We start from the raw sequence: 60948 nt of genomic DNA on the forward strand, positions 1-60948 counted from the left end.
GGAAAGTGGAAATTTGATGTGCAGGAATGACAATCATAAAAAGGTTGTCTTTGACATGAAGAAGCAACATCAAGAGGAGCTCCATGAAGAATCATCGCAAAGTGAGACGGAGGAAGACTCGGCTGATAGCACTTCAGAAGAAGAAGGTAGCAGTAGCAATACAAAAGAGGAGTCTTCCATTGAAGTCATGGGGGTAAGGTTTAAGCCAAGCAACCAAGAAACCTCTTGCCCAAGCTTGGAGGAGATAGGTCCTCAAGAGAACCAAAATGTGGAGGATGAAGGAATTTTAGAAGGTTTGTTGTCTGCCACACTTACAAAGGATGAAACAGAGGAGTTCAAATGTGTGCTAAGAAAGTTTTCTAAGCTTTTTGCTAAAGACTACACCGAAGTGCGTGGAGTAGATGATGTTCAACACAAGATCGAGCTAAAGCCACAGACCACACCTAAGGCTCAAAAGCTACGAAGGCTAGGAGTCATCAAGGAGTAGGCTTTACTCAAGGAGGTAAGAAAGCTTCTAGCTGCAAGTTTCATTTATCCAGTGAAAAATTCATAGTGGGTCTCTCCTGTTGTTGTCACTCCCAAGAAAAACGGCAAGTGGAGAGTGTGTGTGGATTACCATCCACTGAATGAGGCAACAAAAAGAGATTACTTTTCCCTCCCATTTCAGGATGAGATACTAAATGAAGTAGGTGGTTATGAGAAGTACACTGTGTGTGATGGCTACTTGAGCTACTTTCAAATAGGTATCGCATTAGAGGATCAATTGAAAACAACCTTCATCACTCCGTGGGGTTGTTATGCTTTTAGAGTCATACCATTTGGCCTGACAAATGCTCCTGTAACTTTCCAACACTTCATGAATATGGTGTTTCAAGCATTCTTTGGAAATTCTATTGAGGTTTTTATTGATGATTTTTGCATTTATAGCTCAAAATCATTACATCTACAAAGGGTAGAAGAAGGTTTGAAGAAACTCTATGACATGGGAGGTCAACTCAACCGTAACAAATGCCACATAGGTGAGGATGAAGTGATCTTGCTTGGTCACAAGTTTTCTATAAAGGTATTGAGGTGGATTCTTCAAAGGCAAAGGCTCTTATTGAGCTCCCATCACCCAAGAATCTCAAAGAGGTCATCTTATTAATTCAAAAGGTGAAGTATATGTCACGCTTCATTCACTTAGCTTCGAAGTTGCTTCATCCTTTGCAAAAATTGACACAACAAGTAGAATTTGCATGGTCTGATGAGCTTGAAGAGTACTTTTATAACATTAAAGTCATTTTGTCAGAGCTACCAACATTCATGCCTCCTTGTTGGGAGTACACATTCTTGTTAGCTCTAGTGTTGGAAAGGAAACAATCGGTGCAGTTTTATTACAACAAGATCCCCACAGTATGAGGATGCGACCCATCTACTTTTGCTAGTAGGGTCATGAATTCTTTAGAGAGAGACTACAGGAGGTAGAACTCATGATGCTTTCTCTCATGTTTGTGGTGAGGAAGTTTAGATCCTACTTGCTACCAAAACCTTTTGTAATTCTCAATGCAAAAAAAAATTTCCCTTGGGTGTCATCTCAAATGAATCTTAATTCTAGGATCTCAAAGTGGATTATGGAGTTGCAAGAGTTCCAATACTCGTTCAAGGTAGAAGATAGTGTGTGTGCACAATTGGCGGGGATTCTCACTTATAGAGTACATGAGAAGGAGATTAAGGTGCTTGAAATAAATACCCTACCATTGCCACCACCAAAAGGTATTCCTAATTCTTTTACCTTGTTCTTTGATGGAGCTTTTCGATGAGTCACAGGAAAAGCAGGGGAAGGGCTAGTGTTGCTCAACCCAAGTGGAGAGGTGGTCATGAAAGAGAAGGTCAATCTACCAAGTTCAACTAGCAACAATGAAGCAGAATACGACACACTACTTCATGGTTTGAAGAGTGCATTAGTCAAGGTATACAATGTCTCATGGTAAAGGGGGATGCACTTCTCATTGTGAAGTAAATCTTAGGCATTTGGGCATGCAAGAATGAAAGCCTAAGGACAAAAGTTCATGCCATTCATAAGTTGTTTAATCAGTTTGAAGAAGTGCAACTATATCATATTGCTAGGAAACAAAATGAGGATGCTGATTTACTTGCACAACAAGCAGTTACATGTGTTGAGAAAGAAGTGCGGGTCATCATGGTGGCAACAGTTGTCAAGGAACCAAGATACCAGGGATTGGAGTCATTGTCTCCCATTATTGGCTACATTTTGGAGGGCGAATTTCCACAAGACTTCATAAAAGCTCAAAAGAGGAGACTCATGAAGAAGGCAAGTTCATATCTCTTCCTAGAAGTCTCCCTCTATTAAAGAGGGAAGGATCAAGTGTGTAGAAGAGTACCAACAATGGAGAAAATTCCAGCCATTCTAAAAGGTTTGCATGAAGAAGCATGCGGTGGTCATTTTGCCCAATAGTTAACTGTGAAGAAGATTTTGCTTGCGGGGTATGTTTGGCTAAGCAGTGAGCAGGTTTGTCTACACTAATATTTGTTGTAGATTTTGCATATCTCTGGAGATTGTTTATGATAATGGTCCAGGGTTCAATAAGGGTTTACTCACAAAAGTTTGTGAAGAGCTTTACATTCTACATCCTCATAGCACACCCTACTACCCACAGTCAAATGGTTTGGTGGAGAAGGCTAATGGTGTCATTGCAGGCATCATTAGAAAGATGGTGCAAAACAAGACACACTTATGGGATGACTTCTTGGATGGTGCCTTGTGGGTATATCGAACCACATATAGGGAGGCAACAGAGTTTACGCCATTTCACTCGGTGTATGGTCAAGAGGCTTTGCAGCCTATCCAGCTCAATATCACAACAATACGACTTCATGGCAGAGGTGGAGAAGATGATCAAGAGGTATGGATGGATCAACTTCTTACATTAGTGGAGCTTGAGTTGAAAACAGAAGCAGCTTACGAGTGCTACAAGAGGAAATCTATACAAGCAAAAGAAAAGCTCGACAAGAAACTGAAGGACAAAGGCATCAAGGAAGGAGATCTTGTGCTAAGGTATGACAATCGACTTGATAATCATTTTGATACCAAGTTTGAAACTAGATGGCAGGGGCCATACATAGTCAAGAAGGCTTTCAATTCAAGTTACTATCTTATGGACTTGAATGGTAAAGAGCACTCCAAGAAGGTAAACGGATATCACCTGAAGCCATATTTGAGTCGCCTTCTACCAAAGGATCTACCAAAGATCTATTAAAAGGCAGCTTTCTCATGTAAGTTTTGTTACATGAAGCATGAGTGTAACTTGAGCCAAAATGCCAAGGGCCCAAACAATGAAAATATTATCAAGGACTCAAAAGCACTCTCTTTGAAAAAGATGCTTTACGATGGTACATGAATATACCATCATCCTGGGGGAGGGCTAATGATAGCCGTTTTTTGGCTATCCGAAATTGCCATAGTAAGCTACCTCACCCTACCAAAATTACCTGAACACTGTGGCTATCCCTACCATTTCATTGTACATAGGCATGTGTGAGTTACGAGACTTTCCCCATATCTTCTTAAAACCCTCAGCTAAACTAGTTACTAGGCTAGTTGAGCCAAAAAAAAAAACCAAAGTATATTATGATCCTTTTGTGTATAAATATTTCATTGTATATAGGACCTAAATATATGAATTTATAATTATTTTGGTATTTATTTAAATATTCTACCTAGGTGTGTGTTATTTGCCTTCCAATAATCTTAATGAGAGGTCTCCAACCTATAAATAGGTCCCTCTTCTTCTTGTAAATAACCCCCAATATCTCACATAGCACCCCAACACTCTATGCCTGAGGAGAGACTTAGGCATAGCAACCACTTTGTGAGCTTGACTTTTGGTGTAAGAGAAGCTTTCAAGCTACACACTGCAAGTGAGAGAGTGCAAGTTCAAAATCTCAAAACCACTATTGTATATGTTCCTCCATCATCAATAAATTGAGGTTTGGTGCATCAAAGGCGTGATTCGACGTTCAAATCTTCGTCCCTCCACTTGTGCAATACGGTTTGGTGAATTCAAGGTGACTTATGTATTTTAAGTTTCTATCATTTGATCTTGTTTGAGAAAGTGTGTTAGTGTGTTTTCATTGCCAATTTTGTGTCCATTGTAACAGGGTATTGTGGTGAGAGGTCTCCCACACCCTAAGATTGTGTGTGTGTGTGTGTGTGTGTGTGTGTGTGTGTGTGTGTGTGTGTGTGTGTGTGTGTGTGTGTGTGTGTGTGTGTGTGTGTGTGTTGGCAATATTTAGCATTCACTTAGCATTGAGTTAGTTTTGTACAAGCTCTATGATAGCATCATAGCAAAACATCTCCATTTGCAAGTCACAAACAAGGTATTATGCAAGTTCCATTCCTCTTTCTCTTCCCTTTGCTCTAGCTCTCTCTGCTCCATTTGGTTGTCTTGGTGTGAGATTGCTTGTGCGCATTTTGTTGCACCTCCTCTTGGTTGTGACAAAATCTCTTTTGCGTCCTAGTTTGCATCCCATAACTAGCTGGTGCCCCTATCTTATTTGGGTTTGGTTGTGGGTTTGTTGTTGTGTTGTTCTTGTGGTTGCCCCAGTCCCAATTGAGCAGCACGGGAGCCGGGTGTTTAGAGCTTGCCTCTCTTGTTGCCCACCCCGGATCGCCTCAATATATAAAATCTACCCTGATTTGTGCAGTAGATGTACTTGACATTGTCTTCATCACAGTAAGCATGCTCTCTTCAAAGAAGATCTCCAGCTAAAGGTTTGTTCTCAGAGTTAGACTCTATATCTTAGTTGAGTGGAATAAGTTGTCCACTAAAAAGATAATATCTAAAATAGTAAAATGACACTATGAAACTTTAAGAGCTTATAATATACTTGTAAATTATAAACTTCTTTTGCAACATAGAGATTGTGTCCTATGATTGTTTCCTTTCCCAATTCTCATCTAAAGAGTCCAAACAGCTCTCAGATTTGCAAATGGACATTTTTGTGGTAGTTCTTATTTTCTCGTCGAAGAAAAAATCTACAAACACTTCGACATGCATAAATAGAGTCTTCTTCTTCAATTCCTCAATTGATGAATTCTTGGATCTATTCATTTATTTATGTTTGATGATCAACTATTTCCAATATATATCTATATATGAAATCTCTTAGGGTAGGGCTATCCATTAACAACGTTTCCAAGTGTTAACTTCAAACTTGGCACCAACTTTCAATATACAAAACTTGCTAAAATATCTAACTAAGATAGCATTAAACCAAACAACAAACAAGTAAGCCCTAGAATGTATACTAAGGATGGTAGAGTTGTAAGACAAGATGCTTGTGCATATACACAAGAGCATAGTTGTTGAAACTTCAAGAAGAGATGGTGACTCCAATAAAATTAAGAACAAGAAGTAATTGTTAGTTATTAGTCAACATTTCATACATAACTGCCTAATATGATTTATAGGCTCAAAAGCTGAGTAATTTCTCAATTACCCCAAAGTGAGTCGCCTTGTTGAACAAAATATTCCATTACATAACATGCAAACAAGCTCTAGGAAATGAGCATAGGCCACCCACCTTGGACTTTTGAGTGATACCATGAAGATATACAAGTCACATGACTTATATTTTCCATCTAGGCTTGTCTGCAGATGTGTATTAGTGGATGTTAACAAATTTATGCATTTTTGCATAAACAATAAGCAAGATAGAAGGTCTAAATATCTTGCTCTCTTTTACAATGGCCTACCAAAAGGTAAAAATTTAGGTAGAATAGCTTTTGTTGTTTCGTTAAAGAATTCCACAAGACAATATATTGCAAGCCCCTATAATGGTCTTAAGTTGTTTGCACTTGTGGCTACATCAAACAAGGCTAATTTACAACTTTAATTTTTCACTTATGGTTTTCTCACAGTGCTAATTAGTGGACATTAGGAAAAATATGAACCTCTAAGGACCCTTTGGGATTAAGGTTAATTATAGGCCATTCAATAGGAAGAGGGTGGTGGATACACTCTATCCCTTCAAAAAAGTAGGGGGACAAGGTAGCCTTACACCTCTTAATGATCTCTTATCTAGTGAAAAGGTAAGGGAGGTGGCTAGCCTCAGGATTAATTGACACGGACCTCCCTAGTAGGGATCAATGGTCCTTATCAAAAGGTGACGATGGTACTCATCTACGCCGTTGGATTGCAAATGTGATCAATTGTGATCTCACAGGGTGATCATCATATGACGTGATCACGGTGTGATTTTTCTATTATCATGAAGTGATTGCCATGTGATTTTAGGCAAGCATTCTGATCCAAATGTGATCCCTATGTGCGCTAGACTTGATCACTGTGTAATCCATAGAAACGTCAAAATTCGGTCTTTCAATAAATAAATTAATTAATTAAGAAAGACCAAGCGTGCGGAACTCTCTAGCTTAATGTTGGGGAAGAAGTTGGGGAGAGAAACCAAACACGTTTTGCTCTTTAGATAGCTCATCACTGGTGTTTCCAAGGAGATTGGAGATTGTAAAGAAGTTTTGAGAAGGGAGTAGGGGTTTGTTTAAGTAGGGTGAGTTTAGGAGGGAAGATGCTTGAAAAAAGGGGGAAGTGGGTTTAGAAATTTGAAATTCCAAAAGGCTTAAGTCTTGTTTTGTGTGAAAGTGATATGATATTGAATGTTAAGGGTGAGTCTTATTTGACATAGGTTTTAAGAGGGAGAATAAAGACTCAACTAGGGTGAGTTAGTTATTTGGGGAGGGTTATAAAGAGAAATTTAGTGTGAAGGAGTCTTACCAAAAAATAGGTAATATTTATGGAAGGATTTGATAGATTGGTTTTAGTTTGATAAAGCTTTGGGTAAAACGGTAAGGGGTATGCATGATACTTGTTTATGTAGGGAGAGAAAAAAATTTGCGGTAAAGTAGTGACAGAGAAAACAAATTTTTTTGTGGTAAAGTATAGATAAAGGAGGTTAAGAGAGGAGGTTTACAGTAGTGACCAAAAAAGGTTTTGCCTGTAAAGTGGGGTACAAAAAGAGGGATTTTGCTCATACGTGGGGCACAAAAAATGGTTTTGCTCATAAGTGGGGTACAGAAGATGGTTTTGCTCATAAGTGGGGTACAAAAAAGGCTTGGATCATAAGTAGGGTACAAAGCAGGGCTAGATAGTGACAAAGTATGGGTATACTTTGATAGGGGCCAAGCAGTAATAAAAAGCGCCGAAGTAGTATGATCCATTGTACAGAGAGTAAGGTAAAAACAAACGAGGGTAAGTTAGGGTAGGTTGAATGTCAATATTGTGCATAAGGTTTTTTTTTTAGGAGTGTATGTAAATTGGATCGAGTGGTCCAACATGCGATGGGTTTATCTAGGTGGGAGAGGTTTGGAGAATTTTGGCACACTTGATGGATAGGTTTACCAATTACTAAGGACGGTTTAAGTTTTCTAGTTTGGGGGTAAAAGTTATTTTAAAGATGGTTGGAGAGGGGTGATTTTTTATTGCAAAAGTTTTTTTAAAGAGGTTTTCCCTTTCTAAATAGGAGATTGAGTTGAATACTTTGAGAAGCACTTGCCTAGGATAGCCTCTTTTCCCGAGTATGATGAAAAAGAGGTTCCTTGTGTTAAGGTAGTGTTCAAAGGAGCTTTCTCTCATAATGTACCTTCTAAGTTCTCACTTGATGAAGGCTATTTTCTGGTGGGTAGAATGCCAAGAGATCCATGGTATATAGTGGAAATAGTTTAGAGGTTTTTGGTAGCAATTAGAGTCTAGGATGCCGTGGGTTAAAAATTTGAGTCCCTTGAAGAAGTGGATGTCTAGGATTGTGGCTTGATTGGTAGAAATTGAGGGGGTAATTTTAATGTGTTCAAGCAAAGTCCTCGCATACATATTGAGGGCAAGTGTTAAAAATTTGATAGGGCCTGTCCATACTCCAAAGGCATCATCTATGAATCTTTTGAAGTATGCCAGGTTTGGGTCATCAAGAAGTGGGATTTGGATTCTAGGTGGCAAAGGAAAAGACAAGCATAGACCATGGCAAAATTGGATCCCATAGTTGTGCCTTTGATTTGCTTGAAAACTCTATTTTTGAAACTGATGTAGTGTTGTGTAAGGATGAGGATATGATGAAGTTGGTCTTTGGAGGATTGAAGTGTTTACAAATGGTTGTTATTAGAGCATGGAGTCCTTGGTCTATTGGGATGCTAGGATAGAGGGAGTTTATATCAAAAGTAAAGAGGAGGGAGTTTGGTGAAAAATGGGTATGGTGTAGGTCTTTGATTAGGGACAGGGAATCTTTTAGATGTTGTTTGTAACTTAACAGGATAGGGTATAGCTCTATGTGTAACCATTTTGATGCATTTTTCAAAAAATAGCCATTGTAAGCACAAATAGGTCTAGCAACAATGGATGGTTTATGTAATTTAGAGAGGAAGTAGATTAGGCATGGTTTGAAAGGTTTTGAGAGGGGTGCAAGGATGAAGATACGTTGTTCCATGGGGAGAAGGGTGTATCTATGGATGATGCTAGAGAGGAGAGAGGCTAGGTAGTTGTGAGGAGGTGGGGTGGTTGATAGGTGATGGGGTCATTGAGTTGTCTAAGTGCCTCATTCTCATACCATTCCTTTGAGAGGATAGTAAGACCAAGGTTTTTGTCGGCGGGTTTAATTACAATGGAGTTATCTTGTGAGATAGATTTGAGGGCTAGATAACTTCAGAGGTTTAGAGCAGGAAGTGTTGTAGCTATCCAATTTATGTTTAACATGAAGTTTGTTTAGTTCTGTGATAGTTTCTAGAGAGGCATTCTCTTTGGGTGGTTTCCAATAGGGGTTGAGTAATTTAAATGGAGAAAAGGAGGGGGTTTCTTTGGTTTTGAATAAATCTTTAAGTTGTAATTTTCTTCCTAAGGTTTCATGTGCTTCTAGGAGGTGTTTGGGTATAGGATTGGGAGGAGGTGAGATGTACTTGAGACCCAAGTTCAAGCATTTGTTTTCATTAAAAGTGAGGGGACGTGTGGTGAGGTTGTGTACAAAGTTTAAAGAGACGACATTATCAAAAGAGTAAGCTGGTTTCTTACCAAAAATTTTGAGTTTGTACTCGTGTGGGTTGGTAAGAGGGAGCCAAAATTTATTCCTTCTCCTTGAGTTTTTGCATGTAGTGGTCATGTCGCATCGAAGGTTCATCGAGTTAGGCAAAGTCATAGTCGAGGAAGTTGAAGGAGAGGTATTGAGCATCCATAGTGTAGGGAGGAGGGAGGGCTTGTTAAAAAGTAGAAGCACCCATGAAGTCGGGTGGGTTTGCCCTAGTCTCTCCTCCCTTTTCCTTTTCCCGAAATCGAAGAGATACAATTGAGATGAAGTGCATGGTTATTATGAGAAATGGATTAGAGGTTGTTACATGACATAGATTGGGGGTTTGAGGTAGGTGGAAGAGGTGGAGGAGGCTTCGGGGAAAAGAGATTATGGATGCGATTGAGAGGGTATTTAGGTGGTATGGTAGGTTCTTTGGAGAAGTGTGGGGAAGGGAGTTTACGTTTTTTGAAAGGGGAAGAGCTTGGGGGAGAGTTAGTCTTAGTAGCTTTGGTTTGAGAGAAGGGGTGATGAGAGAGAGTTTTGTTAGGTGTGATGGTTGGACAGAGCTTGGTTTGCTTGTTTGGGGGAGAGGCTCTAGGTGGAAAAAAGGGAGCTTTGGAGGCAGAGGCTTTGGAAGACGGATGGAGAGGGGGTGATTTGGATAGCGTGAGATGGGAGTTAGAGATTGAAGGGTTATTGTTTAGGGTATTTTTAGAGGAGGGAAGGTATTTCATTTGTTTGAATACTTCCCGCTCAACAAGTTCCTTTATGGATTCTTCTTTGGGGAGAAGGGTTATTTCCTCAAGGGTAGAGGTAATGGTTCTCTTTCTAGCCTTCTTAGCTTCTTCATCCTTGATTGTGGTTAGGTGGGTGTTTACTATATGTGTTTGCATGAGAGAGAGAGAGAGAGAGAGAGAGAGGAAATGTTGTAGAGTAGATTCCTTCCATTCTTTCAACTGCCGTTGCCAATCGGAGTTAGAGACCAAAGGTAGAGAGAGGAGTGAGAGTTTTGTTGTGAGGCTAGAGAGGCGGTTGGAAACACTAGTGTGGTAGTTGTTTAATTTGTTTTTGGAGGTTTTGGAGGAGAAATTTGTTGGCTAAAATAAGGGCTTGGGTGCAATCCAATTGGTATTGGATGGTGAGGGCGGTAAATTTTGCATTGAGAAGAGCTTGAGCTTGTGTGTCTTCAATTTGAAGACGGGGTGGTTTCATGTTGAGACTATTAGGGGCCAATTGTTGCTTGTGTAGCTCCTCTAATTGGGTGATGAAAGTTGTAACTTTGCACTTCTTTTTGTGTAGCTTTTGAAATTCGACGAGGGAGAACGATAGGATTTCCTCAAACTCTTTCGATTTATTAAGGGGAAGGGAGAGGGGTTTTTGAGTGTGATCTAAATAAGGAGGGAGAGAAACATGGCCAAGGTTCGGGAGGGGGTTCAAGTTTAGAGGTGGAAGGTAAGGGCTTAGGGTTAGGTTGGTTAGGTTTAATGGTGTTGAGGGATATTCGGAGATTAGATTGAGGTCGTTTGTAAGGTTTAGTGGGTGTTGGTGGGGTGAAGTTTTCCTCCGCGCTAAGGTTGAGTCGTACGGGGGAGTTCGCTTCACCTTCTTCTTCATCATCATCATCTTCTTCTTCATCATCATCGTCTTCTTAATTACTAGCTTGTTGCGAGTTGAGAGAAAAGTTAAAAGCATCTTCGTGGAGGTGTTCGAGCTCTTATGTGATCATTTTGTAAGGGTCTACACTGTCTGGTCAAAGGTATTGGAGGCATCAAGGGTAAGCTCCTGGTTATTATTAATGGCTTGGGAGCTTTTTTGGCTCTCTGCTAGTGAGGTGATCCCCAAGCTGGCAGCCAAGGGTGAATTTTGACGTTGCGTGTTGCTTGCAAAATCTTGGAATCCATAGTCCTCCATGGCGTGTGCTCCCGGCCGAGTAGTTGAGATGTTGGCATGCTGCTGAGATGTTGGCGTGCTGCTGAGCGGTTGGGGAGAGGTTGAATAGTTAGAGCAGTTGACGAGAGGCGAGTAACTATTAAGTAGAGACCTGAGGTCAGAGTTTTTATTGTCTGAGTCGATGTAGTCGTTGTCGAGCTGCAGAGGTGAGTCGTTGTAGTCATTGTAGTCGTCGCTCTCGAGCTGCAGAGTATAGTTATAGGTTTGATGGCGGTTTACTTCTTCTTTCTGTGGACACTCCGGGTTGGCGGGAGTTTTAAGTTTTCCTCGTATGAATGTTTGTGTAGTGTGACCAACATGTGCAGTGGCGCTAGTTTATGCAGCAGCATATGTAGTAGCGTGGATACTGCAACCGCGTGGCACACATATGCCGTAGCACGGTTTCTACACAGTAGCACGGATTCTGTAGCAGCGTGGGTTTATCCAGAGCTGCTCGGAGATGCAGTGGAGCCCAGAGATGCCAAATTGCTATTACCCCAGGCGTGGGTTAGCACCGTGCAGCCCGGTGCCAAAGATGCCGAAGCTTAGGTTTGTGTCGAAGTGCGAGGAGGTGCAGCGTGCGAGGAGATGCAGCAGCCGCACCGCTGCTCTGGGGGGGTAAGGCGAGCATGAGCAGGAGGCTGGGTATCAATAGGATAGAATATTATACTGCGATGCTAATGTTCGAGCCCTCGACAGCTAAGCAGCGCTCAAAAAAAAACTTGTGGAATGAAGCGTATTCGAACTGTGAGGTTGCGGGTGCTACAGGCTACGGGTTCATTGTGATTGTGGGTGGTGCATGAGAGAGAAGCAAGAGGTGAGCTATAGCAGTTAGGCGTAGTTGGTGGGGTTGTGTGTCGCATGCGAGTGAAAGGGTGTTAGCAGAAGGATGAGATGATAGTCAGAGCGCAAGCTCAGAACGTGAGGGCACCATGACTTAGCAGAGCTAGTTAACAGAGCTTAGGGGATATGGGGAGAAGTTTTGGTAGAGGGAGGGGGGCCGGGGATGACGGCGGGAGTGTTGGAGTGCTACAGGGCGCGAAGGCAACTATGACAGAGACACTACCGCGTGTGAGTGAGCCAACGGTCCAGTGTTAGCAGGGTAGGACGTGCATTAGTGTAGGGTTAATTGGTCAGAGTAAGGCTTAATAAAGTGGTTTTAAGGGGCTGTTTGTACTCGAGGGGAGGATTAAGAAGACCAGCTATTGCATGGAGCCCCGGGACGTGATGTGAGGTACTAAGTGAGAACATTCAAAGTAGAGAAGGGTTAGGAGGCATTTACTAAAGGTTTTTAAACCACTTTGTGTTAGTGAGCATTCCATTATTGTTTGTAAGAATAAAAGACGACGCTTAAACTCAATGGTGCTCCATTAATGTGATCCACTTGGAGGGGATATACAAGCCACGACGAATAGCTTAGTGGTAAGGCACTAGGTCAAGAAGCTCGAGGTGGTGAGTTTGAACCTAGTGCCCCATCCGCGTTGTGGTTTTTTCTTTCCCAGGCCCATAAGATTTCATAGAATCTTATTGTATTCTCCTTGTCGATCGAACGGCCCCGGATGGAGCTTGCATGCCAACCCTGATCCCCAGTGGGAAGAGGGTGTCGATTAGTCTTATGGGGTGGCTAGGGGAAAGAGAGGGGCAGGGGGGGACCACTTTGACCTCTTTTTTCTCATTTTTTGGCTCGGATTTAAAAATACAATAAAATTTTGAAATTTTCCAAAAAAATAAAATTTCAAATTTTTCCTCCTTAAAAGCCCCCAAACCTATTTCATGGTCTCCAAAAGTCAAAAACGTGCACTAGAAAACCCAAAAAATTAAAATTCTTACAAAAAAATAAACCATCACTTTCCACCCTCCAAAGTCTCTCCAAACCTATTTTAAAGCTAAAAAGTGATTTTCTCTCTATAAACCCTTTTCCAAGCTCTCCATTGTTGCAACAGCCACATGCACCTCCTATAGTCCAACATTCTCTCTCCTTTTAGCTTTCTCCTACCTCCATTGTAGCACCAAGCAAGCTCCTCCTCCATCTCTTCCCCTTGCTCACCACATATTTTCACACCAAGCTAGCTCCTCTTCCTTCCTCTCACTTCCATTGCAGCATTAAACAACTTCTACTTTCATTCACTCACACTACATGGAAACCTCTACTCTTGAAGGTGGCAAAAGTATGAGCTCACATGACTTGCATACCACAACAACAAGAGGTATAAATAGTGAGTGGACATTGCAAGGGTGCACCTCCCACATAAAGATAGAATAGTAAGAAAACTATCCTTGGAGTTTACATTCAGAGCTTAGCATCATCTCCATCTATAAGTTTATCATGCTAAAGACAATCAGCCTCTTTATGGATTTCAATGTCTAGGGCTTTACACCTCTATCATCAAAAGCAGAGATCCTCATAACAGTGAGGTGTGATATTTTGTTGGTGGCTTTGGTGCACCATCTATGGTTGCATAGCATGTGATTGAGTCTCTCAATGCAAAGGTTACGCTATCTATGGAGAGCTATCAAAGTTTCTCCTTCTAATTTCTTCTTTGTATCAGTTTTGTCACTATATTATTAGAATGATATCATTTTGTACTTTATCCCTTTGTGCTCACAAAATCTGGTGTTTACTTACAGGGTCAACATGTTCTGAGGGGACACAAGCAAGCAACCTTGTGCAAAGATGGAAAACACTCTATTCTTGGTCCGTGAGGAACCTTACAATACCATGTTAAAAGATTTTGATAAGAATAGTAGGATTTGTGTAGAAATTTAAACCAATAGGTACTCTCTAATAACTCTTAGAAAAGCTATTCATAAAGTACTTCAATTTTCCCTAGTGTCATAGACACACAAATACTCAAGTGTGAATGAATCTCTAGGTTAGGAAGACAAATACTTGTAAGAGAAGCCTAGTAGCAACAACATTGTCTCCCTTTGTAAGTTTTTTCATGAGGTTGGAATCCTTTATAAATACTTTTGTATATACACTCATTTTGGTGCAATATAAATATGTTTTTCTTAAAAATGGTGTCGTATTGAGTGAGCATTTAATTTAGATTAATGGAGTTTCATACAGATTTGAAAAATATTGTTCAACTTTACGAATTTTTTGATTTGTTGTTATTGGTTGCCTCTAAGATGTTTCAAGTCTCAAGTCTTAAATCAATCCACCAAGAATAAATTCAAGCAATATTTTGATTGCAACTTAGAAATTAATGGTTATTCTTATTAATGAGAATCATAACCTTTGTCAAGATAGCATCATTTAGGGATATTGAATATATCTTGCTTCATTAGCAACCTTTCACAAGTTGAGAAATTTAAATTCTTGATTTCCAACATGTGGTCACAAGTGGTTTGAAATACCAAAAAATGTGGTATCAATAGGGGTCACATGTGCCTTCAAATACCAAAGAAATAGATTTACCAAAACATTGCCAAGAACGGGTGGTGGAAACAAGGGAGTAAAAATTGGCTCTTTGTTTTGCCAATTTTCAATGCTGAGTATTTAGTGCACTGGATTTGTGATGCCTTTCAACATAGAGAAAAATGAGGGGGGGAGGGGGGTTGGGTTCTAGCTCTAGGTACATCAAACACTCCATCTCCATCTCATGGCCATGCATTAAAAAAAGAGCATGTTTGCTATTTTAAGGTCCCGGGACCCTCAACAAGATGGGCCACAAGGTTGCACAAAATGGCCAAACAAGGACCCATTTTGCGCTCCCTTGTGGCCCCTCTTGTTGAGGCATCGGGGGTCCTTAAAATGGTAGACAGATACAAATTTTAGTTGTTTGGCCATGATACAAGTTTTAAGTTTTCTTTTTTTAAGCGTTGAACTTTTTGGCTGTTTTCAATGGCTTGTAGCTCCCAATCAACTCCGAGTCTATTTGAGCTTATGTCACATCAATTTGTTCATCTTGTTGCACTCTTCGACCATCATGTGATGCTAAAAAGTCACATCTTGCTCCAATTTTCCAAAAATCAACGTGCAAGTTGGCAATTTCTACAAAAATAATGTAAAACAGACCGTTCTTACTTTTTCCTTAATCTATGGGCTTCAACGAGCATCAAAACCATAGAATCTAAAAATACTCAAAGAGCCAGTGTTTTTCCTTGTGTTAAGGGCTGCATTTCCTACATACAAAACTTTTCCAAAATCGCACCCTAACACAGAAGGAAAATAATCAAAATGAACTCCTAAACTGTGTACAAACTTTAAAACAACCAAAGTTTCCTTCAAACAAACGTTACTACTAAAACTTTGAAAATAGGCCCCCTTGGACCCCCCACCACGATAGAAATTGGAGGGTTCAAGGAGAGAGACAATGAAAATGGGACCTTGGCGTGTGGTAAAGCAACACAACTATTTCAACAACATGATGTTTATTTTTGATGTCACAAGTGCATGGTAGGAATCTCACCAAGGTTTATTACTTAAACATCATTTGTAGACCTCTTTTACTTTATCGTGTCTTCTCATGTACAATCTTACCAAACAAAAATAAATTTACACTTTAAATGATTACAAGTCTTATTCAACTTACCAAACAAGTTCAAAATATGGTAGAGCTAGAGTTCTCTTACACATCAATAAACAAAACTTTAAAATTCTTCTCATGGACTTTGATTAGCATACATTCATGAATAGCTTACAAGGGGTAGTGCAGTCATAGTTCTTGCATCCATTCCATGACATGGTATGCTCATGGGGTGACCTATTACATAAAAACAATTTGGTGGGGGTGCTCTCATGTGATGTCTTGCTGATTGAAGGATGTTGTATTGTCCGACTAAGGATCTCTCCATGTTAGCATACTGGCTCTTGGTGTAGTGGGAGCCACATTGCTTGAGGAGAGCTCTGTGCCTTCGTAGAGATTCATGTTATGCTAGTTTCTTGAGCCATTGTTACAAAGACCACCACTCAACTAACATAGTAAGAGGTCATCTTGTACCTTGACGCGTTAGAGACCTGCTCAAACAAAAACATGTATGAATTCAACATTTTCAATTTTATAATAAACACACTTGCTAAGTATATGATGTACATATTTGCAAGTATTGTCATCCAACTATGAATAAACAATGCTGAAATATAATTATGATGAGATTATCCACCTCTAATAATCATGGATTTAAAGCACCTACCTGCAAGATGTAAGAAAGAAGGTTGTTTTAGAGGAAGCGTGGTGTTTAAGATCTATCATGTCAAAGATTATAAGGCTATGCAAGCTCTACAATGAAAGAGAATGAGATGAGTGTGTGTGTGTGTGTGTGTGTGTGTGTGTGTGTGTGTGTGTGTGTGTGTGTGTGTGTGTGTGTGTGTGTGTGTGTGTGTGTTGGGTATACACATACATACAAATAGGTGATTTTGGTGAAAAATGGTTAAAATTTGAATTGAAAACTTCAAGAAAAAGAAATAAAATATAAAAACAATTTAGAGTGTATAGACTATCACTTACATCCACCAAACGGTCGACATCGATGTCAGCCTATAGCACAGCATTATTGTGATGATCTTTGGTCTCCATGTGTGTGAATTTGGATAAAAACTATGTAGGCAAGCAAATATACACACTTATGGTGTATGGGATGCATGGTTCCTGATATTGTTGAGCAATATGGCTACTACACCTAAGGATGCAAAGGAGGAAGGCAATGGAAGGTAGAATAGGGAGGGGGAGAGGAGAGGGAGAGGGCAGCAAAGAGAAGAAAGAGAGAGTTATTTCTTGAAGCAAAAAAAAAAAATCAAAAATTGGCATTCTAGTGAGTGTAAGTCCAAAAAAGGGTCAAAAAAATGCTTTTTTTTAATATGTATATAGGTTGAGATGAACTTTTGAGCAAAAAACATGTGAAATGGGTTTTTTTTTTTAAATCATTTTTTAGCTTAGGGTTATGCACGTTGGAAAGGGGGAATGGGGTACACACCCAGAACACACAATGTGTACCTCTCTACAGCTTAGGGTAAACACAACACCCCAATCCACTAGGATTCACCTTCAAAATCCACAAAATTTCACCTTTACACACTTTTTTGGTACACTAACATGCACACACATGCCTTATGCGAAGTTCTAGCACCTGTCACACATCCATGCCTCTATTCCACACCGCAGACTCAAAAAAACCTCTCTCTCTCTCTCTCTCTCTCTCTCTCTCTCTCTCACACACACACACACACACACACACACACACTTTGCACACAGGGACCTCAGTTCGGGTTGCACTCAACCGCACCGCAATCGGAAACACAAGCAAAGAACACGAGTAGAAGAAGGGAGGGGGAGCGGAGAATCAACACCGAGAAGGAGGGAAAAGGGTGAGCTTCTTCTTGCACCACTTACAAAATCTCCATAGCTTACACAGAGGAAGACTTCTCTCACTTGCTCTAAAACTTCACTGGCCAAAAAGCCCGTTAAACTTTACAATTATTCCTTTTATAGGGAGGCTACATTTTAAAAGTGGGTTTTTTTCTCGACTCGTGCAGCTCGTTTAGCTCACCTTGACCTTTCTTTTTCCCACTTTACATCCCCTTAGCCTTTCATTTTCAGCATATTTGATAGCCTTGTGATAGCTAGGCAAGTCTCCTCAATTCACCCACATGTGAAGCACCTCAAGGAGCTCCTCTTGGTTGTCACGGTACCGTGACAACCCAAGAGAGGCCCCTTACCTTCAATAAAAGGATTGTCCATTTTGAAGGGCCCGCAAGCACCGCTCCTAACCAACTACAGCATCATCATCCACATCACGAACCACTAACCGCCTAGAGGGCCGCCTAAAATGCCACGGAGTGCCACCAACCACCAGCGCCGCACACCATATGCGCACGCACGCAACACCCGAGCAGATCCGCCATAGCTACGAGCTCGTGGAGATCCAAGGCCCACGCCTTGTGATGCTTTGAGTGTGTCCACGGCTATTTATACATACCCCACTACGTCCGACCTTGCTATCACATATGGGCTTATGCCCCTACCACGTGGTAGCACAGAGTCAACTCACCCCATGGGGGGTACCTTAACTCCCAAAACTTTAACAGAAAAGTCCTTTTTTCCCATTTCCTTGGACTCCTCATTATTTGATGCTCAAGGCCCCGGCCACTGAGCCGTAAAGCCATGCCCAAGAACCCAGTCCTCACTTCAGTTTGTGCAAACCACGGCTTAATTCAACCTCCACGGGCCCGCATTTCAAGGATGCAAAAGAAAAAAGTTATCTCTGGCACTGCATTATCGCCAACTAAACCAAACCTCAACCTACCATATTTTCCGGTCCAGGTATCCGATGATGATCCGTAAGTTTCGGCTAGCTCCATACAATGTATACTTCATTCCAAAACTTGGAGGAGGCCCATAATCCCTCAGCTGGCACGCTTTCCAATGCTAGCAAGTCAACCCATAACTGGCCCCCAACAAATATTCAACTACCCGTAGCTTTTCCCTGGAGCTTTGATTGACAATCCGAGAAGACCGACGTGCTCCACAAATTGAGCTCTTCAATCCTATCCGCGCTGACATCAGTTTTGGCCATTTGTCCTGCCCGTTGGGGATCTACGAATCTTTCTAACTTTGAGTCTCAATATGTTTCACATCGGGGCTCCGTTTGAGGAGCCGTTTGGAGTGGCTTCTAGAGCACTTTGAATACAACATTCTCAGCAGAACGGCATTTCCACTAGCCTTTCCCTACCTAGGCCTCACATACCAGTCTTAACACTTGGCCCCACACCTGTAGGCACCGTTTGCACTGCTTGGCACCGCTTTTAGCTTGGATCAACTTTGCTTGCACCATCATTTCCCACCCCCTGTTGAACATTCATGTTCAACCAAAAGTAGCTTTATTGAACTTGGAATCTACAACATTTTGCAAACACTCCAGCACACTAAAAAAAAGCACAATCATATGTACAGTATGTACAAAATAGTATGTCCATTGTCCTTGAGTCTCTTCACATGGGTTGCTCAACCCCCTTGGCTACAATCTGGTTCACATCAGGTACCAAACTCCTATCAAAGTACAGCTTAAGTGGCACCCCGTTTACCCTGTTTCTAAGTAGCTTTCCATTTGCTCTCATCAACTGATAGGTCCCATTTGGAAAAGTTTTATGCATCCTGTACGGACCCATCCACTTCTTCTTGAATTTATTTTGAAAAGTTAAATCTAAGTAACTCTCTACTTGATCACTAGATCTCCTTCTTCTATCTTCTTATCAGGCAAGCTTCGGTTAAATTTAGCAACACATTTCTCTCGCTGCTTTACATGATAATCCGGTGATGCCTCCATGTTCATTTGCAAAGCTTTGAGACTGAAAATTCGATCTTGTAGCATCCCCTGTTGTGTGGCATTGACTCGACACATCCCTTTTCAAGCACCTAGCTATGCATGTACTAGAAACACTACCTCCTTATCATAGAACAACTTGAATGGAGTAAAATTGGTCGCCACTTTGTAGGACGTCTTGTATGCCCACAAACACTTTTCAAGGTCCACTTCCCACTTTGTTTCCTGCTTATAAACGTACTTTGTCAGCATCTTTATGATTTGGCCATTTGTACTTTCCTATCAAACCATTGCATTGTGGGTAATAAGGTGAAGAGCATCGATGTTGATGCTCAGTTTCTCCACCAAAGCCTTCATAAGTTTGCTTCTAAATCCCTATCCTCTATCTGACATGAGCACCCAACGTACTCCAAAATGACAAAAAATGTTATCAAAACAAACTAAGCCACAACATGAGCATTTACCTCCTTCACAACTTTAGCCTCAAGCCACCTGGTAAGGTAGTCAAGTGCCACTACAATGTATTTCTTCCCACTTGTCGACAACGGGAGTGGACCAATGGCATCCAAACCACTTCTCAAAGGCATTTTAAGCAATGATAGCCCCATGTGATTTGGCTATCAACCTCCTCTCACCCATAGTCTGGTATTCATGGCAGGTTTTGCACCAATAGTGCCCATCATGCACTACTGAAGGGCATCAAACCCTGCCCTCAACACTTGAAACAAAACCTGGTCCTTACCATGATGTCCACTCTTCTCATGACATTGATGTAGCACCAAACCAATTTCTTCTTTGTAAAGTACCCTCCACAGCACTTCATCTCATCCATAGGTCATAAGATCCTCCCCTATCAATGTAAATTTATGAGACTTCTGCACTATCCTTTGTTTCTGCAGCTTGGACAACCTTTTTGAACACTGGCCTATGCTCTGCCAAACCCTGAGCGTTGGGAGGAGGCTCCATTAGGACTAGAGCCTTGACCTTCTTCGGATCCGCCTCAATTCCGTTATGTGACACCACATGACCCAATAATGATGCTCGAGGTTGTGCTAGCTTGCACTTCTTGGGTTTCAATTGAACTCCTTCTTCATCAAGCCTCTGAAAATATAGTTGCATCTTTGACAAATAATCCTTCCTTGAGCTATAGCACCCAACGTCATCCATGAAAACCCTAATGAACTTGCCCAAGTAGGGACCAAATACCTAGTTCATCCAATCCTGAAAGGTGGCATAGGAATTCACCAACCCAAATGGCATCATGTGGTAGATAAAACAACCCATGGAGAGATAAATGTTGTCTTCAACTATTTTTCAAAAGCACCATGAAAACCCATCCATGATAGAGTACCTCTTGTGACCAACTACCTGGTTTAGGATCTCATCATGAAACGATAATTGGTTCCTTTTGGTTGCCACATTTTACAGGTTTGTAGTCGGCGCACAGTAGCCACTTCCCATTCTTTTTAGGAGTAATAACCATTAAGGAAACCCACTCAAATTCCTTCACGGAATATATAATATGTGCATCTAACAACTGATTGATCTCCTTCCAAAGGGCTTCCTTTTGAATTCCACCTAACCTCCTTAGCTTTTGCGCTTTAGGCTCGTACCCTTCCTTGAGGATTATCTTGTGATTAACACCCCTTCTCGCAGATCCTTGTACTCCATTGCAAACAGATTTGGAATGGAGACACACAATTGTACATAGCTCTCTTTCTCCTACCTGGTCAAATATCCACTTAGCATATTGACCAATTCTTTTGTACCTATGCCATGAACCTCCTCTTTTGCATGAGAGTCCTCCACAGTGACGCCAAACAAATCAGCACCAATCATTAACATATCATCCTCGCTTTTCTCGTACTTTGTATGTGTATAACCCTCATCATAAGCAATCTCCGTCTCGTAATCATAGCTCGTTGTGTCATCCTTGTCTCTTGCTACCATGTGATGGAAGCGGATCTCCTTGGTCTTTAGATCTATCACCACCCATCTTTCTCTCTCTTTATCATCCAAGGTGAGCACCTTTCTTTCCCAATCTTGTTTAGCACCTATTGCCAGTAGCCACGACCTACCCAAGATGATAGGCTACACATTATCACTTGCTTTCATTACAAAGAAATTGATTAAGCACTCAATGTCCATCACCTTTTCCCTTACATCCTGAGCCACACTCAAACACTTAGCTTTAGCATGGTTGGCCATCGTCATGTGCACATTTGACTTGGCTACCGCTTTAACACTCGTTTCTCTCATTCCAAATTTTTTCATGACGCAAATCTATGCTCCCCCATCTATATAGGCTTGAACTTGCATCCTCTTCTCAATGACAATGTCCACCAAAGGAAGAACATCAGCTGGGCTACCCACCCTGAGTGCCATGTTTTGCAGTGCATGCACATTTCCCTTAGCTTTTGGTAGCCTAGTGCTCACACTTGTAGACCACTTAGCTTTTGGTAGCCTAGTGCTCACACTTGTAGACCACTTTCTTCTCAGTTTAGGATTCAAAACCAACAACTGACCAAAAGTTATGTTAGCCTTTTGGTTCTTCACATCACTTACCAAATCATATTCAGGGTAGCCTCGCCCAAGTTGGAAGTCTGCTTGCTTGATCTTACGATGCCTTCTCTTCTTGCTAGTTTTCGGCTACTCCCTGGCCTCGATGCTTTCTCTTTGCCTTTGCAAGCTCTAGTCTCCCGCTCATCTCCGTTTCCCTTTCAAATCTTGCCCTCTTGTTGGCCAAAACCTTGACATCCTGCTTATCCACAATGATGTTCACCCTAGAGACTTCACTACCATCCAAAGGGAGCTGGTTGCACTGGATTCTCGACCACCCGCTCTCCTCGGGCCATTAAGTTGTGCTTGACCTCTTACTCTACCAAATAATAGATTGATACCACCTCTTTCCCTTGGCAGATGAGGATAGTCCGAAGCATAGTCCCTTCTTCACCACAATTATAGCAGCTGCCAGGCAACAGACCAGCCCTTTCACTCGCTCCTCTTGGCTGTCCTCTATCCATCACACTTAGCCACAATTCCTACATTTGCTCAGACAAATCATGTACAGTTTGCACCCAATTCTGTGGCACAACTGCTACATTGTGATTCCCATGGTTCTCCTCATGAGCATCATCCTTGGGTCCATGTGGTTGAGTAGGAATCGCTGCTTCATAGCCCAACACTTCCTACTGAAATCTTTTTCTTGATTATTTTGCTCTTCGCCTGCGCAATTGCCACTCCACCATTACAGTTTTGTGCGCTTTCAAAATCTACCTTTTTCCTCACTTTAGGATGTAGGCACGCCATGAATTTGTCCAACTTAAAGTAATCCCCATTAGCCAATTGCATGGCTACCGCTAACTCTGCCAAACAAACTTCAAAACGATTCGAAAACAAACAAAATTCCTCACCTACATCCTATTGTAATGCCTTCAGTTTGGCATCCACTTTGAAAGGGGACTCTTCTCAACGAAATTCATGTAAGGATTGAGCCCGGAGAGCTGGCCAAGCAAGCCTAGGCTCACCTACGACACTTTTTCTTTGCCGTGCATCACCAACAAAAAAAGTTTGCATCTTGCTATCCTCGTTCCGCATCCGCAGAGACAGCATATACAGCTTGAAATCCAAAATCCACTCGTCTGGACTCTCTTCACCTGTGAAAATCGGACCATAGCTCCGAGGTGCCATCTTTACCAATGCAAAAACCTGTTTTTTTCCACCAAATCAAGAGCAATCAGTGTGCTTCTTTATGGGGGCACCAGAAGCTAGAAAGGGGGTACACACCCAAAACACACAATGTACGCCTCTCTACAACTCAAGGTAAACACAGCACTCCAATCCACTAAGGTTCACCTTCAAAATCCACAAAATTTCACTTGTACACACTTGTTTTGTTTCATCAACGCGCGCACACACGCCTTACGAAAAGCTCCAACACTTGTCACACACCCATGCCTCTATTTCACACCACAGATTCATGCAAACCTCTCTCTATCTCTCACTTTGCACACACGGACCTCGGTTTGGGGTTGCACTCAACTGCACCGCACCGGCAACACAAGCAAAGAACACGAGTAGAGGAAGGGAGGGGGGAGCGGGGAATCAACACCGAGAAGGGGGGGAAAGGGCGAGCATCATAGCTTACACAAAGGAAGACTCCTCTCACTTGCTCCAAAACTTCACTGGCAAAAAAGCCCGTTAAACTTTACAATTAGCACTCTTATAGGGAGGCTATATTTTTAAAAAACACAAGTGGGGTTTTTTCTTGACTCATGCAGCTCGTTTAGCTCACTTTGACCTTTCTTTTGCCCACTTTACATCCCCTTAGCCTTTCATTTTTAGCATATTTGATAGCCTTGTGACAGCTCAGCAAGTCTCCTCAATTCACCCACATGTGAAGCACCTCAAGGAGCTCCTCTTCGTTGTCACGGGGCCGTGACAACACCCAAGAGAGGCCCCTTACCTTCAATAAAAGAATTGGCCATTTTGAGGGGCCCGCGGGCACCGCCCCTAACCAACTTCCCAGTCATCATCCACATCGCGGACCACCGCCACCTAGAGGGCCGCCTGGAACGCCACATAGCGCTAACAACCATCGGCTCACACTATATGCGGATCCGCCATGGCTACGAGCTCGTGGAGCTCCAATGCCCACACCTTGTGATGCTTTGAGTGTCCCCACGGCTCTGTATATATACTCCACTGTGTTCGGCCGCACTATCGCATATGGGCTTATGCCCCTACCATGTGGCAACACAAAGTCGACCCACCGCATGGGGGGTACCTTAACTCCCAAAACTTTAACAAAGAAATCCTTTTTTTCCCACTACGTTGGACTCCTCTCACCATTTGATGCTCAAGGCTCCAACCACTAAGCCGTAAAGCCGTGCCCGGAAACCCAATCCCCAACTTTAGTTTATGCAAACCACAGCTTAATTTGACCTCCCCGGGCCCGCCTTTCGAGGCCGCAAAAAAAATAAAAAAGTTATCTGGCATTGTATTGTCGCCAACTAAACCAAACCTCAACCTGCCATATTTTTCAGTCTAGGCACCCGATTCATGATCCGTAACTTCGGCTAGCTCCATACAATGTATACTTTATCCCAAAAGAAATTTGAGGCCCAGAATCCCCCAGTTTGCATGCTTTCGAATGCTGGGAAGTCGGCCCATGACTAGTCCCCGACAAACATTCAACTGCCCATAACTTTACCCCTGGAGCTCTGATTGACAATCTGCGAAGACCGGTATGCTCCACAACTCGAGCTCTTCAATCATATCTGCTAACATCAGTTTTGATGATCTATCCCCATCTATCCTGCCCGTTGAGGATCTGCAAAGTTTTCTAACTTTGGGCTTCAATATCTTTCACACCGGGGGTCCATTTGAGGAGCCGTCTGGACTGAATTCTAGAGCACTTTGAATACTACATTCTCGGCCATTAGAACGGCACTTTAGACACTTAGATTTGCCTTCCAAATGGGGCTTTTTGTAGCCTTTTTGACTCAAAAAACCACATTATCTGTACATTTCCGCCAGCCTTTGTCTGCCTAAGCCTCACATACCATCCTTAACACTTTGCCCCACACCTGTAGGCACCCTTTTCATTGCTTGGTATCGCTTTTAGCTCGGACCAACTTTGCTTGCACCAACGTTTTTGATTATGTGGCATGGGAACGAGATGTAAGGGGTAGTTAATGCCACAACACCTTTTTCCCTTAACTTTCAAAGAGCTAGAGAGAGAAAGGGACCTCTAGGAGGACCATAGCCTACATGGACCAAAAAAAAGCTAGAGAATCCTACTCAAATATAGCCTATTAAATGCATTTGTCCCCCAAAGTCTACACAAAATTAGCCTTAATCCTTTAATCTTAGAGACTGTTACAAAGCCCATGCAAAAGTTCATATTTTTTCTAATGATAAGAAATTGTGTCTAGGTCCAACAAGGCTAATCTACCACTTATGGTTTCTCACAATGGTAAATAGTGAATAAGAAATTGCATTGTCTTGTGAGCAAGCCGCAGACAAAAAATTGCATTTTGGAACTGCACGCTATAATAAGCTTGAAGGTAAACATTGTATAGGCACTCTTGTTGAAGGTAAACAGTGTATAGGCCACAAGAGTGCCTACAAAGGACAATGCATGGTACACCTTATTAACTTTTGTAAACACTACAAGCCTCCTCAATTCATCTTGACACATCTTTGTGTAGACTCAAGATCCTCTTCACTTAGCAAGAGGTCCGCATCAACATCCAAGAGAGGATCATTAGTTTCCTCCTTTATGATTGCTTCCAAGGCCGTTGGCACAACTTTGTCCACTTTGTCTCTAATGGTGGATCCAAATTTTGCATTCACAGATTCCCCAATGTGTTGATACATCTATGCTTCATTTGATCAATCCTTAGAAACAACCAAATGATGATCCATATGGGCCATACACTTTCAAGGCCAACTTCAATAACCTACCTCTAGGACTAGTTCAATGGCTTTGGATCGAAAATAACATGTACATTATAAGAATATAAAATTTGTATGACAGTTCAAACTAGTATGTAGTGCTTGTGCTTAAAGTGAACTTTGAATTATTCACTTGCTCATAATGTTTTGGAAACTTTGATCCCTTAGTCTCAAAGTCCACCTTGTTTTGATAAGTTGAGATCCACATCCTTGAGCAAATTCCCTCATCTTTCCATGGCTACTTTTATATACTCCATGTCAAAATATGCATGTTAAATACCTGTGATAATTAGAGCGTTGATATAAAATTGCAAATTTTTAATTATGATGCCATAATCAAAATTTTGGCACTTTTTATCGAGATACTTCGCTCAAAATATTCTTCCACCAAGACCACAAAAGTGTATATGACTTATACTTGAATTAGCAAGTAATAAGATGATTGCAAATCTATCCACGATCTTAGAAGTATCCTTGGTAAACCCTTTTCTTCGAACTGCTCGATCTTCACACATTCAATCCCAGACTACATCACACATCCAATCCCCAACTACATACCAAAAATGTATAGTACGCACTAGGGACACGACTTTGAATCTTCCAAAGACAATTCTCATGTGTTTTGTATTTAAAATTTCACATCCAAAACACTACAAGATGTGGGTTTAATACAGCAATGCTAACAACATCCATTTCCATTCCAGAGCAAGAAAATTTAGTTTGTCTATAAATTTTTCCATGGCATGTAGTCAATAGGATTGCATTTTGCACCATGTGTAGGCAATTTTCTTTGAGTTTCATGATGCATGAATAGCCACTAATTTGTACTAGGAGCTTGTGCCTTGTATTATATTCTATGTCATCCAAAAAGTCACTTTATTAACCAATCACACAATTGTCAAAGTCGACAATGCGAAAGCATAGAGCAATGAATACACAAGAGATATTGCTGAGCCAACCAACCTTAGCAATGAATTGATACAATGTACAATGGGAGCAAGGGGTCACATGTACACCCACCTCATTAAATTTCCCTACCCAAACTTTGACAATTAACTAAAATAAATACCTAAAAGACAAAATAAATAATGGGATCACTTTGGGCAGTTCACTTAAGATGCCAAAACTCACCCTCTCTCTATAGCCCATAGTGGCCATATATAGTGAGACCATGTCGATGAAGAAGCTACCATGGACACTCCACAAGCAACGGACTACTAGGTACACCTCGGTTTTTCTACCCTCAAACTTTTTACCTTCGAAGACTGCCATCTTGAGCATCGGTTGCCTTTAGAAAATTGAACTGTAGACCACACTGCGTCCAAGAATCCCCAATCATGAACTATGAGCACATCACGTCCAAACTTTCCAAACAAAGAACTTTGAAACACATCATGTCCATAATTCAACCAAAAACAAAAGATGGCAATCTTCGAAGGTAAAAAGTTTGAGGGTAAAAAAACCGAAGTGTACCTAGTAGTCGGTTGCCTTTAGAAAATTGAACTATAAACCACACTGCGTCCAAGAATCCCCAATCATGAACTATGAGCACATCACGTCCAAACTTTCCAGACAAAGAACTTTGAAACACATCATGTCCATAATTCAACCAACAACAATGGATTGGTACGCACTTATCCATAGTGTTTTAGATACATCTGATTGGTTGCCTGCCAGATGCATGTGCATTGACCTCCGATCCACGGGTTTAGGGTCCAATCAAATGACCCCGAGGATCTTTATGTGGACTGCATGTAATCCAAACAGAATCACAAAGTGAACTCCTGCCATTTTTCTCATAGTTCGCACCGTCTTCTCAACTAGCATGCGATAGCTTAATGGTAACATACTTGACCCATGAGGGAGAGGTGGTGGGTTCTTCCCGGGGTATAATGGGGGTACTTTTTATTTGATTTCCTTAAAACATTGATGGTACTCGTCAATTGGAAATTGCACACCATCGATCCCACTTAAAAGGGGGGGGGGGGTGTCCATTTGTCCCGTGGAACACATACCCGCAGTTTCTTTCTTCAAAACCTAAACTTTGAAGATCAGTGCCAGACATATCCTACTAAGTTACCTTCCCCACTACAGCAGTATTCCCTCTTCCGAACAAGTCACCATTATACCATCCAGCGGTTGGCTAGGAGTCAATGAAACGCAAACTTATTTTCGAGTCCAAAAAGGCAAAAGCAAACCGAACAAGTCAAAACAAATCCAATCCTCAAGAACAACAAATTCACACACTTCAACATCCTTGTCTTATTCCAAACCAATGAGAAACTCTTCATCAAGAATGCAGATGCTTTGGATGCTTCCAAGACACCACAAATTGAGACAGAATTGTGACTTCCAATTAACATAACAAAATACTGTTCACGGTTTTGCTGACAATGCAAATAATATAAATCAAACTAGTTGTGGAAGTTGTTTTCACTGAACAACTTGCACTCCTGGACTTCAATTACTCTAATGTTGAGGTCATGGCTCCGTAAACCTACACCAAGTGTCTTCTGAAGTCTACAAGTCTTTCAAAACTTCACTGCCTTTTTCCATGCTTAGGAAAATAGAAGACCCAATATTCAATCAGTAAATAAGCTTGAAAGGAGGAAAAACACATGACAAGCACAACATGTTATTGCCGATGTAAAAGTTAAGACATCTTTACTTTTGATATTCACTATGACCAATGGGAGTCAATATGCATCAATGGGCAACTTGTTGCACTGACGGTTCTAAGAGCATCCTTTCTCACCAGCCCTTTTTCGAAAGAATGGTCACTGTACAGAGTTTCATCACGAAGCATCCCCTTCACCAAAGGCACCAAGAGCTTTCATATCCTCGAGGAAAGCCGAATAAGAATCATCAATACTCTGTGGCTTCGAAGCTGGTTGTGCTGGTTGCACTCTTGGGGCTGCAAAGATTGTACTGCTAGTTACCGTCACTGATGATTTAGGCTTTGTCCGTTGACTGGGCTCTCTTCTCACAAGGACAGAAGCGGGAACCTGTTTAATTAATATAAGACCAGCTTAAGGACGAGACAAGACAGTTGGAAAAAAATTTGCAAGCTCGACAATGTTTTGAGCTTACCATGGAAGTTAACTCAGGTGTGTGTTGAGCCAGAGGCCTTTTCACGACAGTAGGTGCAGCTGATTTAACAAATGAAGCCTTAGCTGCCCGTGCAGGGTCTTCTAAGGGGATCGAAGGTGCCATCATGGGTGGAGCACCAGGCAGTACTAGTGGTGGCCTGGCTACTGAGAGCGGTGGTCCAACAGGTGGAGGTCCCATAGGTGGAGGTCCAAGCGGAGGCCTAGGAGGCCCAGGAAGAGGTAAACCAGTTGGGAGCAACCTCGCGGTAGGGAGAACTGGCCCTGACAATGAAGGCCTGAAACCAGGTGGTGGTGGTGGAGGAGGAAGCCTTTGTACACCAGGTGGAAGCACATCCAAAGAACTCCCAGGCTGAATCAGCCCTTGTTGTGGAGGCCTCAACATGCCCACAGGAGGTGGTGGAGGTGGTGGCAATGGTAGCGAGCTTGCAGGCCGTGGAGGCACTGAAGGCGGAGGCCTTTGTTGTAGGGTTTCATCCTGTGAATCTTCCATGTTTTGCTTTGCTTTGACTTCCTGAGTGTTCGTATCCTGTACCAAGAAACAACCGTGCTTAACTTTGATAACGGACACGCACCATAAGCGAAAAGAATTCGGTTCAAGCAAGCTATACCCCGTCTTGAGCACCACCAGCATTGCTAACAGCTTTCTCGCCCCCAATTTCAGATCCCGAAGGGTCAGCAACCCCAATGCCTGGAGGGAGGGGCTGTGATTGCCTTGGAGGTGGTGGCGGTGGTGGCAAAACCTGTGTTCGCACTCTTGGGGGAGGCCCAGGGGGCGGAGGTGGGGGAGGAGGTAGAAGGGGAGTCCCAGAAGCCATGGGGCGAGGAGGTGCTGGAGGCGGAGGCGGTACTGGAACAGGTAGCGGAATAATAGCTTCTTCAGCAGATGAAGTTCCTTCACCTACTGAAGGAAGAGGAGGAGGAGGAGGTATAGGTATAGCTGCCTCACCGTCAAAATCTTCAACACTAGCTGGATCATCTCCTGCAAGTGGAATCCTCGGCCCTGCATAAAAGCACCAATCATGAAAACTAATCACCAAATTCATGACAACAAATGTGACGAGAAATTGATGTTAAATATACCGATAGAAGATTTGTACATCGGAGGCTTTCCTGGAGGTGGTGCACCAGTAGGATTCAATGTTGGGTGAAAATAGACAGAATCCTGCATTGTTTGCAGATCATAATTCAATGAAAAACATCCTTATGTGCTACTCAGTGACTACAGCATGAAATTGCAGCTAGAACACTCTCACCGATTAAAACCAAAAATACCTCTGGTTTCAACTGCTTGGCCTTCTGTTCTTCCTCTGCTGTCCTCCTTCTCGGTGCAGAGAGATGGCTGCAGGAGTAACCTACCTATTAAATCTAAGTCAAACAAAGGCAAAGGAGAGTGACACATCCAAAAAATAAGATCACCTGAACATGATTGGCTCTTCTCCTTTCTCTCGCATCTTGTCTTCATACTCCTGCCACAACCACTTTCCAAGTCAGTATGTCCTCAGTAGTAATGCACCCCTCCACTTCCACACCAAGCTTGAATAAGGAGATACAAAACAAGCTGAACAACACTGTTAGCAAAAAACCTGAATAAGCAATTAAAAGGAATCACCTTCCTTTTCTTCAGTACTAGATTAAGTGTGTCTTCGAGCTGCCTTTTCTTGTGTCTCCTTGTTTTATCCAATGCTCCATCAGCCTCTGCCATCGACATCATGAAATTAGCAGTGTATGCAAACCTTGCCCAGAATATAGTGAGAACAAACTGCTTGAATGGCAACAGCCTGTTAAGAGACATCCGTATGATTATCCAACTTATCCAAAACACTGGTAGTGCAGCACTAAAGAAGCAAACTGCCCCACCTAGCAAACAGGCTTAATTAATGTCAACCGCCCTTCAATGCTGCTCAACTAGCGAAGGCAGAATTGACTGGTTTCCAGCATCTGCCAAGAACTGTATTCAATAACAGACCTCAAAACGAGTCCAGCTGTTAAACACAGTTTGTTAATGTAGCAGGCTAGTCACAAAAGAACTCGCCAAAAAATCTTCAGTTACAAAGAACCAGTAGGTCAGATATGTGATCGCTGAGTAAATGCACGAGATTTACTTCCTCTGCTCAGCCATTCCTAGTAGCACTAGGCAAACAACTAAAGCCAACAAATTCAAAAAACATATAAGTTGCAATCACAGTTGAAAATACTCCATTCTTCACATATCATCTCTCCACAAAATACTGTGGGACAAGTTCATAAGTACTTCGATATGTACAAACCTAATTTACAAAACCGTATACCTAGATGAATCCAGGATAAGCCCAGATTCACCCTTAAAGGAAAGGCAAGGTATAGACTCATGGTAGTTGCCCAAAAGACAATATAACCATCAGCTCCATCATGCATAGTACTGACACTAGGACATCCCCACTAACATCATCAATGCCCAATAGTGTGTGAAGAACTAGGTACCAATATATGCTCCCACATACCCACACCACAGGTGTGTGCGCGCGCACACGAGCATACATCAATATATGCACCCACACCACACGCACGCACACACACAGACGAGCATACATCAATACAAAGATCTGCATAATGAGTTTCTGTCATAACTCTAGAGATGCAGGGCAGACACGGCTATAACTAAGCTTAATTTACAAAGCACTTACATGGACTCAACCTAAATGCACATAGAGCCCTGCAAGGGAATCGCTGACATCCTGCGTGCCAAAATTCATTATTCCCAAAATAGACTTGAGGACTAGACTGAGAAAGGCTTCTAAGCTCTCAAGTAGCTACATGTGCACCAAAATTCTCGTGCCTTCTCCACCATTTTCTGTCTCTGTCCGTGTGAGCAGAAGCTATTGCCTCCTTCCACCCCATAGCCCCAGCAAAGCACAGCATCCACTCTTAACTACACCCTGCTACTAGTCACTGTCTACCTGCATGGCTGTGCAATGCCCTGCTATGGAGTCCACCCTGCATCCGCCTCAGCCTGTTCCCACCTCTAGCCACTAGCCACACCCCTTGCATTCTCTGTTACCGCCCCAATTGCCAGCTTCTTGCCTCCTCTTATCCAATTTTCTTGATGGTGAATCTCTTCCTGACAATCAGACCTTGAGTCCCTACCCTACAAGACGATCCTAACGCAGCCAGCACAAGACTGGACTTTTGAATCTCTGCCCTACATGCCTGCTTCCGATAACGTGTACTGTACAACATATATGTAGCACCCCCTTATGCCTTCAGTGTCAAGGCAGAGCCATCCTGATGACTATTGTTTAACATTTCGTAGTGTCTTTAATTTTATGGACCTTGCCTCATTTGCATGGTTATCTTGAGCATTCAGGTGCACACTATAGTGCTTCAGGTGGACCCTACTGTGAAACTATTATTATCAGGGGTGGAGAGAAGAGAAACTGCTGTGGCATCGCCTGTAATGCTAGGGTTTTCTGTCGCTTCCATGGCCACCTTCAACCCCTGTGGGTATCACATTCTGCTCTGCAAACCCTAAGTAGCGGCCTGCAACCACCAGCCCACAGGCTGACCCTGCTTACCTGCGGCGACCTGCCCCTGCTTTCGCACACCCTAGCTACCCACCTGTGAGCTGCTGTCCTGCCGCCTGTGCCTTGCTGTCTTGCACGCCATTATTCAACTGTTTAGGGTTGCCTCTGCTGCTCGCTACTACAGGTAAAAGTGAACAGTGCACTCTCAATCATTCAGCATCTATTAGCCAGGGTTTTGGACCTTACCTCGGTGCAGCCCTACAGACGCCATTTCTTTTGCTCCAAGAAGATTTCAACCCTAGCTATGAGCTGCCTCTTAGAGGACTTCCCCCTTTAAGTCTTACTTTGGGCTTGCAACCCGAGCTATGAGCTGCCTCTCGGAGAACTTCTCCCTTTGAGTCTTACTTTGGACTTTCGAACTTTCTTCTTGGAATACTTTCGGCTCACAAGCATTACGACACGACATACCTTCTCTTCCCTTTGGTCACATTTATGTGTGTGTGTGCGTGTGTGTGTGCGTGCGTGCGCGCGCTCGTGTGTGTGTGTGTGTGTGTGTGTGTGTGAGAGAGAGAGAGAGAGAGAGCTTCAACTTTTCAAGCTTCTACCCTTAAGACTTCAACACTAAGGACTTTGACTGCCAACAACGGATCCCGTCACTCTCTCCTTTCCATCACTCCTGATCAGCCTTCAACGCTAAGGACTTTGACTGCCAGCAAAGGATCCCTTGTTTTCCAGTCACTCTCTCCTCTCAATGACTCCGAGGGCAACATCTTGGAGCTTATCATGATGGGTTGTGGCATCTTTCAAGTTCAGCTTTAAGACAATCGTTGTGCCGTGTCTCCCTATAGTCGCTTTCCTATTGTCGTGGGACTCAACTGTTGGTTTTGGAACGTTGAACACCAGACTAACACTAAGGACTTTAACAGCCAACAATAAATCCCTTGTTTCCGGTCACTCTCTCCTGAGTCCTTTCCATCGCTCCTGGTTCAGCTTTCAGGTTGCATTACTCGTGTAGCCACTAGGTGGGGAGCAAACATGGACAAAGGCTTCAGCCATGGAGTTTGTTCTACGCCATACTTTTGTTACCATATACATGTGGTAGTGATGTGTGTGAACACACTAGGACCGCCGGGGCATTTTTTCCCTCTTTAGGAGGTTTTTTCCCCCGAGCATTGTATATACGCCCATCACTCTAGGGCTATCTATCTTTCCATTGCACACTAAGTAACACACTCTCTATTGTGTGCCTTGAGCTTCCTTCGTCTTCTCCAAGCTGTGTGCGTTTCTCTGCAACCCTAATTCCAACAATTGGTATCAGAGCAGGTTGCATCCTCCCGGGCTTAGTCGCCAGCTGCTCTAGGACACGCTTGCTCACTTTCTCCGATTACAGTGAGGTTTGGCGAGCGTTCGCAGGTCGACAAATATTTCGGGCTCATTTCGGCCTCCGTTTCCACTACAAGCAGTACTGCACAGGCTATTTTGTCATTTTGTGTAGAATTTTTGTCAGTGCCGTTTTCTGCATAACAGGTGCCTTACACTCTTCTACGGTTTGTGCTATATAGCACGTGTTGTTCCCGCTTCGTTTCTCCTATTTTCGGGCAGTTTTCACATCAGGTGCAACATTTACCATGGCTGACAACAACACAAATGTGTTCAAGATGTTTGTTGCTGAGGACAGGTTGGATGGGGACAACTACCCTATGTGGGCTTATATGGTGCAACATGTTCTTGTGTCAAAGGGCGTCTAGAACATTGTGCAGGGCATTGATGTACGTCCTGGTTCTGAGGATGTTGAGGATGTTGCAGGTCTTGCTGCAAGGATTGCTGCTATTAGAGTTGTTTTGCCTACAGCAGAACAAGCTCGTTGGGATGTAAAGGATGCGCAGGCTCATGCATTGATTGCGTTGTCTGTGAAGCGCACCATTGTTCCTCACATTCGTTCAGCAAAATCTGCAAAACAGGCTTGGGATATTCTACAAGGTCTTTATGCAAGCGGCAATGAGGCTAAAATTGCTTTGCTGCGTAAAGAGCTAGAGTCGAAGATTATGCATGAGGAAGATGATATGGACACTTTCCTTGATAGTGTCAAGGATATCAATGAGCAACTTATTTCTGCAGGTGAAGTCATTTCAGACAGTTCCCTTGTGCAGACTGTTCTTGACGCCTTACCAGATTCCTACCAAACTTTTGTTAGTACTTGGAGACTGATGACCCAAGGAAATCCTGAAGTTGTCAAGTTTGATGCATTATGCACATTGCTGTTGAAAGAGTCACTTTCCAGAAAAAACAAGACTAGGCAACGTGCAGTTGAACAGGCTTTTATTGCTTCTCAAAGAAAGGGTGATAACAGCAATGCAACCACTTCTTATGGTTCTGCTGCGAGTGGCAAAACTTTTGTTCCTAATGCTTCTGTTGGTAGCAATTCGTCTGGAAATTCTGGTGATAAGGGCAAAAAGAAGATGCACTGCGATTATTGTAAAGCTAATGATCACTTGATCAAGCAGTGTCCTACGTTGAAGGCCAAAGAGGCTAAGAAGAAAGAGGGTGGTTCCACTACAAATGCAGTCATTGTTGAGTCTTCTGTAAAAGGAGACTGTAATGCTAATGTTGATGTAGAATGGGCTTTTAGCACAGAGTGCACTTACAATCCTGCTGTCCATAATGCATGCTTGTCAGTTGCTGCAGATTTACATGTGTGGTATTTTGAGAGTGGTGCTACAAAGCACATTACCTCACCTCGTGAATTGTTCACCTCTCTCGAGTCTGTCCCTCGTGGAAATTCAGTCACTTGTGCCAACAATGCCTCTTATCCGGTTCAGGGAGTTGGAAAGATTGTGCTTACTGCTGCAAATGGCAGTTCTTTCACACTTGTTGATGCACTTTATGTACCTGAGATCAAGAAGAATCTTTTGTCTGTATATGCACTTGCTAGACTTGGACTTGTAGTCAAATTTGTGGATGACAGATGTACAGTTCATGATCTCAGTTTTGGTCATGACATTGTTGCATCTGGGTTTTCTGCCGTCAGTGTGGACAAAATTTTCCAAATGCAATCACAGATTCAAGGGCTATTTCAGATGCAAAACTTTGGCATGCATGTTTTGGTCATCTGAATTTTGCCAGTTTGCTACGTTTGCAGAAATCTGATATGGTTGCTTCTTTGCCGCCTCTTGAAGCACCTGTCAAACATGTTTGTGAAGGCTGTATTTTGGGTAAGATATAACGTTCTAAGTTTCCAAAGGATGGTTCAATTTAGGCCACATGCAGGTTGCAGCTTGTGCATAGTGATGTTTGTGGACCCATGCAAACTCCGTCCTTGCGCAATTACCTTTTACTTCGTGACTTTCATTGATGATTACTCCAGGCATGCATGGGGATTCCCGCTTAAAGCGAAGTCCGAATTTCTTATGTGCTTCAAACAATTTCTGGCTATGGCTGAAAATGTCTCGAAATGTACTATGGGCACCCTCCGTTTCGATCAAGGAGGGGAGTATATGTCTCATGAATTTAATGCATTTCTGGCTAGTCGTGGGATAAAACACCAATGTACAGTGCCTTATACACCTCAGCAAAATGGTGTTGTTGAGAGGAAAAACAGGTCACTGACGGAAATGGCACGATGTATGGTCAAAAGTCAAGCTTTGCCGCATTCTTTTTGGCTTGAGGCCATCATGTGTGCCACATGTGTACTTAACAGGTGTCCTACGAAAGCTTTGCAGTCTATTACTCCATATGAAGCATGGCATGATAGAAAGCCTTCTATTGAGCACATGCGTGTTTTTGGCTGTTTGGCATATGCTTTGGTGCCACAAGTGCAGCGCAGAAAATTGGATGATAAGGCTGTCAAATGTATTTTTGTTGGTTATAGTGCTGAAAGCAAAGGTTACAGGTTGTATCATCCGCAAACAAAACGTATTCTGGTTTCTCGCGATGTAGTGTTTGTGGAAGATTCTGTTCAGCCCTTGCTGTCATGTACTAGAGACAGTAATGTAAGCTCACAGGACATTTATGACACTCTGTTGCCTCTTTTCAGTGGTGGAAATACGAATGTAAGTTCCAATGAGGCAAATGTACAGTCTATGGGGGTTTCTGAAAATGTTACAGATCAGCCTATTACTGATGCAGATGTACATGATGTACTTGATGAGGAAATGGCTGAAAATGAGCAGGCTAGAGGTATGCCAAAATGGCTGGTGCACACTTTGCGTGACAGTAAATTGGATGCACCTTTGTCTAGTCGTACTCGTTCAGGCTCTCGCCATGCATCTTATGCATCAGATTGTTATGCTTTGGCTGTGTCTAGCTTACATGATGTTGAGGAGCCTCTGTCTTTTGATAAAGCCAGAATTCAGAAAATTGGATGGCTGCCATGCAATCACAATATGATGCACTTATAGAAAATGAAACATGGACTTTATGTGATTTGCCTCCTGGCAAAAAGGCCATTGGTACGAAGTGGCTTTTACAAGTTGAAACGCAAGTCGGATGGCGAGATCGATCGCCATAAGGCTCGACTTGTTGCAAAGGGTTATGCATAGGCAAAGGCATAGATTATGAAGAGACCTTTGCTCCCACTTGTCGTATGACTACTGTGCGTTTTCTATGTGCATTGGCAACTCATTTTGATTGGGATGTACATCAACCAGACATTGTTACTACTTTCTTGAATGGTGAGATATTTGAGGAAGTTTATCTAACGCAGCCTCGCGGTTTTGTCAAGAAAGGACAAGAGGACAAAGTGTGCAAATGTAACAAGGTTTTGTATGGGTTGAAGCAATCTCCTCGTGCTTGGTATGAGAAAGCTGACACTCATTTGGTGAAACGAGGCTTTCGTAACAGTCCAACAGAAAGCACATTGTATGTAAAGCGTGAGGATGATGTACTTCTCATTGTGGTTCTTTATGTAGATGATTTGCTGATCACTGGACCAAATGAGAGACATATTGCTGAATTTAAGGCTGATTTGAATGCTACTTTCAAGATGAAAGATTTGGGGCTGTTGCATCATTACTTGGGTATACAGTTTAAGCAGTGTGATGGTGGTATCGCCTTGTGTCAGATAAGTTACATAGAGACATTGCTATGTAAGTTTGGACTTGACGATTGCAAACCTATTGCCACTCCCATGGAAACAAGTTTGAAGTTGAGTCTACATGATGCTGGCGATCCTGCTGATGTCACTCTTTATCAAACTGTTGTTTGCTGTCTCATTTATGTATGCAACACGAGGCTGGATATTCAGTTTGCAGTCTCACAGGTCAGCAGCTTTATGCATAGGCCAGGGTCTAAGCATTGGCAGGCTGTCAAGAGGATTTTCTGCTACCTTAGTGGCACTTTACATCTTGGCTTGTTTTCTCCCAAGGGGGGATCATTGCCCCGAGACTTACATGCTTTTTCGGACTCAGATTGGGCTGGTTGTTTTGACACGCGAGTGTCCACAAGTGGTTTTTGTTTCAAGTTGGGCAGTTCATGTATATCATGGTTGAGCAAGAAGCAACCTATTGTGGCCACTTCGTGTTGTGAGGCCGAGTACAGGGCAGTCTTCACAGCTACGGTTGAGTGTGTATGGTTCAGACGCCTTATGGCTGATTTGGGTGTTGGACAGGACACTACCAACACTATCTACACTGACAGTCAGAGCACATTGGCAGTTGCGAGGAACCAATTTTTCATGCTCGCACAAAGCACATTGAGGTGCATTACCACTATGTGAGGGAGAGGCTCTCAGCAAGAGAGATCAGCTTGGCTTATGTGCCAACACAGGCCAACCTTGCAGATCTTTTCACAAAGGCATTGTCTCGTGAGAAGCTTGAAGCTTTCCGCAAGGCTTTCGGCTTACTCCCCTTTGTGGATTGATCATGTCCTCAGGGCATGGCACTTCCCTTTACTCATGTGCCAGCTCTCGTTCACCGCATCACTCCAGGGGGGATTTGTTACCATATACATGTGGTAGTGATGTGTGTGAACACACTAGGACCGCCGGGGCATTTTTTCCTCTTTAGGAGGCTTTTTCCCCCGAGCATTGTATATACGGCCATCACTCTAGGGCTATCTATCTTTCCATTGCACACTAAGTAACACACTCTCTATTGTGTGCCTTGAGCTTCTTTCGTCTTCTCCAAGCTGTGTGCGTTTCTCTGCAACCCTAATTCCAACAACTTTGCAGGCTACATTACATCTTGCATTGCTACAAACATACTGGCACAGAGTATAGGAGTGGGTATATACAAAGGACTGTTACTGTTTACCACCGGTTCTATATGTAGACCAGGTCGTAGTTTCCACACTAGGATGCTCTTCTGACGACTTTGGTTCTTGGTTTACAGTTGCTCGCTCATGTGCCGTAGGACGGCTCTTACGACCACTACCACATGATCCATTAGCAAGAAAGCTCAGAATTGATCCTCATTCTTGTAGCCGTTGACACGGTTGATGTATGCCTTTGAAGTTTCGAAATCACATCATTGGTTGACACATGGATATTGTCACTTGGAATGCCAATGGATCGCATCACAGTAGCATCAATGGTCCACGACAGAATTTGCTTCGCAGAGATTTGAATTTTGCGCTCTCTTGTAGATGAAGATGTAGATATACTTCTTATGCAGGAGCACAAGTTATGTATAGACACTTATCATAGATGTGGCAAGTTGTTACATCAGGATTCTCGTACATTTTGGGAAACTCAGATTGGATAGAACTATTCTAGCGGTGGTGTATGCATTTGTGGGACGGTGGTGTCATTTTGTACGTGACCATGATACGTTGGCACATGGTAGAGCGATGTGGATTACTCTTGAGATTGTGACTCGTTGGTGTGATGTACATCTATGCCCCAAATTCAGCTTGAGAGAGCCGAATTTTGGCAGATTTGTGGGTTAATGGAGGTGATTTCAACAATGTGGAGACCATTGAGGACTGGCGAGCCATTCAGCCTACATCTTTACCATATGAAAGCACCATGTGAGATGCTTGTGACAAATTCCTTTTTGCATAGATGCTAGGCATTTTTCGTGTATGGCTCGCACTCCACAATCAATTGAATTTTTGTGGGGTTTTAGAAGGCAGTCGGGTCGTTTACTAGAGCCACTAGATAGATTTTACGTGGGCACCTGAGTAGAGCATCTCACGGTGGGTCAATTACGATTATGCCTAGCTCTAATCATGCCCCAATGTCTTTGCATTTGAGACTTGAGAATTCCTCTATGCCTACACGAGGATCGCACATTCTTGACTTGGTGTTACAGGATGCTTCATTGTATCAGTTGATTCAAGATGTTTTGACACGCACTAGTTCTGCAGATCCCGCGTCCCACCTGGCTACATATATCACTACGTCTTCCGAGGCTTGCAGACAGACAATTGCAGAGCAGCAACAAGACTTGTTCCACATAGAATGTGAGTTACATGACTGTTTAAGTTGCATAGGCCCGGGGCCGACCGCTCCAGGAGTTTCTAGGAGATGAGTTCTTGGGTGAGCGTGAGGTTCACACCAAAGAGACACTTAGTCACATTTAGACTCAGAGTCCAAATTAGCCTATCATGCTTTGGTCTCAACATGGATATCTGAAGCGGATATGTTGAATAAGTATTGCTTTGCACACTTCCAAGAGCTTCCCAAGGAGACTTCTATTAGAGCCTTACTAGATTCTACAGACAAGTTACACACAGATCTTGATGAGGTCCTTGACATAGCTTCAGATTATTTTGAGCATTTGCTTACGACAGATCACCTCACTGATGATATTTTACATGCCAAAGAAGAGGTTTGGTCTCATGTACAACAAGTGGTTACAAAGAATATGTATTACACTTTACTAGTCCCCCTTCTCTATGCAGAAGATGCATGACGTGGTGGTTGGCCTACATGTGCCTCTTGTCCTGGACACGATGGATTTGACTAGACAGTTCTTCTTGCAATTTTGGGATGCACTCAACCCCATCATGCTTTCGGGCTTAGAGCACATATTTGACACACAAGAGATGTCTGCCTCCCTCCGATAGTGCACCAACCAAGGAAGCACCTAACAAACGGTGTGTAAAGAGCCTGCTAGTCCATCATCCGATCTAGCCGAGTCAATGTGGGTCCTCTCGCTACCTATAGGATCCACAGAGGGGTTGTTGCCCGTACGAGAAAGATAGATGAGGCTATTCCACCTAACTGGCATGCCTACATCGGGGACAGATTCTTTTACCTTCTCATCAAGGTTGGTGGTTGTACTTTGATCCTCACTCAAGAGTCTTGATCGTTGATCAGCAAGGGACTCTAGTCTTTAGCATTGCTAAGACTGGCATCATGGACGTCACATCATACTCAAGTTTCACAGTGAGATTCCACCTTATGAACAATTGAATACCATTGGCAGATTGTTAAGAGTGGTAGGCTCTTTCCAATGGAGATCATGTGTTGACCCCGTTTTCACTACTGAGGAGGCATCACTTTGGAGATTGTGGATTTGACAAGGAAAACCCTTTGTTCAATTGGATTGGCATCTTGGTGAGCGGTAGAAGCCTTCGTTGTGTGATGATGGAGTCACTCTAGCCTTTTTTAAGTACATTGTCTTCTTGGGAGGAGGCTTCTACTGTGGACCCGGCACCCACCTCACCGTCCACGCTAGCCACGATCAGTGCATCCTCCCGACTTTACACCGACAATTTTGGTCATGCATCTGGAGCCTCAAGATTAGCCGCAGGACATGTTTTTTCATGTGGATATACCACACACAAGATTTCCTATTGGCAATTAGGCGACAATCATGACTCGTCAGATATGTACTTTAGAGCCTAAGTCTGTGAGACACTATTTCTGGGTTTGTCCATATGCACAGCTACTGTGGATGGAAGTTTGTTGTTTGTTGATTAGAGTGGGTATCCATGATGGGTTCGTGCCGGGGGGTGCAATTCCATGGATTTTGCAATTTCCGGGGTGTTTCATAGCCTGCTTAGAAGGTGTGTGTCTACGCAAGGTCGGATGCAAGTCATATCAAAGGCTCACATTGGGAGCTTAGGGGGGCATTTTTCCATTGAAATCACTTGTAACAAAATCTTACAAGCAGGGTTATGGTGGCAAAGTATGATGGCTGATGTAAGGGATTTCTACAAAACCTGTGACATTTGCCGGTGAATGAGAAGGACAATAACAATAGATATGATGCCGTTGCCAACGGATCTGATCTTCATGCTTACTTCCTTAGGATGTAGACCAGGCACTATACAGATGATCCCAGATGCAAGTCACTAGTGATAACGGGACACAATTTTCACCACGATATGCAGCATCACGCTTTAGACCATGTGGAATCCATGTGTCAAAGTTCAAAGCACATAGTCCCTAGCAAGCAATCAACATGACATATTCAAAGCACCATGGGTGTGCCGGCTGCATACTCTTCGCAGCCAGTGGGATTCTTCAGGCGGCTCCTCCAAGGCAGCAGAGGAGTGCTGATGCGTCTTTCTTCACACATGATCATCGATTCTTTTCAGTCAAGATCATGCCCACATCACATGGCATTATGCACCCCGCTCCGCCCCCCCCCCCCCCCCCCCCCCCCCCCCCCCTCCCCGGTGATTCATTGTACACTCATTGTTTAGATCACCTTGATGTTTACATAGCCTTCACATTGTTACCTCGCTTTTGTACTTCCTCTGGGTGATAGGCCATTGAGCATCTCCAGAGGTCTCTTATCATTTATGTACATGGAATATAGCCCCTTTTATCACCAAAAAGAAAAAAAAAACTAGTATTATCAATGTCATGGGTTGATGTGGCACTACACACACGAAACCCTTGAACCTTGACCAGATCCTAGTGGGCCCGAGGGAAGAAACCTATTACCATTCTCAATATCCAGGGCATCCTCTTCTTCTAATATGTAGTCGACTTCAGCTGAAGAATTTTGCAGCCGGACCTATGCCAGCCGAGCATGAGGGCATAGAAGAGATTACCAGCCAAACCTGTGTATGCCAGCTGAGCACTAGAACATCAGGGACTCTCCTGAAATTTCCTAAGGGATACTTTTGAACATCGGGGACCTAAACTTCACTCTGGCAATTTGTCAGACACAAAAACAGTGTAGCCTTTAATAAATGGACGGAATAATACAAATATGAAACGGTCCATTTAAATTGATTCGTATTAAAATAAAAAACCACAGTTTGCAGACAGAAATAGCACCTCTACATAACATGGTTACAGTATGTCAACTTGGACATTGCCAATGTTGCTCTTGGATGTAATAGAATCTTTGATCACTTTACGTTTAAGAACAATATAGAGAAGAAACTAAGATGATAGATCTTACTCATGGTTTCAAGTTTCCTTATCTGTTCCCTTATGGCTTCAGGGTCTTTCTTTAGAATACCCACTTCACGCACCTTCTTTCTTTCCTTTTTATTCTGAAATCCACAAAGGAAATGGATCAGCAAGTCAGAATAAACTATTCTTAGTTAATGTAAGATGCCAAAACTCCCTCTCAAAAAAAACGAGCACAGGGAAAAAAAAATGAAGATTCACTTGTCCAATTGTCTTGTAACTCCAGGTATTCAAAAGTGAGATGCAAAAAGGCTACACTAAAGGGCATAGATTAAAACATACAGGAAGCATACACAAGGTATGGAAGTATGTTATAAGTATGTTTCGAAGAGACAATCTGTAATATACGTGGCCCTAATGTCCCAGCCAAAAGGGTGCCCCTTTAGGTGCATATGTTAAACTTCATAAGTCAGTCTAAAGAGCAGTCTAGAAGTCCCAATGCAAGTTGCAGCCTCAAAATTTAGTGTAGAAGACCAGCACAGAGAACTTTTTTAAAACTATAACATTGGCATGAGTTTCTTGACCTTTTTAAAAAGTCAAGTATGTTTGCCCCAAACATACGCAAAAATTAGCAAACGTTTGCATGCGTTTGGACAGTGAAACATACGAGTATGTTTCAATCAATGCTTTGCTCAAGCATTAATATAAAAGAAATACCGAAAGGGGCGCCAATCTTTGGGGCCAATCTCTCTGGGCACGGAACTATGCCGGGCCGTGTCGACTCACATATTAAAGTTGTAAAGTATTTAAAGTGGTTCTCTTGTGTGCCCAGATTCCCGACTTGGGGTGCCCAAGCCTGTGACAATTTCTCATCAAAACGGTCCATTATATCGCTGAATTCTTTGTTTTTCAACACTACTTTCAACAATCCCTCTTTGATGGAGACATGTGGACGCTCTCTCCTCAACCTATATTGACAATGGAAGAGTTTCATCGTAAAGAATTGCATCAAAAGTGCATCAAAATTGAAGATTTCAACCATTCGACGACTTCCATCGCAAAGGCTTCGTTCAATCTACTCTAGCACAGGCATTCTCTTGTCCTAAATGCTTGCGAAGATTGTGGCTTCTTGTTTGGAAGACAATTGCAAGCAAAAGGAGGAGAATGTGGGCACTTGAGACAGTAGATAAAGGAACAAGCGGCTTGGAGAATCGACATCGACATTCACTTGTTTGCAATGCTGAATTTTTTACTTACATCAGTATGGAGATCTGACATTGTATTGCCCATGATACTAAGTACAATTCTCCCATAAATAAAGAAAAGTTTCGAGGGAGGGGTCGGGCATTCCAACTCATTGTGTGCCTTGTTTCATTTCAGCTTTGCTTTTGAATGTCCTCTTATTGTCCAACCCGATAACATCTAGTCACCTGAGGGGTAATGTGAATATGATTGTAACGAGATTTAGTAGATCAAGACATCTGTGAAAAGATCAACACACTCTAAATGTGATTGCTAAATAAGCTACAATGATGACGATTCTCATCTGAGATCTTGACAAGGATAATGATGTAAATGTGATGTGAATGTTCAGTGACTGTAGTCTTTGTGCAAGTGCTCATGCGGCCGAGTGGCCCAAAGGGGGCTAGGGTTAAAAACCTAGCCCTAAATCTTTTAAAAATAAAGCAAAGGACCAAAATTTCTTAGAGCGGCCCTGTCGTACGGGCTACCTGGATTTTTGCATTGATTGTTGATGTGGCACTATATTGATTTCCGCGATTTGCATTGCAACCTTTGGGCGCTAGATTTTGAGACCTGTTGCTTTTAGAAGTGTTGCTTTTCATTGGACAAGCCACAGGCCTTATAAGTGTGCCAGAGCTCTTCTCTCGGAAGATTAGCTTGGGGGCATCGCCAAAGAGAGGACCATACTTTTGTGAAGCAATAATAAAGAAATACCGGAAGGGACATGTGACAAGTCAATGACGTGGCCCAGTTGTACCGACACCCGCATTTCACACTGCTATTGACACACGGCACAACAGTACGGATTTTAGCGATTTGCGCTGAAGTGACACGTGGCACCTGTATGGAATTTTCGCACATTGCATTGGCAGCTTTTTGCAGTTTTGAGCGCTAGCTTTTGAGACCGGATGATTTTAGACCTGATGCTTTTTATGTTAAATGATGTTGGGGCTCTACTTTAAGCATCCCTTGTACTCTTAACAAGTGCCCCCAGGGTCAATCTTTCGGGCATCTGGACGCAGGGTTGGAAGATGGGTTCCATCGGCAGTTGTATCCTTTGCAAATCAATGAATAAAGAAACACCGAAAGGGACGCCAATCTTTGGGGCCAATACGTATAGGGGTGGAACTCTGCCACTCCACATGTACCCATGTGGATTCTCTATTTCTCTGTTATTTCAGTTGTTTTAAAGTACTAAAAGTGTTGCCAAGTGTGTAGATTGCCGCTCCGTTTGTCTTTCCGTTCGATCACTCGTCAAAAGTGATTATAGGACACCAATCTTCGGGGACACTGCAACTTGGCTGGAAACTCCACCATGCCGTGTCGGCTCTCTCTCTCCCTCTATTCAAGTTTGTTCGGTTTTTTACAGTACTCGCGCATGTGCTGTACTCTCACATATGCTGCTGTAGATCTTTGGCTTGAAGTGTCCAAGTCTATTATGCCACCATCGTTGCCTTTTGCACCTCTGCCCTATGTTCCACGACCACCACCGACTACTCATCCTCCGTTTTTTTACTCATCTGATGGACAATATCATCACTATTATTATTATTAAGCACCTCCGACAACGGATTCTTGTCCAAAACCTTTCAAGAATGGTGGTGCCACAATCAAATTTTTCACCTTCTCAAGCATCCAAGATATCACAATGCTCTCAAGTTTCTACAAATCGACATTCTATTCAGAAACGGTAACTTCATAGAGGAATCCAAGGTGCTGCGAGTCAATTCTTTCCTCAAAGATAGCACCTTGACCTGGTGGGCTGCCCTAACCAAGAAACCTAACAGTCCCAAAACCTGGCGTGACTTCAATCGCGCCTTCTACCCAAGCTTCCTTAACGAAACCTCTGAAGTTGACATACTTTCAGCCTGATCTAGCTTGAGGATGTATCCCTTGGACATACAACCAAAGATTTTGGGACACTTACCTATCAATTTCCACTTTTCGAGACATTACTTTTGCGGAGTAGGCTGAGAAGTACACAATGGGTTCACCCTTTCAATTGCAGCATTACTGCTAGGAAAAGTGGTTTCAAATATGCGACAACTTATGTCACGTGCAAGAGTGGGTTACTGTATTGTGCAGCTGAAGTGAATGATGATGCAAGCTCAGGATGAGTAATCAGTGGATGCTCAAGGTTCCTTTTATTGAAGACAAGGAAGGCTCTCCCTTCCCTTCAGTAAAAGGAGCCACTTTACTGAAAGAACTAAATTGAACTGACTGAAAGAGAGAGACGCAAAGTCACCTTGTGTTTGTGTGCAGTGTACTAGGCCCGAGAAAAATCCTTAAACTCTTTCGCTGCACCTGTCAGTTACACATCATGAAAAAAGAGCTGATCTTTACAGACTTTGCTACGACTCCCTAAAAAAGAAACCAAAATTCTCAATCTTCCACCCAAGATATCTCACAACAGTGAATTAGCATATCCTCTGACACTTGTACCCGACGACTAACTCCTGAAGAGATTGCACACAACAGATCTGAAGAAAAGTGTTACAAATGTGGCATTCATGGCCATATTTCCCAGGACTATCCGACAACCCCAAATAACAAACGACCACTTCTATGTAAATGCACAGACAACAAGAAGCCTCGACCTTTAGGTGGGTTGATTTCTAACTTGATAGGTGTCCCTACTTTTGATCCATCCAATGAACCGTGTAAAGCTATGGGAAAAGTTAGAGATCGAGATGCCCTTATCCTCTTTGATACATGATCCATGCATAATTTTATTCCCCCACAGTTAGCTGGAAGAAAGGGCATTCATGAATATGCCAAAGGAACTCAGATTGAAGCACATATGGCCAATGGAACTTACACATCATCAACACCATTGATTGTATCGCTTTGCCTTCGCAAATCCAATCGATTTCTAAATTATGGACTTGGCAAGATGAGATGTTTTATTGGGCATGATTGGTTTTACAAGTACTATGTCACAAACTCGATGCAAACGATCCAACCGAAGCACATAAACAAGGAATTATTGTTGGAATTGAGAATACAAGCCAATCAACAAGCGACAACGGCTTAGAAATGAATCCTATAAATTTTCATACATGACATAAAAGAGGAGAGAAAATTTGTGCGTGGCACAAAGGTGTAAGGTGCAGCGGAAGTGATGTTGAACTTTGCTCAAGATGAGTGCTCCAAACTGTGCTCAAGGGTTCCTTTTACTTACGGAAGGGAGAACCTTCCGTTCCTTTAGTGAGAGAGTGCAAATGATCCAAAGTGAATGACAGTGTGAATGAAGGTGCTGAGACTGAGAGATAGAGAGAGAAGAATACAACACCAGAATGTTGTCAAACCCTCCTCCAAGGGTCCCACTCTCTATGCCGCACAAATCCGGTACAATGGTCTAGATGCAATGGACTTGCCTACGATGTCGACGACGATGATGACGACGACGAGGACGGGCTGAAATCTGAAAACGCTAGGGGCTGAAATCTACAAATCTGCTAAATGCTGAATTCTGACTCTGTCAGCAAGGACGACGATGGCAACCACGCGACGACGATGCGCTGAAAACGCAGATGCTGAAATCTGCAAACAGCGGGCTGAAACTGAAAACTCTGGCTGATTTGACCATGCGGCGAGGATCTAGTGCGGAAGGTGAGATCTGCGAGGTTTGGGGCTGCTATTGCGGAGTCTAACTGCTGAAAACTGAAAACGCTGATGCTAGGGCTGATCCTGTCTCCGGGAATCTGCAGAACGCTGGACTGATCAGCAAGTTGCAAAAACGTTGGGCTGGACTTGTACTTGCAAAAACGCTAGGCTTGCTGCTGTGAATTGCTAAACGCCAAGGCTGATCTGCAATCTGCAAAACGCCAGGGCTGATTCTGCTGAAAACGCTAGGTAGTCTTGTTGGCTGAAAAACGCTAGGTTGTCCTATCGGGTCTTGCTAAGAAGGTGCACTGTCAAACACTGGTCCCTGTTGCCTCTTCAACCAGAAAATGCTAGCGCTAGCTTTTCTTATATATCCCCTTAGTCAATTTGCCCTACCTAGTTCCCAATAGTCACTTATTAATAATAAGTGAAAAATTGCTAAAATAGGGAAAATAGGTTCTATGCATTGTAAAATGCTCATGATGGCTACTGACTGTAATGTTGATGATCATGCTGTGTGCAACCAAAGGATATGCAACTACTCTAAGTGCTTGGACACAGCTTGCGCACAAGCTCACAAAGGTGCCAGAACACTTCCTAAGCTGACCTGAACCCTAGACCTGAAGTAGCTTGTCCACATGCACATAGGGGTTAGATGTGCACATGACATCCCCTCCTTTTTCAAGTGAGGTACTGGTACCGAACTGTATGGCGTGGAGGGAGATCGCCAACAACGTCTAGAATCCTAGAAAGGACTCTTCGTCGGCCCACTCTGATGCGTGGGTCGTGTGATACTTGAACTTCATAAAGGTCTACAACGCTTGCTTCTCTTGGCCGCATTGAAAGCGACACAAAGGGATCTGTGGTTGCTTCAATGATTCTACTGCATCTATGGACGTAGGTCCATCTTCATCAAGAATCTCCGAGGAGGAAAATTCTCGAAACCACTTCCAACACAAAAGCATGAACATACCCATTCCATGTAGAGTGACTTGAAAAAGACTATGCTTCCTAAATGACTGTGCATGCAATTGAGATGAACCAAGTGACGGAGTGCCAAACCGTTCACCAAATACACGCAAACAATGGGATCCAATCTTGACTTGCTGATCTAAATCTATCAACTGTGGCAAATCACAATGAAAATGCCGATGCTTGATGGAAAATTTTTCTTGTGCTCTTTCTGAGACTATGTCATGCAAACTTTTGTTCTTTTCGATAGAAATCCGCATACATTCGTGCTCATCCATGAGTGAATCATGTGCATCGTACAATACGGCATGCCAGTGGAAAGGGAACACATAAAACGCTGACGAAAATACAAGAAACTGTCACGAATGAAACACTCGAACAATGCATGCTGACTAATCATGCGAACACATAAGAAACTGTCACGAATGAAACACTCGAACAATGCATGCTGACTAATCATGCGAACACATAATACTTCTTGAGTGGGTTCCTTAGATCTCGACTCGAGAGCGAAAATTAATCCTTCGTAAATGATCGTATCTGCAACGAGGTTAGCTTCACTAGAAAAAGCATCAACTAAACCATCATCCTTGTGAACATTCACATCTTTATCATACATATCATCATCCTTGTGAATAATCACATCTATATCATGCAAATCATGTGTGTCGTGCTTTGGAGAAAAAAAGACTAAGAGAGTCCCCTTCTCTTGTTTCTTTTCAAACTTTGCCTACACATTAGAAATGAGAGGTGAAGAATAAACAACTTTCTCTCCACGAATGACAATGGGAGAGTCACTTTTGGCATTGAAAGTGAAAGTATTGTCCGCCCAATCAATGAGAGGGTTATGCTCACGAAACATCGAATGCCAAGAAGCATATCACATCCTGAAAGAGGCACTACAAATTTTCTACGGAAGGACACTTGTTGAACCGTGAATAACACATCAAGGCACTCTCCTGCACTTGTTGAGAGAGTCCATACCGGGAGATGTCTTGCAAACCTCCAAGCGGGCTATTTCGACAAGAGAGTCACCAATCACATCATGCATACTACCAGAATCAAACAAGACCACCATGTGTTGATCATTCACATGACCATAACACTTCATGAGAGACTCATCAATGATAGGATCGTGAGAAACTTGGGACATACGAGTGTTCTTATTTATGGCATTAACAGAGAATGTGCGTTTTGTGGGTTCTTTATATTCGTTACATTCAATCTTAGGACATGTTTTCTTTATATGACCCTTGACGTGACAATGATAGCATCGACCTTCCTTAGAATAAATGACTTGTTCTTATGGCGTGATATATCCTCCTAAAATTCCTTGTGCGGCTTTTTCATATAGGGAGAGCTTAGGTTTAGCAAGTATGTTAGCTTTACCCTTAGATTCATTTTGAGTGTTCATTTCCGAAAGACTAGAGAAAGATTCGGAAGAAGAGTTACCATTCTTACCGTTCTTATCATTCTGAGGGTTCTGAGGAGTCTGAGAGGTACTTTGAGAAGACTTGTTCTCCTTAGGCTTTCCCTTATTGTGTTTCATCTCTTGTGCGAGATCAATCGCACAGGCCTTGTTGAGATCGACTGAATCGAGTACCTCGACATCATACTTGATATACTCGTCCAATCCATAAAGGAATGCCTCCTTGCGCTCATCATCCAATTTGCGTAATTGGGTGCCGAGCTGCAAAACACGAGTAGAGAAAGACATAACTGGCATACCATTCTGCTTGAGACCGCATCAATCGTCCTTCAACCGTGCTAGGTACTAGGGTGGTATAAACCGCACCTTGAGCTTATCTTGGAAGTCGGCCCAATTGAAGGAAAGGGACGCACCTTCTTCGGCTTCCTCTAGGTGTGAGGTCAACTGTACCTCTTGCCATGCGTGGTACCAATTAATGGCATCACCGGCAAGGTACATGGCTGTCGTCAAAACCTTGCTATTTAGTTGTCGCAAAATAAGCATTAAATTGATGCAATTAAGAATGAATAACACTAGCATCCATCTTACCGTCATACTTACTGAATGTGATCTTATCTGTGACGGGGTTGTTGGAGTCCGAATCTCTGCTTGTGCTACTTGATGAACTACCAACATCTTTGACTGGCTCGAGCTTCGAGGTGAGTATCTATAAGACAACTTCTTGCATATGTTGGTCTCTCTGCGCCTCATGCTCTAATTCCAAGGCCGCTCATCTGTCTTCGCGCTCGCGAGCCAATTCTGTCTTTCTTTCTTTGGCCGCCAAGCGCGCTTGCTCACGCTCGCGATCCAAGGTTGCATGTCTTTCTTCGGCCACCAAGCGCGCTTGCTCGCGCTCATACACTAAGGTTGCCGTTCTTTCTTCACGCTCGCGATCCAAGGCGGCGCGTTGGGCTTCTTATCGTAGCATCATATCCATCATCGTCTTGACCAAAGCCTCCATAGGATTTGGTGCAAACCGTGGCGTAGATGGGGAAGAGGGAGGATCGAAAAAACCTCCTGGTGGGGAAAATTCTTCTTCGCCACCTCCATGCTCATCACCTTCATGCAAAGTATCCATTCCGCTTCGGGTGATGACCATACACTGAGATCTTAGGTTCTTAAGTTCATAAGGAACTTGGATTCTTGTGGTTCTTGGGTTCTTGAGTCCTTGAGTTCTTGGGGTTCTTAAGGTTCTTGAGGTCTTTCTTTAGTTTGCAATCTGTGTTAGAGAAGGCTTTTCTCTTACTCGAGCTCTACTCTTCTTTGCGGGCGCACTCCTTGGCGGCCTTGCGCGCTCACACCAAGGTTGCTTTTTTCCACTCACGTCGATTGGTTGGTCGCTAAGTGCACGGTCCGCTCTCAAGGAGTGAAAAGAGACACAAGGGGAGGCAGGACAAGCCCTTCTTTCTTGGGTTACCTATCACTCTTCAAAAAAACGATTAGGAATCGATACGCCCAAGTGGACTTGGGTTACGTACGACCGCAACAAGCAAAAAAAAATTATGTGGTTCTTTCCTTGAGTGATACAGAACACTGCCAAAGCTCTGATACCAATGTAAGGTGCAACGAAAGTGAATGTTGAACTTTGCTCAAGATGAGTGCTCCAAACTGTGCTCAAGGGTTCCTTTTACTTACGGAAGGGAGAACCTTCCGTTCCTTTAGTGAGAGAGTGCAAATGATCACAAACAAAGTGAAATGACACTGTCAATGAAGCTGTTGAGACTGAGAGATAGAGAGAGAAGAATACGACACCAGAATGTTGTCAAACCCTCCTCCAAGGGTCCCACTCTCTATGGCGAGAGAGGTCTATGCTATTGATTGCACAAATCTAGTACAATGGTCTAGATGCAATGGACTTGCCTACGATGTCGACGACGATGATGACAACGTCAAGGACGGGCTGAAATCTAAAAACGCTAGGGATTGAAATTTGCTAACTTCTAAATTCTGACTGCTTGTCGGTGAGGACGACGATGGCGATGACGCGACGACGATGCACTGAAAACGCAGATGCTTAAATCTGCAAATAGCGGGCTGAAACTGAAAACGCTGGTTGATTTGACCACACGGCGAGGATCTGTTGCAGGAAGGTGAGATCTGCGAGGTTCGAGGCTGCTACTACATAGTCTAACTACTGAAAACTGAAAACGTTGATGCTAGGGCTGATCTTGTCGCCGGGAATCTGCAAAACGTTGGACTGATCTGCAAGTTGCAAAAACGTTGGGCTGGACTTGTACTTGCAAAAACGCTAGGCTTGCTGTTGTGAATTGCTAATGCAAGAGCTGATCTGCAATCTGCAAAACACCAGGGCTGATTTTTCTGAAAAACGCTAGATAGTCTTGTTAGCTGAAAAACGCTAGGTTGTCCTACTGGGTCTTGCTGAGAAGGTGCACTGTCAGACACTGGGTCCCTGTTGCCTCTTCTTCCAAGAAATGCTAGCGCTAGCTTTTCTTATATATCCCCTTAGTCAATTTGCCCTACCCAGTTCCCAACAAAGTCACTTATTAATAATAAGTGAAAAATGGCTAAAATAGGAAAAATGGATTCTGTGCACTGTAAAATGCTCATGATGGCCATTGACTGTAAGGCTGATGATCATGTTGTGTGCAACCAAAGGATATGCAACTACTTTACGTACCTGGACATGCACGGCCTGCGCACAGGCTCACAATGGTACCATAACACTTCTTAAGCTGACCTAAACCCTAGACCTGAAGTAGCTTGTCCACATACACATAGGATTAGGTGTGCACGTGACAAAAGAATATTGCTTCGACGAAGAGATTAGTATGGACCACCTTACCATCATTACATGGTGCAGCATCTGAATCTATACAGGTTAAAACGGGCTTCTTAGCATGAGCTTGAATAACTAAGTCATTCCTCTAAAAAATACAATTTCAGTGTTCTCTTCATTGGACATGGAGTATGGTCCCTGGATGATGGATGGTTTATCGTTTATCACAAAAAGAACATACATTGGTCATGTAATAAGGAGTCCCAAAAATGTGAAGCATACTCTTGCTCTTAAGTTGGTGTCAATTTGATAGGAACATACATTGATATTGCAATAAGGACTCCCACAAACATGAAGCGTAGTCTAGCTCTTATGTTGGTGCCGGTTTTGATTCATACCGTAAAGTCCCAAAAAGAATCTTTCTACTTATCTGAACTTTTGAAATTTCGTTGTCTTGATATAGCCACATGTTAAAGCCTTCATATCCTATTTGGGTCAATCAGAAGCAGAAGGCTCATGAGCACGCACTACAACGTGTGTGTGTGGGGGTCCGGCGGGGTGGGTGGGTGGGGGGGGGGGGGGGGGGGGGGGGGGAGGGGGGAAATAATTTACAAAGAAAGTCATGCGCCACTTGAGCAGGCCCCTTGTGTACAACACATGTGCTGCTACCTTGCATCGCATTATTACCTGCAAAGCTTCTCTACTGCAATTTATCATAAGACCATGAGGCTTGAGCCCAACACAAAGTTCAAGATAAGTATGTACAATGCGCACATGAACACCTAAAGTAGGGGACGAGCAATGAAATGCGAGCGCAAAACCCTAAAAATGGAAAACAAAAGAAGAGAAATCGTACCCTCTTGAGCTCTTTCTTACGGAGCTCCTTGCGATATGCGTCGGTTGGGTTCATGACCTTGCCCCCCTTCGTCGTCTTCATGGCTGAGTCTCAGACTTTCCGTTGTCTCGCTGCTTCAGGGTAGAACAATCGCAGGTCCCTGCTTGCAGAGTTCAAACTTCTATTAAACACGTCAAACGTCAAACTTTCAAGCTAATCAAGAAGCGTTACTAATGGAACATATAAGGTACCTACTATTAACTTGGTAAGCCTAGGTTTAGCGAGCTTGTGACAAATATCAAACGGCCAAGAATGATAAACGGTGTGAAAAGTCTCACGTAATTTTAATTTTATCGGACAGCCAAGAGTGATAACTAATGTGAAAAGAATCTTAATATTATCATGCACGCAGTTGCAATAAAGTGTGTTGCCTTTTGATCGCTTACGTCAACTTATGTACAATGCATGAAAAGCTCCTCTACGTCACAACGCAACCTACAAGCCCTCTGCCTCTTCCTCTCACGTCATCACAACTTGCTCAACATCCCATGCAGGTGTCAGTGCAACTTCCTAAGCCAGCGTGCAGCGTGCCAACCCTCTGTCCCTACTTCAAGAGCCACCCTGCGCTAGAAGTTATGATGCATTGAAAGCTTTAGCGTACTATCCCTCGTTGGATGGTCTACACACAACCGAAAGGCAACATCGGCCATTCTTGCAAAGTGATAGCAATGTACCTCACCTTGAAGAGTGAGACAGGCACTGAGCTTCTTGAGTACTTCTTTAAACATTTTCTCACTAGCATGTATTCCCCCCTAAAAGCAAGAGTAAAGGGCATCAACCATAAGAGCTTGATCTGTTGAATGATCATGGACCAGCTTTGTGCAGCTCGCAGGCTTTGTGATTGAAAGTTAGGACAACACATGGTGGACATGAGAGTGGATATCGCGGCTGACATGAGAGAAGATATGAGAATGAAGAGGTCACGACACAGAGGATGAATATAGAAGAGATTGTAATAGAGAGATAGAAGGACTCACAAAGAGTATGAATATGACGACAATGAACGCAGATATCGAAGAAAGAGGGATCAAAATGATAGAAACCCTATCTCTTCAAAAGAGCAACAACCACAGGAACTTGAGATGTTCAACCACGAGAACTAGAGTTGTTCTATGATCATGAATTGTGTGTGCTTTGTGCAGCTTGCAAACTTCATGATCAAAATCTAGGTTGGTGTATGATCGTACAGGATGGAGATCATGGTCAACATGAGAGAAGGTATGAAAAATGAAGAGCTCATGACACAGACGATGAACATAGAGGAGATGAGAGAGAGAGAGAGAGAGATGGAGATGGTGATTGAAGGACTGACAAAGAGCATGATGACAATGATGAATGCAACTATTGGCGCAAGAGGTTCCATGTATCAAGTCAAAAAAAGTTTAAGGTAATGGATTCGTTTTCATGTATTGTAAATGCCAAAAATAAAAAGTGACCCTCCAACACTAGAGGAGAAGCACGTCATGACTCTCCAACACTGGAGGAGATAACAAGTATAAAGGGGAAGGGCACTCCCTACGGTTTATAAAAATTAGGTGAAGATTGTGCCACCTCTCTGCCATACACACATATGGTTTTTTCCTTCTTTTAATGGGCAAAACATATGAGCACCTAATGCATTGATCATGATCTTTTTGAAGGAGTACGAGCGGAAGTGCGACGCGAGAGAGAGTGAGAGAAGAAGAGCACGGCGATATGGTGAACTCGCTCTACTGTAATGTGTAGAGCATACTGAGTTCTTATTAGGTTTTTACGAAAGAATATGTGTACATACCTGGCGGCCCGCCCACTTACCTGGGCGACCACATTGGGCTTTATACCCCAACAACCTCCCACTTAAAGTCCAATGTGGTACTTTAAGTGTGAGAGAAGCTACTATACAAGCTAATATACAAGAAATGTAGAGAAGTGATGTACTACCCTACACCTAACTGCTTGCGAAAATGCGCAAAGCTCTATGAGGGAAGTCCTTTTGTAAGTAGATCAGCAGGATTTTCTGTGGTGTGAACTTTGACAAGCTGAAGTTGCTTATCCTCGAGCATTTCCCCGATGAAATGATACTTCACATCCACATGCTTTGTCTTTGAGTGATAAACTGGATTGCGAGCCAATTGTATAGCACTTTGACTATCACAATATAACACAGGCATCTCTTCTTTGATTCCCAAATCTGTTACTAGTCGATTAAGCCAAATTGATTCTTTGCATGCCTCTGATGCTGCAACATATTCAGCCTCTGTAGTAGACTAAGTAACACAATCTTGTAATCTAGAACGCCATGATACTACTCCACCAACCCTTTACACTTAGCTCCTGACTCCCATAGCATATACGCATACTCTTTGTAGCTTTCAGGTATCTCAATATTCCTTTCACTGCCTCCCAATGTTTCTTGCCTGGGTTTGACATGTATCGACTTACTACTCCCACTGCAAATGCAATGTCTGGGCGAGTAGCAATCATTGCATACATCAAACTACCCACTGCAGACGCATATGGAATCTTATCCATTTCAGCCTATTCTTCCTCAGACACAGGACAATCCTGTTTGCTAAGTTTCACATATGGTGGCAATGGAACACTCAGTGCCTTTCCCTTCTCCATATTGAAACGTTGCAAAACCTTGTCAATATACTCTGTTTGAGATAACCGAATCAACTTCTTTGATCTGTCTCTCTCAATGCGCATACCAAGTATATGACTTGCCTCACCCATGTCTTTCATGTCAAACGATTTTGCCATCTTTGACTTCAAAGCTGAAATTTCTTCCAAGTGCTTGCCAGCAATCAACATGTCATCCACATAAAAAATAAGGATCAGCCAACTGCCATCCTTAGCCTTCTTTGTATATAGACAGTGATCGAACTCACTACGTTTGTAGCCTTGAGAAAGCATAAACTTGTGGAATTTATGGTACCATGCCCTCGGTGATTGTTTTAAGCCATAAAGACTCTTTAACAACTGGCATACCCAATCTTCCTTGCCTTTCTCAACAAACCCTTCTGGCTGCTGCATGTGAATTTCCACATCTAAATCACCATGCAAGAACGCTGTCTTGACATCCATTTGGTGCAACACCAAATCTAATATGGCAACCAATGCAAGAAAGCATCTCAATGTAGTCATCTTGACCACCGGAGAGAAGACTTCATCAAAGTCAATGCCTTGTTCTTGCTTAAAGCCCTTGGCAACAAGCCTTGCTTTGTACTTTGGCTGACTATCATGAGCGGTGATCTTATACTTGTAAACCCATTTACAAGGTAGAGCCTTTTTGCCCTGTGGTAATTTAACTAGCTTCCATGTCTTGTTTTTATGCAGAGCTGTCATCTCTGACTGCATGGCCAATTGCCAATTCCCGGAGTCCTTCATTTGCACTGCTTCCTTGTAACATGAAGGCTCATTGCAATCAGTCAACATGACATAGTTCATAGATGGAACAAACCTATCAGGAGGTCGCGTGACACATCCAGATCTACGCACAATAGGTGGCTCAGGCTCAGCCACAACCTGTGGTTCCACTCTATCCTGTCCTTGCTCCTCTTGAGCCCTGACATTTTGTCTTGCACGTGCAGGTCCATCTTCTTGGAAGACAACTCTTCTAATCCCCTCAACCCTCTCTGGTTTAGAATGATATTTGGATTCATTAAAGTGAACATCATTGCTGCGGACAACCTTTCTGGATTCGGGATCCCAAAGTCTGTACCCCATCTCACCAGAATTACCATAGCCTAGAAAGATGCACTTTCTACTCTTTGGCTCAAGTTTGTTCCTAAATTCCTTTGGAACGTGAGTATATGCCTCACAGCCAAAGACTCTGAGATGCTTGTATGAGGGCATTTTGCCTGACCATACCATCTCTGGCACTGAATCCTTCTGCAAAACCTTGCTAGGAGATTGTGCGCTCCTTACCGCACTGTTGAAGCAAGGGACTTGCCAATACACCGTGTGCGAGCCACAAACGGCTCCAAGCACACAACAAGCCTAAACTAGCAAGCTCAAGAGAGCAAAGGGTGTGTCACTCACCGCTCTACGCTCGCCTTCGTGGTGGATTCCTCGCCGCGATGAAGAAGAAGCTGCAGTCGTACCGCGCTCAACCGCTTCGTCGCCGTCGTGCCTTCGTAATGCTCGATCGCACACACACTCTCCCTCTCTCTCTCTCTCTCTCACACACACACACACACACAAGGAGGTGAAGAAGAAGAAGAAGATGGAGATGGAGATGGAGCAAGAGCACTCTTCTATTGCACAAATGAGAGAATGAGTAAAAATTAGGTTTAGTTGGCTTTTATAGGAGCTCACCCCATTCACACTTGGGCGCCCATGCTTAGCCAACTAACCCTAGCATGTTCGTGTTAGAGTGCGCCTCTCATCGGCGATCACTCTACCTTTCCCTATTGGACCGACAAGCTCGGTACCTGACTCTACCAAATACATAATACACGTCCATCGTAGGCGATAGGGTGTTCGTGTGCCGTGAGGGTTAACATGCCCCCCTTCCTGATGTAGATTCCGTCCTCGGAAGCTATTGAGTTGAAGCTGGTTCGTCGAGGTGGAAGAGCATTTGAGATGAATGTCCTTAGCCTTCTTCAGTCACTGCAAAATCAAACAACATTGGCACAGTAATTGCATTCTCTTAAAAAGCATATGCAATTTTAGGTAGACAAATTGATTGGTAAAAGAATTTCAAACAATTTGTTAGCAATGAACATTAAATTGCAATGTAATCAAATGCATAAACATATGTAAAGGTAAAAAATTAGACAAGTCTGGGGTCGCTAATTTGAGGGTCGAAAGGCACTAGAGATCGAATATTAATACCATGGGTAAGCTTCTTAATTTTCTGTGGTCAATTAAGTTGTTTAATCGCGAGAGCCAAGTATTCATGTTCGAGGGCTGACTAGAGGCTATATCTAGAAGACTTTGTAGTTAAGCTACCATAAAAGGAATTTCTCATGAAATCATCGCCTGACTGATTACTTTTTCTTTGACCCCCCAAAGTCTTTTCACAGTGATTCAATTATGATGTGTGTGCTTATTTTGTATGCCTTGGGTTTTTTGCTTCTCAAGGAAAAGCACCCACACTGGGAACCTCTAGGGCTCTAGTACCATAGGCGATACATGTGAGTGAAGTACCAAATCAAGCTGAGATTTCTCTTCCAGCTTAAAATTTTACATTGTGGCACTTTGATTTTTTGTTTGTTCATTTTCAGCATTTTAATTTTGTAACTTTGGGGGGTCATATAACACTGTTACCCTCCCCAGGCTCATCACATTAGTAAACTCCCTTTATAATACTTAAGCTAAAGGTCAATAGGGTTAAGCCCACTAGAAAGCCCTAGTACATTTCACACAATGCTGCCTAAATCGGATTAAGAACCTAAGTAACCATTGCTTATTAGGAAGGCATTCCCCATGGTATTAAGAGAAGATCTCTAACACCTAACTTGGTCAAACTAGCTTAGTCGGACTGCTTGATTTTTAAACCTAGACAAGTGATTATGACAAAACATTACATTGAATTAATTTGATACTAAGCAAATGCACTGAATATTATGCTACCAATCACAATCAAAGCAGACAATCATAGATGCAAAAAGATAACGGCAATGCTAATGGACAAGAAACACCTGTTTGTGTTGATGGTCGTGCTTGATTTGAAGGTTCCATGAAGGTCCAAATCCTATCAATAGCAACACGCTCCTGTACACACTAGGAAACAAAAGGAATACCTCCAGGAGGCACATCAGTGGGAAAAATTAAAACTCCTAAAAAACAAACTCAAAACACAATCTAGACCCCTAACCTACCTATCTGTCACCCCTTTTAGAATCAAGGAAAGAGGATATTATATAAACCGGGTGGCCACCCTAAGGCTAGGCCTCTATCCTCATCATCTAGATAAATAAAATCGTTGTCCGTGAGGCCATAGTCTTCCTCGGTCTCTATTAGTTCCTCTTCATCATCCTCTTGTGCAAGCATGCTAATCAAGAACCTCGTGATGCGTGGATACTCATCTTGTGCAAAAGAATAAGCATGTGCCATTGGAGACACATTCGCTACTGGGTAGGGATCACTAGTTAGCCATAGACGTATCAGCCATTCTAACTCCTCAAAATTTCTCTCACATGCAAGGCTCTCTATCAAATCCCATTCGCAAGAAAGTATAGGGTAGCATACGTAGAACACTTGTTGAAAAGACAAGGGGTACCTTTCATCAAAAATAGAAGTGCATGCCTCTGGTGAAGTAGCCATTTCTGACAAGACAGATAGATTTGGTTAGGCCTTTAAAACATAAGAGTTGTTTTTGTGTGTTGCTTGAATTGACACGGTGAATTTGGACTTATATGTAAGATCTGATAGGGTGCTCTCTCATTGCTAGGCGCTCTTGCTCTTTACTATTTTTGTTTTTTTGTGAGTATAAGGCTATATATATACATTCCCTAAGATCGGAGATTGAGAGGTCAGGGAAAAAGGTTGAGAGGGAAACAAATGAATGATGACTGTTAGCAAACACTCCCCCCTTCCTTGGGTAGATCATACCGTTTGAAATGAGCTTGTCACCTTTTGAAACCAATTGTTCCAGTTGGTAATAGGTGAGGATTTTAACCAATAGTTTTCGACCGCCCTATGCGTTTCATCTAGTTGCAAGGGTGGTAAGGTACTCTCCCATGATTTTATTTGCAACGTTGTTGTAGGTGGTGAACTTACCCCGGAAGGTGCAAACTCTTTCGTGCTTGTATGGATATGTATAGTGGTAGGTGGAGGTTGTGTCGAAGCTTCTATTTGCGTATAGGAACTACATGAAGAGCAAGAAGCTTCATTTGATTTCCCTGTTCCTGAGCTAGGTGGAACAAATCGTTCTTTCTTTGGTACCCAAACTAGCTCTAGAACGGGTGTGTAACATTCCATGATTTTTTCCTTTCCGCGATTTTCAATTTGTTTTGGAGCCACATGATTGGGTTTACATGGGCCAGGTGACAGGTAAGAGTACACTTTACGTTTGGGCACCCAGATTTGATCATTTCCTTCATAGTATCCTTGGGCTTCCAATAGTCGTTTAGGAATCCAACGCAGCGTTTCTTTACATTTCTTGGAGTGAGTGGTACGGTTCTTACTAGGTTTCCGTTTTTTTGCATCAATCATGCTCACTACAGAGGTTTTAGGGACCCACTTGTATGTTTTCTCTGTTATATTAGGATGGTTCTTGTGTGTCTCAAGCTTTCTTTCAGCTACATCAGTTGAAGCTCTAGAGAGTTGGGCTATGGGGACGTATGGTTCAACCTCCTGGACATGCAATGTCTTGGGTTTTATTTCCTTGGGCAATATCTCAGGGACTATGGCTTGAGTGGTAGGGCTAAGAGTTGGTTTTTGCGTTGTAACACCCCCATTCCCCCAATCAATAGTGCATTTGGTGGCTATCATCCACGTGCGGCCTAGGTTTATATTACCC

At 42.8% G+C, this 60948-nt stretch overlaps 1 protein-coding gene across 1 annotated transcript; it reads right to left on the reverse strand.

Annotated features, from left to right (window-relative positions):
- Window positions 1-28039: 28039 nt before the first annotated feature.
- Window positions 28040-53646, reverse strand: ELF5 (proline-rich family protein). The gene is made up of 9 exons (XM_086502520.1): window positions 53460-53646; window positions 42628-42721; window positions 30436-30521; window positions 30243-30292; window positions 30099-30165; window positions 29907-29988; window positions 29435-29826; window positions 28807-29352; window positions 28040-28721 (listed from the first exon to the last, which is right to left on the reverse strand). The coding sequence occupies exons 1-9, from the start codon at window positions 53538-53540 to the stop codon at window positions 28512-28514; spliced, it is 1608 nt and encodes a 535-aa protein (XP_086358646.1). The 5' UTR covers window positions 53541-53646; the 3' UTR covers window positions 28040-28511.
- Between the last annotated feature and the right edge of the window lie 7302 nt (window positions 53647-60948).

Source organism: Adiantum capillus-veneris, chromosome 27 (genome assembly GCF_014529385.1).
Source record: "Adiantum capillus-veneris isolate H3 chromosome 27, ASM1452938v2, whole genome shotgun sequence".
Lineage (NCBI taxonomy): Eukaryota > Viridiplantae > Streptophyta > Polypodiopsida > Polypodiales > Pteridaceae > Adiantum > Adiantum capillus-veneris.

Excerpts from the sequence above, each read along its gene's own strand:
- ELF5 (XM_086502520.1), bottom strand. The coding sequence starts at position 53,540 with ATGAAGACGACGAAGGGGGGCAAGGTCATGAACCCAACCGACGCATAT. Across the intron at positions 30,166-30,242 it reads GAAGAGCCAATCATGTTCAG|CCATCTCTCTGCACCGAGAA; the intron begins GTGATCTTATTT and ends TTACTCCTGCAG. Across the intron at positions 29,353-29,434 it reads CTGGTGGTGCTCAAGACGGG|GATACGAACACTCAGGAAGT; the intron begins GTATAGCTTGCT and ends TTCTTGGTACAG.